Raw genomic sequence first — 72,089 nt, 5'->3', positions numbered from 1 at the left:
CACTGATATTTTTACCTTTTCAAGAATGTCATAGACTGGCTTCTTTCACTTAGCATTTGAGATTCCTCCATGTTTTTTTTGTTTTTTTTTTTTTTTTTTTTTTTTGTAGCTCGATAGCTCATTTAAAAAAAAATTTTTTTTTTCAACATTTATTTATTTTTGGGACAGAGAGAGACAGAGCATGAACGGGGGAGGGGCAGAGAGAGAGGGGGACACAGAATCGGAAACAGGCTCCAGGCTCTGAGCCATCAGCCCAGAGCCCGACGCGGGGCTCGAACTCACGGACCGCGAGATCGTGACCTGGCTGAAGTCAGACGCTTAACCGACTGCGCCACCCAGGCGCCCCAATAGCTCATTTTTTAAAGTCACTGAATATTCCATTATGTGGATGTACAAGAGTGTGTTCACTCGTCTGCGGTGGGAAATCTTAGTTGTTTCCGGTTTTTGGTGATTGTGAACAAAGCGGCTCTAAATGTTCATGCGCAGGTTTTGTGTAGATGTAAGTTTTTGGATCAGCTGGGTAAATACTTAGGGGCACGTGGCTGTAACCTATGGCAAGAAACTACCAAACTTGTCTTCCCAAGGTGGCTGCCTCATTTTGCATGCCCATCAACAATAAATGAGATGAACATTACTTTTTAATTGATTGAAGAGATTTAAAAGTGAACATTTCAGGGCGCCTGGGTAGCGCAGTCGGTTAAGCCTCCGACTTCAGCCAGGTCACGATCTCGCGGTCCGTGAGTTCGAGCCCCGCGTCAGGCTCTGGGCTGATGGCTCAGAGCCTGGAGCCTGTTTCCGATTCTGTGTCTCCCTCTCTCTCTGCCCCTCCCCCGTTCATGCTCTGTCTCTCTCTGTCCCAAAAATAAATAAACGTTGAAAAAAAAATTAAAAAAAAAAATAGAAGTGAACATTTCTGACCGTTCTTGGAAGCTAAGAGTTTCTTCTTACAAGGGGGGAAGCAACTTCAACGTAGTGTTTATGATGTTTCGGACACCATGGTAATGTCAAAATACAAAGATGGTGTGGAGTTCAAACACTAGAGTGTCTATGGAGACCAAGAAGGTAATAAATGAAGACAAGAGCAGATAGATGGGGGGAAAAGTGATTTGGTCTGTAGCAAACCAAAGTATAAGGCTGACTGCTCTCTGGCTGTAGCTACATGTTGCCGTGCAGGAACTCAGGTCCAGTGTTTCTGAATACTCTAATTTTTAAAGAGAAGTTGGAGTTCTAGATTTTTATATAAACTCTTCCATGTGCATGGAATTGCATATATTATTGGTATATAATTTGATAAGTTTTTAAAAAGCAGTTTTATTTATTCATTTATTTAAGTAATCTCTACACCCAGCATGAGACTCGAACTCATGACCCTGAGATCAAGAATTGCATGCTCCCAGGACTGAGCCAGCCAGGTGCCCCAGTTTGATAAGTTTTGACCTGTGTTTGCATCAGTAAAATCATCATCACATGTATCAATATAGTGAAAATACCCGTCACTCTAAACAATTTTCTTTTTTAAAATTTTAAACGTTTATTTTTGAGGCAGAGAGAGACAGTGCTGGTGGGGGAGGAGCAAAGAGAGAGGGGAACACAGAATCCGAAGCAGGCTCTAGGCTCTGAGTTGTCAGCACAGAGCCCGATGTGGGGCTCGAACTCACAAACTGTGAGATCATGACCTGAGCCAAAGCTGGATGCTTAACCGACTGAGCCATCCAGGTGCCCCTTCTTATTCCTTTTAGTAAGTCCTGCTTCCTGCCCCTCCCTGTCTTACCTCTCCAGGCAACCATTGATATCCTGTCACTATACATTAGTTTGCCCTTTCTAGAGTTTTATATAAATGGAATCATACATTATGTACTCCTTTTTTTTTTTTTTTTTGGTCTGCCTTCTTTCACTCAGCATAATTACTTTTGAGAATTTCCATGTTGTGAGATCTTTAGTTTACTCATTTTTATAGCTGCATAGTATTCTATTGCATATACCATACTTTGTTCTTTTTAAGGATTTCTGTCTCTCTGCTTACATTGTCTGTCTGTTCTTGCGTAATGTCTACTTTATCCACTAGAACCCTGGCATATTAATTCGTAGTTGGTTTAAATTCCCACTCTGATAATTGCAACAACCCTCTCATGTCTGATGCCTGTTCTGTCTCTTCAGATTGTCTTTTTTGTCTTTTGTATGGCTTGTAAATTTCCCTTGCTAGTTGGGCATGATATATACCAGGACAAAGAACTCTAGAAAAGCTTTTGTTAACATGGTGGTAAGGTATGGAGGAGGGGAAGCATTCCATGATCAGGTCTGTCTTTCAGTGAGCCTGCCTCTGGTCTCTGAACTTCACAAGCGTTTCTTAGTTTTTCTCTCTCCACTTAGGTAAGGAGGGGATGGCTATAGCTGGCTAGAGTTGGCTATTTCTCTTCCTCTAGGTCAGTTAGGCTCTGATAATGCTCCAGCAGTTTAGGCTGCAGTTAATAATTTCTCCTGAGGGCAGGGCTTGTTAGGAAGTATACACGGGCATGTTTAAAAATGGTTCTTTTCCCCTCCCCACTGCTGGAAACCTGAGGGGATTTTTTTTTTGTCTGGGTATTTACTGTGAGAACCTTGTGGTGCTTAGTATGGTCAGTGTTTTGAATTGTAGCTAATCTCGTGGCTGTATAGTGATATCTTACGTAGTTTTAATTTGCATTTCCTTAATCATTAATGATATTGATCATCTTTTCATGTGTTCATTTGCCCTCTATATATCTACTTTGGTGAAATGTCTATTCAAATCTTTTGTCCACTGTTTTATTGAATTATTTTCTTACTGAGTTTGGAGAGTTGTAAGTGTGTGTGTGTGTGTGTGTGTGTGTATACATATATATATACCATATATATGTATATATATATATACACACACATATATATGGTATATACATATATACCATGTGAGTATATATACACACACATATATATGGTATATACATATACCATATATATATATATAGTAATAAGGTGATATACATTACATATTCTTATGTTCTTTTATCGATGTATTATTTTATTTTGAGAGTGAGTATGAGTGGGGGAGGGGCAGAGGGCGAGGAGAGAAAGAATCTTAAGCAGGCTCCACGCCCGGCATGGAACCTGCCTGAGGGGCTCCCTCTCACACCTGTGAGATCATGACATGAGCCAAAATCAAGAGTCAGACGCTTAACTGACTGAGCCACCCAGGAACCCCCTATTATCTATTTTTGATGCAAGCTTTTTTGTCCATATACGCTTTGCAAATATTTCCTCACTGTGGTGGTTCTTTTCATTTTCTTCACAGGGTCTTTTGAAAAGCAGGTTGATTAATGCCCACGCCTTAATTTATAAAGCCAGAGTGACAACACGGAGAAGTCAATGCCATTGAAATAGAAGTTTAATATTACTCTCAGGCCCCCCGGAGACGAGAGGCACAGCACATGTGCAGGGTCCCATGGGGAAGCACTGCTGTTGGTGGAAGGCAGTAAGAAACAAGGGGGAGGCACAGGCCACAGCCTTTATTGGGGTTTCCATGGGAAAACCGAGGCAGGGTAAACAGCTTACAGTTGGCTAGTTTGAATAATTCTGGCAGGCTTTGGGGCATGGCAAATGTCCTTACTTACCTGGTATCTGACTGTAGGTTGATTCAAGGCAGGAGAAATCCTGGCTTGGTATTAAATATGGGAGGCAGTCGGGTTTGGGATTGATGGGTTTGTATATGAAAGATAGGTTCATTGACAAGTTATTTGCTGTCTTAGAAATCCGCTAGCCCTGGGAGGGGGGTGGTCTCTTCTCAGCCAACAAGACTCCTCAAAATGTCAAAACATCATAACATATAGAAAATATGGATATATGCATTTTTAAAAATTTAGATGGAGTTTTCAGTTTTTTTCTTTTACATGTAATTTATCAATTTTTCCTTTTTTGTGTAATCTTCTTGTTGTAGATAAGAAATCTTTGCCTAACCTAATGTGCCAAAGATATTCTCCTATGGTCTCTTCTGGAAGTGTTATAACTGTAGGTTTTATATTTTAAATCTGTGATTCGTCTTTTGTATTGGTTTGAGATTATTTATTGAAGTTCTTTCTTCTTCTTTTTTTTGCATATGGATATATAATTGCTTCAGCACAATTTGGTGAAAAGGCTATTCTTCCCTAACGGAGCTGTTGTTTGTGCCTTTGTCAAAATTTAATTGTCTGAAGATAATGTCGGCCTATTTCTAGACTCTTGTATTATAGATCTATTTGTCTATCTTTACCTCAGCGTTATACTATCTTATTTGCCTTGTACTGTCTTGAAATTATTTAGTTATAGTCCTTCAACTTTATTCTTAATTTCCAAAACTGGTTCTCTGAAAGGATAAAATCGATGAACCTTTAGTCAGACTGATAAGGGAAAAATGGAAGAGGTACAAAATTACCATGAAAAATGGAAGAGGTACAAAATTACCATTTTTTAAAAATGTTTATTTATTTTTGAGAGACAGAGTGCGATCAGGGGAGGGGCAGAGAGAGTTAGTTCTACAGGTAATAAATTTGACAACTTGAAATGGACAGATTCCTTAAAAGACACGGACTACCAAAGCTTATTCAAGAAGAAATCATGAACTTGATTAGCTCTGTCTAACAAAGAAATTTAATTTGTAATTAAAACCTGATTCTCAAAAAGAAAACCCCAGGCTATTGTTTTGACTCTTCTAGATCCTTTGCATTTCTGTAAGACTTTTTGAGTCATTCATCAATTTCAACAAAAATCCACTAAAATTTTGATTTGAGTTTCACTGATTCTACATATGAATTTGGGGGAGAAATCACATCCTAACAATATTGAGTCTTCTGACCCATGGACAAAGTGTATCTCTCCTTTTATTTAGGTCTTCATTATCTGTCATCAAAATTTTATAGTTTTGAGTGTACAGGTCTTATGTATCTCATCAGATTTTCCCCAAGTATTTTAATAATTTTGATGCTATTCTTTTAACGATTTAATTTGTTTATATTTTTAAGTAAACTCTCCTCCCAGTGTGGGGCTTGGAATTACAAACCCGTGATCAAGGGTCACATGCTCTACTGACGGAGCCAGTGAGGCATCCCCCAAAATTTTGATGCTATTGTAAATGGCATTTGATAGTTTTTAAATCTCTAAGTATTCCATACTATATATAGTATATAGAAATACAGTACATTTTTTTCAATTGATTTGTATCTTGCATCCTTACTAAACTCCCCTGTTAGATCTAGTCACTTTTTATTTCATTTTGTTAGGATCCATAGGATTTTCTATGTAGATGATCATATTATCAACCAATAAAGGCAACTGTACCTTCTCCTCCACCCCAATCTAGATACCTTTTATTTCTCTTTTCCTTTTTAAAAAAATATTTATTTATTTATTTATTTATTTATGAGAGAGAGAGAGAGAGAGAGAGAGAGAGAGAGAGAGAGAGCACTCAAGCAGGGGAGAGGCAGAGGGAGAAAGAATCTTAAGCAGGCTCCATGCCAAGGTTGGAGCCCAGTGCAGGGGCTCAATCTCATGACCGTGACATCATGACCTGAGCCAAAATCGAGAGTTGGATGCCAACTGACTGAGCCACCCAGGTATCCATTATTTCTCTTTTCTTGCCGGTTGCGCTGGCTGGAATCTTGTATATAATAATGAGTAGACATAGTGAAAGCAGAAATCTTTGCCTTGATTTTTATCTTTAGGTATAAAGTGTTTAGTTTTTCATCCTTAAGTTAGATGTTAACTACGGGAATTTTTAGGTGCCCTTTATCAGGTTCCTGTAAACAGTGTTTTAAGAGTTTTTTTTTTTCTTTTTGAGCAATTGATGTTAGATTTTGACAAATGCCTTTTATTTGTCTTTTGAGATAATCATGTGATCTGCATTTTTTATTTTGTTAATATGATGAATTGAATAGATTGATTTTTGAATTTTAAAAACTCCAGTTGGTCAAGATGTGTTATCATTTTTATATATTATTGGAGATGACTAGTTAAAGTTAGTATTAGAATTTTGCATCTATGTTCACGAAGAATATTGGTCTGTAGATTTCTTTTTTTGTAATGTTTTTGTCCAGCTTTGTTATTAGGGTTATGTGGCCTCTTAGAATGCATTGGGAGTATTCCCTTCTCTTTCATTTGCTGGAAGAGTTTGTGTAGAATTGGTATTACTTCTTTATTAAATATTTGGGAGAATTAAGTAGTATCATTATCTAGGCCTGGAATTTTCTTTTTGAGAAGGTTTTTAATTAAAAATTATTTTTTTGTTAGACATAGAGGTAGTCAGGTTAACTATTTCTTCTTGAGTAAGCTTTAATAGTTTTGTCTTCAGAGATTCGTCCATTTTATCCACGTTTTCAAATTTCATATGTATAGAATCAACTCACTCATACCTGATATTGGTAATTTTGTATGGCCTCCATTTCACACCCCCCCCAACCCCCAGTCATTTTGTCTAGAGTTTTATTATTTGTCCTGTTTCTTTCAAATAGCTAGCTTTTATTTATTGATTTGGTGCAATATTCTATTTCATTGTTGTCTGCTTTGATCTTTGTGATTTCTTTTGTTCTGCCTACTTTGAAGTCAATTTGCTCTTTTTTGTTGTGTTGTTGTTTCTTTAAATTCTTTCTTTCTTTTTTTTTTTAAATGTTTATTTATTTTTGAGAGACAGAGTGCGACCAGGGGAGGGGCAGAGAGAGGGGGAGACACAGGATCTGAAGCAGGCTCCAGGCTCTGAGCTGTCAGCACAGAGCCCGATGCGGGGCTTGACTCCATGAACTGTGAGATCATGACCTGAGCCGAAGTTGGACGCTTAGCCGACTGAGCCACACAGGTGCCCCTGTTGTTGTTTGTTTCTTAAGGTGGAAGCTAAAGTCATTGAGTTGAGACACTTCTCTATTCCAGCCTAGGCACTTACTGGTAGCAGTTTCCCTCTAAGAGTGATATGAGGGAAGATAATGGTCTAGGAAGTACCAGGAATCTGTGTCTCCACCTGGACAACAATAGCAATGGCAGGATCTATCTGAAGTAAATGTTTCAGAGCTCTAGGGTTTGTTTGAATATTTGCGACTTTTTAGGAAACAGTTTGGCTGGCAAATTGCAGTTAACTTTGGTACATTCAGCCATCAGTACAGTGTGGCTACCTACTCCCTTACCCCCAACCCTGTGGCAGGTAGTTGTGGGAATGGCAGCCTGTGCTTGTGGTGCTACTTGCTAGAGTAAGGTAGTAAGGACCTTGTCTTCCAAGTGCTGGAGCTCTGTATTCTGGTTGTGGCTTGCTGCTCTGATCACTGAAGCATGAGTATGGAGATTGGCTGCCATTGTTCTGACCCCATGTGCTACAGTGACTTCCCGGGTATTTAAAGGGCTTCCCCTGTTCTTTCGGACGTTCAAAAACAATTGCATTTAGAGAAACTTAGAAGCCATCACATATGCCCATGGAAATATACAAGCTCAGAAAAGACCTGAGAAGACCTTAAGCTTTCATCTCAGGCTTATCCTGGCATAGAGGCACCCTATAATAAACAGAAAAACAGCAAATGCTGGGAGAGGAGAATCAGATTATCAGAGTTACCACTTTATGACATTGAATTGTTCACTTTACAACAAAACATCATAAGGCATACAAAGAAACAGGAAAGTATGATCCATTCAAAGGAACAAAACAAACTGACACACACACACACACACAAAATACCTAAGAAAGCCCAGATCTCAGAACTTACTAGATGAAGATGTTCAGATGACTCTTACAGGTGTTCAAAGAGCTAAAGGAAGGCATGGCTGGAGATAGGAAAACAGTGTGTGAATAAAATGAGAATATTAATTAGGAGATAGAAATTACAGACAAGGAACCAAAGGGAATTCTGGAGCTGAAAAGTACAATAACTGAAGTGAAAAGTACAAGGGAGGAGTCAAAAGGAGGTATGAGCAGGCAAAAGAAAGAATCACTGCATTTAAAGACAGAGCAATTGAAATTACCAAGTTCTGAGGAACAAAAAGAAAAAAAGAATGAAGAAAAGTGAACAGAGCCTGAGGGTCCTATGGAACATCAGCGATGGATCGATAAGCACATTATGGGAATTCCAGGAAGAAAAGACAGAGAGAGAAAGTAGCAGAAAGAATATTTGAAGAACTAATGGCTGAAAGCTCCCTAAATTTGACGCAAGACATAGTCTACAAATCCAAGAATCTTGTTAACACCAAGTAGAATAAACTCCAAGAGACACACTGTGGGAGACATTGTAATCCAACTGTCCAAAGTCAAAGACAAAGGGAGAACCTTCACATCACCAAGAGGGAAGTGATTCAGGAAATGCAATGGGTCCTCAATAACGTTATCAGCCACATTCTTATCAGAAATGTTGGAAGCCAGAATGTAGTGGGCTGTTATGTTCAAAGTACTAAAAAACTCAACTGAGAGGTCTATATCTGGTAAGGCTATCCTTCAGAAATGAGGGATGAATTTCCAGATAAAGACATTCCTGGCTAAACAAAATTTGAAGGAGTTCATTACCATTATGCCTGCCTAGCAAAAATGCCAAAGGGTCTTCTTCAGATTGAAATGAAAGGAAACCAGATAGTAACTTGAAACCATGTGAAGAAATTAAGACCCATGGCAAAGGTAAATACATGGGAAATTAGAAAATCTATTATTATTATAGTTTTGTTATGTAACTCCACTTTTCACTTGGAACATGATTTGAGAGACAAACGCGTGAAATTTTTAATTGTTGTTCTTGGGCACATAATGTATATGGATGCCATCTCTGACATCAATAACAAAAAGATGGAGACAGAGCTGTACAGGAACACGGCTTTTGAATACTATTGAAGTGAAGTTGGTATAAATTTAAGTTACAGTGTTATAAGTCTAAGATATTAAATGGTAATCACAAAGAAAATATCTCTAGAATATGCATCAGAAGATGAAGAGGGAACCCGAATGTTTCACTACAAAAAATGAACTAAACACAAAAGAAGGCAGTAATGGAGGGGATGAGGCACAAAAAAGCTCTAAGGCATATAGAAAGCATAGGCAAAATGGCAGAAGTATCTCTTTGTCAGTAATTTCAAGGTAAAGGGATTTAAATCCTCCAATCAAAATACAGTGATTGGCAGAATGGATAAAAAAATATGATTCAACTGCATGCTATCTGCAAGAGACTTACTTTCCATCCAAATTAAAAAGAAAAAAAAACAGGTTGAAAATGAAAGGATGGTAAACATGTTCTATACAAAAGGTAAAGAGAGGGCTGGAGTGGTTATACTCGTATCAGAGAAAATACGTATCGTATACTCGTATCAGAGAAAATAGATCTTAAGTGCAAAAAGGTTCAAGAGACAAAGAAGGATACTGTTCATTAAAAAACATTTCAGTACAACAATATAACAATTACAAACATTTACACGCCTAGTAACAGTCTCAAAATATGGGAAGGGAGAATTGGCAAAATTGAAAAGAGAAATAGGTAGTTCTACAATAAGAGCCAGAAGCTTTAATTCCCCGTTGTCAACAACGGACAAATCAACCAGACAAAAGATGGGTAAGAAAATAGAGAACTTGAACTACATAATAAAACAACGAGACCGTATCCCTAAATGACACACTCTTAAACAGCCAATGTTTCAAAGAAGAGATCAAAAGGGAAATTAGAAAATACTTAAAGGTGAATGAAAATGAAAACATAGCATACAAACACATATGGCAGGCAGTATAGCAATGCTCACAGGGAAATTTTTATCTGTAAACGCCTATGTTAAAGAAGAAAGATCTCAAATCAATTGCTTAATTTTATACCTTAATGAGCTAGAAAAAGAAAGAGCAAATTGAACCTAAGCCTGGCAGAAGAAAGAAAATAATTTAAAAAATAGGGCAGAGATAAATAAATAGACAATAGAGAAAATCAATAAAGTCAGAAGATGGTTCTCTGAAAAGAGCAACAAAATTTACAAACTTTTAGCTAGACTGACAATGAAAAAAGAGAAGGCACAAATAACCCAAATACAAATGAAACTGGAAATGTTACAACTGCTCTGACAGAGGTTAGAGATTATAAGAGCATACTGTGAACAGTTGTATGCCAACAAATTAGATAACCTAGAAGAAACATGGACAGATTCCTTGAGTCACATAAATTAACTAACTCAAGAAGTAGCAAATTTCATCAGATGCATAACAGAGAGATTGAATCAGTAATCCAAAACCTCCCAAGAAAGAAAAGTTCTGGGCCAGATGGCTTCACAAGTGAATTCTACCAAACATTGAAAGTATTAACACAGATCGTTCGGAAACTCTTCCAAAAAACTGAAGAAGCAAGAATACTTCCTGATTCATTCTGTGAGGCTAGCATTACTCTCATTGAATCCATTACCAGATGAAGAACATCGTAAGAAAAGAAAATTACAGGTCCCTATTGATTATGAATATAGATGTAAATATCCTCAAGGAAATATTAGCAAATTGAATTTAACAGCAATAATCATGACCAAGTGGGACCTTGCAGGAATGCAAGGGTGGTTCACCATAATTAATAAAACAATTAATTGGACAAAGGAAAACAAAATCCACATTATCATCTCAACTGACACAGAAAAGGCATTTGACAAAATCCAACACCATTTTGTGATGAAAACTCTCAGAAAATTAAAAATAGAAACTTCCTCAGGATCATAAAGGGTATTTATAAATAGCCTGTAGCTGAGATGATACCCAAAGGTGAAAGACTGAACCCTTTTCGCCAAATACTAGAAACAAAACAAGGATGTCCACTTTCCCTGTTGCCATTCGGCATTGGTTAGGCATTTGCTCGATTGATGCAGCTTCTTAACTGGCTTCTAGACAAAGCTACCTTGGTCTGTATGTTGTTGTTTATTTGATATTTCATGGGGGAATGAGGACCTGGAGATTCCTCATTCATCCGCTTGCTCACTTAGCTTTCAGCTTGTCCTTTTTCATCACTGGTATAGATGTAACAGTGTGTGTGTGTGTGTGTGTGTGTGTGTGTGTGTTTATAGTTTCTTATTTATTTATTTTTTAAATTTTAGATTGAGAGAAAAGCGCGAGCTGGGGAGAGGGGCAGAGGCAGAGAGAAAGGAATCTCAAGCAGGCTCCATGCCCAGCTTGGAGCCCGATGTGAGGCTTGATCCCACCGCCCTGGGACCAAGACCTGAGCTGAAATTGAGCGGGATGCTTAACCAACTGAGCCATCCAGGCGCCCCTAGATCTACCACAGTTTTAACCATTCATCTGTTAGAGGACATTTGGGTTATTTCCAGTTATTGGAGATCATAAATGAAGCTGCTATGGATATTTGTGTGCAGGTTTATGTGTATACATACATTTTAGTTTCTCTGGAGTATATCCAACAAGCTTTGATATGCTGTGTTTTCACTTTTGTTTAGTTCAAAATACAGTCTATTTTTTTAATTTATTCTATGACATGAGTTATTTAGAAGTACATTAATTGATTTCCAAATATCTAGAGATTTTTCCAGAGATAATTCTGTTATTGATTTCTAACTTAATTACATTGTTGTTAGAGAACAAAAATATGTGAGTTGAATCCTTTTGAATTTACTGGGCCTTGTTCTGTGGCCTAGAAGATTGTCTGTTTGGAAAATGTTTTCTGTGTCTTTGAAAAGAATGTGTTTCTACTTTCATTCAGTGGATTTTTCTAAAAATGGTGGGTAGATCAAATTTTTGATAATGTTGTACATGTTTTCACATACTTTCTGATTTTCTGTTTCTTGTCCTAACTTTCTCTTAATGTTCACAAAGTATATTTTTTTCCATTATTGTAATTTTAATATATTTGTGTCTTTAAAATTGCATTTATGTAGACAGCATATAGTTGAGCCATTTAAAAAATCAATTAGACACTGCTTTTTAATTAGGGTGTTTAGACTATATTCAGTGTGATTGTGGATGTGTCTATAATTTTGTTGTATGCTTTGTAATTGCTCCATCTTTTCTTTCCCCACTTCTATGTTCTTTTGGATTAGTTGAGGACTTTTTATGATTTATTTTGATCTCCTTCGATAATTTATAGTTATAACTTGTTATTTTGTTACTTTTGTTTGCTCGAAGGCTTAAGTAAGCATCTTTAACTTATCACAGTCTACCTCTGGGTGATACTATACCACTTCATGCATAAGAACCTTACATAGTACCTTTTTATCTCTCTTCTTCTAGCCCCTTTTGATTATGTATACATTCTAAACCCATAATACATTATCATGATTTTTATTTAAACACTGAATTACCTTTCAAGATATTTGAATAATAGAATAAACTCTTACACATTTATATATACAATTACTGTTTGTTATGCTCTGTAGTCATCTGTGAGATACACATTTCCATGTAGTTATACTTTAGTGACAATTTTCTTCTGTCTGAACCTTTTTTTTTTTAACATTTCTTGTGGTATGGTCTTCTAATGAATCATTTCTCAACTTCACAGTGTCTGAAAGCATCTTTAGTTCACCTTTGTTTTAGAAAGAAATTTTTGCTGGGTATAAAATTCTAAGCAGATATTTTCCCTCCAGTTCTTTTTGTTTTAATAAGGACTTTTCTTTTCTTTATCATGATAAGTATACTTTTTAATCCCCATCCCCTGTTTCCCCTTGCCCCTATCCACTTTCCCTCTGGTAACCATCAGTTTCTTTTCTATAGGTAAGAGTCTGTTTCTTGGTTGTATTTCTTTTTTTTCTTTGCTACTTTGTTTTATTTCTTAAATTCCACATATGAGTGAGATCATATGGTATTTGTCTTTCTCTGACTGACTTATTTTGCTTAGCATTATAGTCTCTAGCTCTATCCATGTTGTTGCAAATGGCAAGATTTCATTTGTTGCTGTGGCTGAATAATATTTCAGTATATATATATATGTATATACACACATACATATATATGTGTATATATATGTCATTATATTTTTGTGGCTGAATAAATACATATATATTTCATATATATATATATATATATATATTTCTCCCCCCCCCAAAAAAAAACCTTCTTTATCCATTCACCTAACAGTGGACACTTGGGCTGCTTATATAATTTGGCTATTGTAGATAATGCTGCAATAAACACAGGGGTGCATGTATCCCTTCGAATTAGTGTTTTTGTGGTTTTTTATGTTGTTGTTAAATAGCATGATTACTGGATTTTAGGTAGTTTTATTTTCAACTGTTTGAGGAACCTCCATACTATTTTCCACAGTGGCTGCACTAGTTAGCATTCCCACTAGCAGTGCAAGAGGGTTCCTTTTTTTCTACCCTTGCCAACACTTGTTGTTTCTGGTGTTTTTGATTTTAGCCATTCTGACAGGTATGTGGTGATACCTCATTGTAGTTCTCATTTGCATTTCCCTGATGACAAGTGATGATGACCATATTTTCATGTGTCTGTTCGCCATCTGGATGTCTTCTTTGGAGACGTGTCTGTTCATGTCTTCTGCCCATTTTAATTGGATTATTTGTGTTTTTTTTGGGGGGGGGTGTTGAGTTGTGTAAATTCTTTATATATTTTGGATACTAACTCTTTATAAGATACGTCATTTGCAAATATTTTCTCCCATTCTATAGGTTGTCTTTTAGTTTTGTTGGTAGTTTACTTCACTGTGCAGAAGCTTTTTTTTTTTTTTAATTTTTTTTTTCAACGTTTATTTATTTTTGGGACAGAGAGAGACAGAGCATGAACGGGGGAGGGGCAGAGAGAGAGGGAGACAGAGAATCGGAAACAGGCTCCAGGCTCTGAGCCATCAGCCCAGAGCCCGACGCGGGGCTCGAACTCACGGACCGCGAGATCGTGACCTGGCTGAAGTCGGACGCTCAACCGACTGCGCCACCCAGGCGCCCCAATGTGCAGAAGCTTTTTATTTTGGTCTAGTTCCAACTGTTTATTTTTGTTTTTCTTTCCCTTGCCTCATGAGAAATATCTAGAAAAATGTTGCTGTGGCCAATGTCAGAGAGATTACAGTGTGTGCTTTCTTCAAGGATTTCTATGGTTTCAGGTCTTATATTTAGGTCTTTAATCCATTTTGAATTTATTATTGTGTATGGTGTAAGAATGTGGTTCAGTTTCATTCTTTTGCAAGTTGCTGTCCAGTTTTCCCAACACCATTTATTAAATAGACTGTCTTTTTCCCATTGCATATTCATTTCTTCTTTGTTGAAGGCTAATTGACCATATAATTGTGGGTTTATTTCCAGGTTTTCTATTCTGTTCTGTTGATCTGTGTGTCTTTTTTTGTTCCAGTACCTTACTGTTTTACTTACTACTGCTTTGTAATGTAACTTGAAATCTGGAATTTTGATACCTCCAGTTTTTTCTTTTTCATGATTGCTTTGGCTATTTGAGGTCTTTTGTGGTTCCATACAAATTTTAGGATTGTTTGTTCTAGTTCTGTGAAAAATACTGTTGGTATTTAGTTAAGGATTGCATGAAATGTGTAGATTGCTTTAGGGGTTGTATTAACATTTTAACAATATTTGTTCTTCTAACCCATAAGTATGGAATGTCTTTCCATTTCTTTGTGTCATCTTCAGCTTCTTTCATCAGTGTTTTACAATTTTCAGAATATAGGTCTTTCATCTCTTTGGTTAAGTTTATTCCTAAATAAGCACCCCTGTGTTTATTGCAGCATTATCTACAATAGCCAAATTATGTAAGCAGCCCAAGTGTCCACTGTTAAATGAATGGATAAAGAAGTTTTTTTGCGGGGGGAATATATATATATATATATATATATATATATAGTATATATATATATATATATGTACTATATATATAGTATATAGTATAGTATATATATATGTACTATATATATAGTATATATATACTATATATATAGCATATACTATATATATATACTATATAGTATATATATAGTATATATATACTACATATACAGTATATATACTATATATACTATATATATACACTATACTATACTATATATATAGTATATATATACTATATAGTATATATATAGTGTATATATATATAGTGTGTATATATATATATATACACTATATGTATATATATATATATAGTGTGTATATATAAATTTTTTTTTTTTCAACGTTTATTTATTTTTGGGACAGAGAGAGACAGAGCATGAACGGGGGAGGGGCAGAGAGAGAGGGAGACACAGAATCAGAAACAGGCTCCAGGCTCTGAGCCATCAGCCCAGAGCCCAACGCGGGGCTCGAACTCATGGACCGCGAGATCGTGACCTGGCTGAAGTCGGACACTCAACCGACTGCACCACCCAGGTGCCCCTAGTGTGTATATATATATATATATATATATATATATATAGTGTCTATATATATATAGAATAGTATAGTATAGAAAATATATATATACTATATATAGTATATATACACACTATATATATACACACTATATATATATACTATATATAGTATATATATATAGTATATATACTATATGTATATATACATATATAGTGTGTATATATATATATAGCATATATATATATACACACTATATATATATACATATAGTATATATATACACTATATATATATACACTATATATAGTATATATAGTATATATAGTATATATATATAGTGTGTATATATATAGTGTGTGTATATATACTATATATAGTATATATATATTTTCTATACTATACTATTCTATACTATATATACTATATACTATATAGTATATATATATATATACTATATATATACTATATATAGTATATATATAGTATATATATATTATATATATATACTATATATAGTATATATATAGTATATATATATTATATATATATACTATATATAGTATATATATAGTATATATATATAGGAAATATATATGTATTTATTCAGCCACATAAATATAATGGAATATATATACATATATACAAATATATATACATATATATTCATACATACATATATACGTACATATGGTTGTTTTTGGTGCATTTGTAAATGGGAACATTTTCCTAATTTAACTCCCTGTTGCTTCATTATTTGTGTATAGGACTGCATATAGCGTATATAGACTTCTGTACAGAAGCACGAGTGGGGGAGGGGCAGAGGGGGAGGGAGACACAGAATCCGAAGCAGGTTCCAGCTGTCAGCACACAGTCCAATGTGGGGCTTGAACCCGCAATCCGTGAGATCAATGACCTGAGCTGAAGTCGGACACTTAACAAACCGAGCCACCCAGGCACCCCTCATTTATCATTTCTGTAGTGTTTTGGTGGAGTCTTTGGGGTTTACATACTTGGCAGTGTCAAGTCCTTTGCAAATAAAGTTTTACTTCTTCTTTGCCAATTTGGATGTCTTCTATTCCTTTACGTTGTCTAATCTCTGTGGCTAAGATTTCCAGTACTGTTATGTAAAAGTGGTGACAGTGCCCCTCCTTGCCTTATTCCTGACCTTGAGGGAAAAGCTTTCAGTTTTGCACCATTGAGTATAATGTTGGCTGTGGGTTTTTCATATAAGGCCTTTATTATGTTGAGGGATGTTCCCTGTAGACCTACTTTGCAGAGAAGTTTTATCATGAATGGATGCTGTGCTTTGCCAAATGATTTTTCTGCACCTATTGAGATGATCGTATGGTTTTTATTCTTTCTCTTGATGTGACATATCGTGTTGATTGTTTTGTGAATATTGAACCACGATTGCATCCCAGGAATAAATTCCACTTGATTGTGGTGTATGATTTTTTTTAATAAATGTATTGTTGGATTCAGTTTGCTGATATTTTGTTGAGGATTTTTTTATTTATATTCATGACAGATATTGGCCTGTACTTCTCTTTTTTTGTGGTGTGTTTATTTGGTTTTGGTATCAGGATGATGCTGGCCTCATAGGATGAACTTGGAAGTTTTCCTTCCTCTCGTATTCCTTGGAGTAGTTTAGGAAGAATAGGTATTGACTCTTCTTTCTACTTCTTTCTAGAAAGTAGAAATTCTTTCTTCTTTCTACTCTACTTCCTTCTACTTTACTTCTCTTCTTCTTTCATGGTAATTCTTCTTTCTACTTTACTTCTCTTCTTTCTACTTCTTTCTACTCTTCACAGGTAGAATTCACCTGTGAAGCCTGCTGGTCCTGGACGTTTGTTTTTTGAGAGATTTTTTGTTACTGATTCGATTTAGTTGCTGGTAATTTGTCTGTTCAGATTTCCTATTCCTTCCTGTTTTAGTTTTGGTAGGAATTTATCTAGGAGTTCCTAAAACTGTTTCTAGGAATTATCCATTTCTTGGAAACTGTCCAATTTGTTGGCATATAGGTTTTCATAATATTCTGTTATAGTTGTTTGTATTTCTGTAGTGTTGGTTGTTATTTCTCCTCTTTCATTAGTGATTTTGTTTATTTGGGTACTCTCTCTCTCTCTCTTTATGACTCCTGCCAGAGTTTTATCAATTTTGTTGATCTTTTCAAAGATCCAGCTCCTGATTTCATCGATCAGTTCTATTTGTGCGTGTGCGTGCATGTATGTGTGTCTATATCATTTATTTCTGCTCTGATCTTTAATATATCCTTCCTTTTGCTTGGTTTGGGTTTTATCTGTTCTTCTTTTTCTAGCGCCTTTACATGTAAGGTTAGGTTGTTTATTTGAGATTTTACTTGCTTCTTGAGGTAGCCCTGTATTTCTATAAACTTCCCTCTTAGAACCAGTTTTGCTGCCTCCCAAAGATTTTGCACTGTTGTATTTTCATTTTCATTTGTTTTTGATTTGTGGTTACCATTAGATTTGTATGCAACATCTTCTGCATATAGCAGTTTATATTAAATTGATCATTGTTAAGTTTAAACCCATTCTTTACTCCTCTCCCCTCTATATTTTAGGTATATGGTGTCATATTTTACATCCTTTTGTTTTATGAATGTTTTGACTGATTTACAGAAATATTTATTTTTACTGCTTTTGTTGTTTTTACTTGTTATGCTGTCACTGTCTTTCCTTTCGATTCAAAGAGTCCACTTTAATATTTCTGTAGGATTGTTCTAGTGGCCATGAGCTCCTTTAGTTTTCGTTTGAGAAACTCTTTATCTTTCCTCATTCTGAATGATAGTCTTATTGGATAAAGTATTCTTGGCTGCAGATTTTTCCTTTTCAGCACTTTGAATATTTCGTGTCACTCCCTGTAAAGTTTCTGCTGAAAAATCCTCTGATAGTCTTATGGGGTTTCCCTCGTGTGTAACTGACTTCTTTTCTCTTGCTGCTTTAAAATTTTTTCTTTATAGCCACTTTTTGTCATGTTAATTACTATGTGTCTTGGGGTGGACTTCCATGTGTTGAATTTTTGGGTGGATTCTGTGCCTACTGGATCTGGATATATGTTTCTTTCCCCAGATTAGAGAAGTTTTCAGCTATTATTTTTTCAAACAAAGTTTCTGTCCCCTTTTTTCTCTCTTCTTCTGAGACCCCTATACTGCAAATATTATTATGCTTGATGGAATCACTGAGTTCCCTAAGAGTATTCTCAATTTGCATAATTTTTTTTTCCTCTCCTTTGCTCAGCTTGGTTACTTTCCATTCCTTTCTCTTCGAGACCATTAATTCATTCCTCTGATTCATCTGGCTTCCTATTTATTCCATCAAGTGTATTTGTAATTTCACTTATTGTGTTCTTGGTCTCTGATTGGTTCTTTTTTATCTCTGTGTTAAAGGTCTCAGTGACGTCCTCCACTCTTTTCTCAAGCCCAGTGAGGATCGTTCTGATCATTATTTTAAATTCTCCAGCAGGCATATTACTTATACATATTTCTTTTTGGTCTCTTGCTGTGGTTTGTCCTGTTCTTTCATTTGGGAGATATTTCTCTGTCTCATCATTTTGTTTGACTTTCTGTGTTTCTTTGTGTTAGGAAAGTCAGCTATTTCTCTTGCTTTTAACAGTAATAGCATTATGAAGATGGGGTCCAGGAGTGCCCTGCAGTTCAGCGTACCCCGTTCTTCAGGGCCTGGTGCTTTTTGGAGTATCTCCTATGTGTGTAGCATGTGCCCTGATATTGATTCTTGGCCTCTTTTTTCTTCAGTCTGGTTATCTACAGAGGCTCTTTTTGCCTATTGTAAGCAGTGTTTTGTCCCCAGCAGGGGTGGGGTACATTTTATCAAGGTGTGTAGGTGGTCTGCTTGTCATATGACGCCTGCCCTTTGCCCCCACTGCTAAAGGAGCTGAGGTCTTGCAAAATGTGCGGGTCAGGAGATGTGCTGTTGGTGGGGCTCAGGCTGGTTTTCAGTGGGAGAGGCCCACAGTGCAGCGACTCAAGTGAGTGTGGCTGAGAAGGGTGGTTTAGCTGAAGCTCAGGGGTGTGGGGCTTGGTGTAAGCAGGCTGGGTAATGGCTGTAGGTGCTGTGCTGCTTCCCGAAGGTGGCCATTGCTTATATTAGTGGGTGGGGGAGGAAAATGGGACTTTCCAGCTCCTCTGTTCATGGAGAGGGTCTCCCAGTGATCCCTGTCTCTCTGGTCTGTGCTCTGAGATGAGCAAACCACCCTCCTTCCCGTCTGTCCCTGGTGTTTTTCAAACTGCTGGTTTTGTGCTATATCTGCATGAGGTATTTGTCGTGCTGTCTCTTTAAGGGTGAGGACCCAGCTTCCTAGCACCCTGTGGGCTCTCCCAGGGGTGAACCTACCAATTTTTAAAATGCCAGTCTTTCAGACTCACTGGTGGTAAGAACTCACAAAATTCAGCCCCTCTCACTTTCAAAGGCAAATATTGCAAGGATTCATCCTCCCTGTTCATGGGCTCCCTGGTGTGGAAGTCTGTTTTCCGTCCTTCTTCATGCTACTGACTCCCTCCCCACTGCGAATGGCCCCAGTGCCATATCACCCTTATTACCTTCTTCCATGTGGCCTCTTCTCTACCTTGTGGAGTTTGTTCTGCCAGCCTTTGGGTCATTTTCTGGACAATATACACTGATGTGAGTGTTATCTTGTTGTATCCATGGGACAAAGTGACCTTAGGGTCCTTCCGCTCTGCTATCTTCCCAGCCACCCTTTATTCCATTTCTTTCTTTTTTTTTTTTTTGAAATTTATTGTCAAATTGGTCTCCATACAACACCCAGTGCTCATCCCAAAAGGTGCCCTCCTTATTCCATTTGTTTAAAGAGGTGCCTCTCCTGTGTTCCTGCCTGCTTTTTTTTTTCCTAAGAGAAATCTGCTGATATCTGTTTATTTTAGAAGAGTTTTAGATTTAAAGAAAAATTACAAATATAGTACAGAGTTCCCATGTGTGCCACACCCGTTTTTCCCTATTATTAATATCTACTGTGAGTATGGTACAGGAATCATAATGAACGAACATTGATATGCTGTTGGCTAAAATCCATATTTAATTCACATTTTCTTAGGTTTTTTTTTAATGTTTAGTTATTTTTTTTTAATTTTTTTTTCAACGTTTATTTATTTTTGGGACAGAGAGAGACAGAGCATGAACGGGGGAGGGGCAGAGAGAGAGGGAGACACAGAATCGGAAACAGGCTCCAGGTTCTGAGCCATCAGCCCAGAGCCCGACGCGGGGCTCGAACTCACGTACCGTGAGATCGTGACCTGGCTGAAGTTGGACGCTTAACCGACTGGCCACCCAGGCGCCCCAATGTTTAGTTATTTTTGAGAGAGAGAGGAGGGGGAGGAGTTATCTCACCAGGCTGGGATAGCATTTGTCAGGTTTCTCGGCCGTAAAGTTAGATGCCTCCCCACCCCTTCAGAGCAGAATATCTCCATAAATAATTTGGAGCTCTTCTGTGATTTATCGATTGTCTCCCATTTATCTACTCGTTTATTTATTAATTCAGTACAGATTCATGCATATCTTGGTTATAACTCAATGCTTCCTCATTTATTTTCTTGCTCAAAATAACGAACAAACAATTGTCGGCCATTATTTTTTCAAAATTTTTTTATCCCCTTTCCTTCCTTGGAAATTCCCACAGTATGTATATTCACCCCATTAAATTTGTCCGGCTGATGATATTTTCCCTTTTCCTCTTTGTGTTTCTTTTTTGTATAGTTCTTATTACTTAGTCTTTAAATTCTTTATTTTTGGGGCGCCTGGGTGACGCAGTCAGTTAAGCGTCCGACTTCAGCCAGGTCACGATCTCACGGTCCGTGAGTTCGAGCCCCGTGTCGGGCTCTGGGCTGATGGCTCAGAACCTGGAGCCTGTTTCCAATTCTGTGTCTCCCTCTCTCTCTGCCCCTCCCCCGTTCATGCTCTGTCTCTCTCTGTCCCAAAAATAAATAAACGTTGAAAAAAAAAATAAAAAAAAATAAATTCTTTATTTTTCTGTAATGTCTGATCTGCCATCAATCCCATATATCATATTTTACCATTTCTGACATTGTAGTTTTAATCTCTAAACACTACATTTGTGTCATTTTTGTAACTTACCTATCTTTACTGAACTTTTGAACATATGGAATACTGTTATATTTTATGTTTGTTTTAATGGCCTTGTCAACCAATTCTAACATTTGTATTAGGTCTGGACTGTTTTTTTTTCTCTTCTTTTTTTTTTTGACTTTTTTCCCCCCAACATTTATTCATTTTTAAGAGACAGAGACAGAGTGTGAGTGGGGAAGGAGCAGAGAGAGGGAGATACAGAATCCGAAGCAGGCTCCAGGCTCTGAGCTGAGCTGTCAGCACAGAGCCCAACGCAGGGCTCAAATGTATGGACCGTGAGATCATGACCTGAGCTGAAGTTGGACGCTTAACCAACTGAGCCACCCAGGCGCCCCAGTTCTGGATTGTTTTTCCACCTTACAAGGCATCATATCTTTGGCGTCTTTGAATGCCTGGTAATTTTGATCCATTCGGTGTCTTCCTTTTCAAGTTTGTTAAATGATACCAGAGCAGTACTTGGTTCTAGGGCTTATTATTTCACACTACTGAGTTAAGTTAACATGTGAGTACTCTTACCCAGTGCTCTGCGAATATGAGGTTTTCTGGTATGGTTGTTGGAAGTAGGCAATATTTCTGGACTTATGTAAGTCCTGGGAACTTTCCCCCCTGCGCTTTCTGGACTGTTCTCTCCTTGGACTCAAGTAGTCTTTTCACAAGCATGTGTTAGTTGGTATTCTGTTGAATGCTCAATGGGGACCCTCTACAGATATCCAGAGTTCCTTGCCAGTATAGCTCTCTCTTTGCAGATATTCTGCACTGTGAATTCTCACTACCCTGGTCAGCTCAGTTTTCTCAGTTCAAGGAGTCGTCTGGCCTGAGTACAGGTCCCCCTTCTATGTCATGGTCTGGAAATTCTCTCAAGACAAGGTACTGAGGCAATGGTAGGGCTTACCTCCTTTGTTTCCCATCTTTTAGGGATCACTAGAAGGTATTTTAGGGATCATCTTTTAGGGATTCATTACCTGATGTCCAATTTCTTGAAAACTTCTTTTCCTATCTTTTGCCTTTTTTTTTTGTTTTTTTTGTTTTTTTTGTTTTTTGTTTGGTGCTGTTTGTTTCAGGTGGGAGGTTAAATCTGGTCTTTGTTACTCTATCTGGGATTAAAGTTGAACATCATTTTGCTCATTTGTTAAATGTTGGCATATGCCACAGAACTTAAAAAAGATATACTGCAAGCAAACAAAAAACATCTGATGTTGCATTTAGCCTTCAGGTTACTAGTTTGTGGTCTCTAAGGGAGATCACGTGGACAGGCAAAAATGGCACTTTTTATACAGTGTAATAAGAACCATAATAGAAGTTGCCATGGGAACTCAAAAATGAGGCTCTTCACCCATGCTGGGTATTGAATTAAGCCTTCTTGGAGGAAATGACACTTGAGTGAGCCTTGAAGACTGGGAAGATGTTATACAATAAATAAATCACGGTAGGAGGGGAGAGGAGGGTTCAGGTCAGAGATCCACTATGAGTAAAGGCATATTGGTGTGGGATCCCATGACATAAGGTGGAACCACGGGCAGTTTGGTTTTGCCAAAGCATAATAGGCAAGGTAGGAAGTGATAGAGTGAGGCTGGAGAAATAGGCAGGCAGCTGATAAAAAGCTTCGTACATCATGCAAACGTGTCAGTAGTGGGAGAAGCACTGAAGAGTTTTAAACAGGGGAGGGATACATCACATTAGCATCTTAGAGCAATTACCCTGGTGGCTGTGGGGGGCATGAAGTCGAAGTGCAAAGACTGACTTCAGAGACCACTTGGGAGATCGTTCCATCAGCTCAGGGAACAGACAGTCGGACCAAACTGTGATGTGCGGTCAGGGCTGGACATTCAGGGAAAGATAGGAGCATTCTTTAGGGTGTGAAATGTCAGGACATCTTGACTTACTATGTGTGAGGGAGTGAGGGAATGGGTGTGGGTATAAAATAAGTTCCAGGCGTTTGGCTAGAGTTGCCACAGTGAAAATGCTGAGATGAAATGTTAGGAGCTGCTATGAGGGAGGAACAGAACTCGAGTAGGGAGAATTTGGACAATGCTGGGCATGAAGCAGCCATGGAGGTTGCTCTTTGTCTTTGACCCTTGCTCTCACTGCCTCTCCTGTTCCCCCATTCATCCTTTTTGGTGGGGCCAGAAAAACGTGTAGATTTGCTACCTGGTTCAAGGAGACTGTTCCTAAACCAAGTTCCTTTTTGTAGACCTCTAATCATTGGTGCTTGCATCAATGGTTTCTGATAACTTGGGGGGAGCAGCAGTTTTTGGCGACATATTAGATTGTCTTTGGTTTTATTTCAGAGACACCATTCGTATCATAGTACAGTGAATGATGCTCCTTGGAATTGGTCAGTGCACACCCTAAGCAGCTGTATGTGGTGATACAATGTTGTGTCATAGAAACAGCCTGACCTTGGCTCTAACTGGATCACTGACACAATGGGTGACCTTGGTTCAGCCACTCAGACTTCATGAGCCTCCGTTTTCCTGTCTGTACTGTGGGGGTGACCTTACGGGCCTGACTGTGAGGATAAAATGTGTCATAAATTCTAAAAGCGTTTGTTATTATTCGCATTTTCATCTCATCTTTTAAATCTAATCGCTAATATTGGTAAGAGGCTTCGGGTGGTGTATCTGCTCCAGGGCAAAGGTGGCCGCAGGCAAAGTAAAACAGAAGCAAAGACCAACTCCAGATTCAGCACTTGAGGACAGAGTACAATCAGATCTTATTTCTGTTTGCTGCCTTACTCTCCTTCCTCAACCACCCGATTCCTATAGCTTCCTAAAGCTTCCTAAGGGGATTGCACTGGGCTTAAAAATGAGATAGAACGGCTGAGGCAGTGGTTTTCTGTGGTAGGTCCTCATTAGAATCACATGAGGAGCTTTGGAAAATACCAATTTGTGAGCACCACCCCAAGTGACTGTGGTATAATTGTGACCTCAGCATCTGAATTTTTTGATGTTTCCATGATTCTGACGTGCATCTGAGGTGGAGCACCAGTATCTCGGCCTTTAAGTCTCCCTGATCTAATGTGAGGCCAGGACTGAAGTTGGTGCTGGTGACAGGGGAGGGTTTCTTTCGTTTTCCTTTTACTTTGAGATTAGTCTCCTGTTATTATTATTTTTTAAAAGTGCATTTAGTTTTTAGAGGGCGCAAGCAAGGGAGGGGCAGAGAGAGGGGGCTAGAGGATGCAAAGTGGGCTTCGTGCTGAGACCAGTGAGCCTGAGGTGGGGCTTGAACTCAGGAACCATGAGATCATGCCCTGAGTTGAAGTTGGGTGCTCAACTGACTAAGCCACCCAGGCGCCCCTGTTATTTATTTATTTATTTATTCATTTTACATCTAAGCTAATGAACACATAGTATAGTAATGGTTTCAGGAGTAGAATTTAGTGATTCATCACTTGCATATAACACCCAACGCTCTTCCCAACAAGTGCCCTCCTTAGTGCCCATTTAAACCATCCCTCCCCCACCTCCTGTCCATCCCTCCCCCACCTCCTGTCCAGCAACCCTCAGTGTGCTCTCTGTATTTAAGAGTCTCTTATTTACAAATCAAAACCCCACTGAGATACCACCTCACACCAGTTAGAGTGGCCAAAATGAACAAATCAGGAGACTATAGATGCTGGAGAGGATGTGGAGAAACGGGAAGCCTCTTGCATTGTTGGTGGGAATGCAAACTGGTACAGCCACTCTGGAAAACAGTGTGGAGGTTCCTCAAAAAATTAAAAATAGACCTACCCTATGACCCAGCAGTAGCACTGCTAGGAATTTACCCAAAGGATACAGGAGTGCTGATGCATAGGGGCACTTGTACCCCAGTTTATAGCAGCACTTTTAACAATAGCCAAACTATGGAAAGAGCCTAAATGTCCATCAACTGATGACTGGATAAAGAAGTTATGGTTTATATACACAATGGAATACTACTTGGCAATGAGAAAGAATGAAATATGGCCTTTGGTAGCAACGTGGATGGAACTGGAGAGTCTTATGCTGAGTGAAATAAGTCATACAGAGAAAGACAGATACCACATGTTTTCACTCTTATGTGGATCCTGAGAAACTTAACAGAAGAAACTTAACAGAAACTTAAGAGGGGAGGGGAAGGAAAAAAAAAGTTAGAGAGGGAAGGAGCCAAGCCATAAGAGACTCTTGAAAACTGAGAATAAACTGAGAATTGATGGGGGGGTGGGAGAGAGGGGAAAGTGGCTGATGGGCATTGAGGAAGCACCTGTTGGGATGACCACTGGGTGTTGTATGGAAACCAATTTGACAATAAATTTCATATTAAAAAAAAGAGTCTCTTATGTTTAGTCTTCTGTTATTTAGAGACGCTAGGCTGCAACGTGGGTAGGAGGAAGAGAAAGGGACCGGGGAGCTAAGCATTCTAATCTCTGACCTTTTTGCTTTTACAGACTTTTTATGAAAAAAAGGTTGAAATGTATTTATAAAATAAATACATAAATAAAAAGATACTCGGTGTTTTCAAGAAGAATGAAATTGGCAACTAATGTCTCACTTCTGTCTTAAGGTTGGCCAACATCATCACTATATTGAATAATACTGTTGGGTTCAGGAGGAGATAAGATGTCGGTATATGAAAAAAATAGGGTTGCCAGATGCAGCAAATAAAAATATAGAGTGCATTTAAGCTTGAGATTAAGATAAACAAGGGATACATTTTTAGTATAAGTATGTCCCATGCGTGATTTAGGATTGACTAAAAAGTTATTTGGTGTTTATCTTAAATTCACATTAACTGGATGTCTTGCATTCTTTTCTGGCAACTCTAGGATAAAACTACTTAGATTGGGAGAAGGACTTGAAGCAAGTCAGGGTGAGCTGATCTAGGAATCATCAAAAGTCACGTTTTGACTATAATCATAAATGAGCTGTCACTGGCTTTGGTCTTGGGATAAGTCTGGCTTTGAAAGAAAACTAAAAACTAAGTAGCCTGCAAAGCTGTTTTAATAATAGGATCTCTTACACTGATATAACACATATGCTTTTCCAAAGCACTGTCACAACTCATTCCCTCACTTTCTCCTCCAAACCACCAGAAGTTTAGCTCACATAAGCCGTAGTTTGACCGTGGGACATAACCAAGGGCTAGAGAAAAGAGACTATTCTAGAGTCCCCAAATGGGTGGGTATTAAGTCAAGACCTAGGGCCTATGTTTTCCTACTTGTAGCCCAGAGTCATCTCTAGATGAGGAGATGACAGTCTTAAGAGAGAGGTGCCAAGTTGCAGATTGTGTGTGCGCGTGTGTGTACATGGACAGATAGATGTGAATGTGTTGACATTCCTAGCAAGGGAGGAAGAGGTTAATCTGCTTAATATGCGCCTAAGCTTATGAGTTGACACTTGGCTGCTCTTCCCACCTCCCATTTCATAGTTGAAACTGGATCACAAGCAGCCCGGGCACTTGCAGTCCTGGTGGGGACAGTTCTTTAGGTCAGGGGTACTTCACTTCTGTTTTTGCTTCTCCCTATGCTACTGATGCTCTTTCTGAGCTCTTGGATTTATCACTCCTATCTGGCACCATGAAGACAGATTTCAGGTTCTTGAGTTTCACTGCCACCATCTTCTGGCTGCAATCAGAACTTGCTCTTACTCTCTGGAATTTTCTGTCCCTGCCATTTTGATTGGGTTTTAGCCCCCAGGACCCTAGCCTGCTGTTGACTTGGTGAACTGACGTTCTAGCCAGGGTGGGGCTTTTGAAAGAAGCAGTTGCCTAGTGATCTTGAGTTTTGTGTGTGTGTGTGTGTGGGGGGGGGTGTGCTTTGGCGGCAGCTGATAGCTAGAGATCCCTGCACGCTGTTCCCCTGGCCATCTCTGAGACTGGTGGTTGTCACCCCCAGACTCCACTGTGCTGCTAGTCTACCTGCCTCTCAGCCTGGAGTGCTGCAACACCCTACCCTTGCAGGCAGGAACCTTCATGGCGACTGGCTCGAAGTGTCAGCTTAATGCAGGTTCATGAGCATAAGACCCCTAGGGTCTATTTATGTCTTAAGCTGCCAGCAAATGTTTATGCAACACTTTGACTTTATTTTGTTTTCCTTCTCTTTCTCTCCTGTTCTCTTTTTCTGTCCTCTCTTTCCCTAACCACCCCCCTCCCCTATCTTTACCTCTCTTTCCAATCTAGAGCCATTTGAATGGAAATAAGGAACATATGGAAGGCACAGCTCCATCTAGTAATATTTTTTACTTTTTTCCAGCTCATAGCGATTGTGCCAAAAACTCAGTACTAAGCCAAACCAAGAGGTGTCCCCGGTAACAGGGCATTCTTATCAACTGCTTTGAGGTACGAATGGAATTCTCAAGTGGCTGCTGGAATTGGAAATTTTTAATGACCTAAGGGAGAAGCTACGAAAGAAAAATACAACAAATGTGGTGATTGTGGTTGATCATTGGTGCACTAGTCCAAGAACTCCCTGTGTGGACCTCCAAATCTAAAAATTTTACGGGAGAAAGATACACAGGAACCCACATTCTCTATCTTAATATCAAATAACTTTGGAGCTGGCAAAGGCCTTGGAAACTCTGAGCTGTTGAATGAGGTAGAGTCAGGACAAAATTCAAAGCCTCTGGACTTTATGATAATCTGTGGTTATAGTATATTTCCCTTTATTTTCCGAATTTTTCATTTCACTCTCTGAGGTTTTAGAATGATATGGTGTGGTTAGATTAGTGGGAATATCCTAGCTAAGAGTCTAGCCCTTCATCCCATTTAGGATAAGCCTGGTTCTGTGTTGGAGGGCAAAGTCCAAACTAGCTTGGCCATTTAAGGTCCTTGGCCCATTGGTCTCTCCCTGCTTTTCCATTTTTGTTCCTGATGAATATGATCTAGTTGCCCAAACTAGTGTCCTTCCTGTCCACTGAACCTGCTTCATGCTTTGCCTCCTTTGAGGCTCCCTGTTTCTGGAAGGACTCCTCCCTCCGTGTTAGCTATATCATATTCCACATTCAAAGCCTAGTTCCGATATCACCTTCTCTATGAAACTTTTCTGAGTCCTCTGATCTCCTAAGCCATTTGTCGCACCATTCTTTGAAGATTTAGCATATACTAGGAAGGGTACTGAAAACAGTGGGCACTAATGGATCAAATGGTTCCTGGCCATAGTGTTAGCACAGGGCCTCAAAGGCCCCCCCCCCTCCCCTTTGGTTCCATTAATTGCTAGATGATGAGGATATCTTTAGGGTCTGGGGCAGGAACCAGAAGGTCCAGACTAGCAGGGACACAGAGGTGGGAGGGCTTTGGGACAGATGCCGTTTACTACCCAGAATAGAAGTATTTCAAGATTTTAACAGTCAGCATGGATGTAACTGCATATCAGATGAAAGCCATGTCTCTCTATATTATCTTATTTTCTTAACCTGCTTCCTATGTGTCAGAAATCATCTGGCCCAGGGCTTCTTAATCCAGGGCCTGTACTACAGATTCAAAGGGAGCTTTCACCAGATTTTTAACGGTCATATAATGCAGAAAGCTTAGGAACCAGAAAAGTTTTCCCCAACAGTCACATTTATACATCAGGAAATTATAGGCAAGTGAGGTGCTCTGCACACAGAAGTTTCTAGGGGAACATTTGCTGCCTACTGTCCAATTTACATTCCCTTATTGAAGGCACCATTATTATTAATCTTATTGAAGATGCTCCGTGACACCACACTGATTGATTGTTTGCATCTTTTCTTGTGTGGAGTTTGCTTGCCAGGCAGGGGTGCTTGCTTGGAAGGGTGGGAGTGGGGAGCTGGTGGGAGCAGTGGTTCTCACCTAAATAGCAATGATTGGTGCTTACACTGAAGTGATGTATTGCTCAAGCAATCTGCTGGGGAGGTGAGTTGAGACACTCAGAGCAGAGTCTAAAACGAGTTGTCAGACCCCGGAGAGGGGTTGAAAGATATTAATAATTTATACATTTTCTATTATATTAATCGAGCACTTAGTATCAAGTAGGCACTCTGCACGTGTTAAGCTATTTAACTTTCGCGCAACCTTATGAGGTAGGAATTACAATCCCGTCTTAAAGGTAAAGAGCTCAAGGCTCCGAGAGGATTGGTAACTTGCCCAAATCCCAAACTAGAGCTAAGCATTGAACCGACATAGGCCCGTTCCAGTGCCTGCGCTTCCAACCACTATCCCAACTCTTGCCTCTTAAGAGTTTGGGTGCGGAGTCAGGGAATGGAAAGCGAGGAAGGGCAGGTATAGGTGGGCAGTGCGCGTGGGGGAGGCCGACAGACGTCTCCATCAGGTGCCGCTGCCCTGGGCTGGCTTTCATGCGGTGGTGCTGGGATGCTGGTCACGAATAAAGGGCAGCAGCGGGGTGGGCAGAATCTCTTGAGAGGTCCGAAGGCAGCTTGTGTTATGAGATTTATTTATTCACCCGTGTAGGCCCCGTGCTTGGTACTGAGGACACAAGCTACATCTACTGCCTGGTGCTGAAGAACCTTGCAGGTCTTTCCAGAGGAAAAGGAAACCAAGAATTAAGTTATCTTTGGGGTCCCTCCTCCCTTCTCTGAGCCTATCCTGCCCCTCGATGTCTTTCTCCTGTCTCCCCTCCAGGTCTAGTGCCCTCATCCTTGCTTCTTCTCCGTCAAGAATTCCACGCTCTGGAGAGAAAGGGAAACGCTTTCAGCCCGAGGTGTACATCACAGAGGTGGGGCATAAACGCTTACCCTTCTGGCTGTTATTTTAAGCATGCTCTGGCCAGCTCCTCGCTTTGAAACCCTGTGCCTCCCTGAAGAACCAGATAGTCAGCATCACCACAGCTAAGTTCCAGACACTGCTGCCTCACTCTCAACCCTGGCCATGGACACTCACCCAGCACTGGCCTCTGGCGTTTCCTCCCCTTTTGGTGCCTATGCTCCTCTGGGATCTGATGACAGTATTTGCCTCTCCCCTGGCCCTGCCTGGTGGCTCTCCTCGTGCCTCTAGCTCTCAGCTGTGTCAGGAGGAGCCTGGCTGGGAAGAGGGCTGGGCTGGGTTGGCTTTGCTTGGGCAGCTGTTCGGGACTGGGGACAGCCAGGGGATGAGTGTGACCATTCCTGAGGTCCTACCAGCCTCTGGACTTTACATCCTTTATCTGATTTAATCATCCCAATAACTTTACATGCCTGCTATTAGTGACCTCATCTTATAGGTAAAGAAACCAAAGCTAAGGGAGTCTAAAATAACTTGCTTAAGCTCATATGGCTAACGAATGGCGGAGCGGGCGCCAGACCCTGGCCTGTCTGACTGCAAAGCCTCTTTGTGATGATTCCCCGCCCTAGCGCCATGGAAGCGGAATCCCATTGTCGATTCAAGGCAGCAAGGAAGGTACTAGAAATGAAAAAGAAAAGTACAAGGGCTACAGGTTGATTGGGCATTGAAATAGAGCAGCCAGAAGAAGCCCAGCAAGGGTGGAAAGAACTAGAAAGCGAGACAATCACAGTGAGTGAAGCAGCCGAAGTACCTGAAGTGGTTTACATTTTGGCTCTAGGTCCTATGGTTTGTGGGAGGGGTGGCCTGGCACAAGGGCACAGGGCTGGGTGGGCAACCCTCAGCCATGCCGCGACCCTCATTCCTGGACCTGGCCTGCTTATCCTGAGTGACCAGGTCATCTGAGCCAGCTGTCCAGCCCCCAGGACAGCACCCCAGCCTCGGCCAGCATCTCAGGGCTTATCTCAGGCTCAGAGGACATGGGAACAAAGACGATAAGCCCATGAGCTGAGCTGGCAGCCTGGGGGTTCAGGCATTAGCAAGGTTGGGGGGGATGGCAGTCTTTTTCATTCAGGGGGTACTGTCTGGGTATCCCTAAAATTCTACCAGCCGGTCAGCATCTGCCTATTTTCCATAAGCCTGAGGCTGACCTCGGATAGTTATGTGGGTGTTACCGGCCCCAGGGACGTACACAATTGGCTTTCTGACCTTTCCTGCAGTTCCGTTCTAGGGAGAAGGGTATGCCTCCTCCCCCCACCCCCAATCATTATATGCTTCCTGGCCGAGGCGTCAAATGGAGTCCGCAGGTGGTGTAGAGGAGCCCCAGTGGTCTCGGGCTTGCCTCTCGAGACTGGAAAGGGAAGATTCCAGCACCATTCTCAATGGCTGACTAAACTCAGCCTCACTCACAGGGCTCCGGGTTGCATTCGTCTCTGCTTCTGGGCTTTAGGCAGTGTCTTGAGAACTGCACGAGGGAGAAGGAGGAAACAGGTGGACACCACGTGGGCTGGAGGAAGCCCAGGGTCACCAACTCCCCCCGGGGCCGGGAGGTGATTGCTCCCTTTGCAGGAAGACGTGTTAATCATCAGATGGCTGGGATGTCAGGCTGCAGAGGGAGGGAAGGTAGAGCCGGGGCTTGCTAGGTTTGCGACGAGGGGCCAACTGAGGATCGCCTGGAGTCCCTTTCACCTCTCCTTCTCAGCAATAAGTGAGGCATTGGGAAGGATTGAACATTGTAGTTTCTGCAGGCAAGTGCACCGTTAATCGTCACTTGAGAGGGTGGAACCTGAGAGCTGGAAGAGGCTGTCGGGCAGGTGCCTGGTGCTTGACGGGTCCTCTGTCAGTGTTGATGGAGTCGTACTAGATTTTCTGGAGAGGAGCACTGACCGGCTCACAGCTGTAGGGGATATAGGGTCGGAGGAGGCTGGACTCCCAGGCAAGAGATGCCCTTCTCCATGGGGGGTGGCATTCTGCACCCCTAGAAACCCCTGTCGTAAATATGACTACCAGAAGGAACTGAGTAGAAGGGCAAAGGCAAATAAGAATTTCGTACATTGTGTGTTACTTACTCTCCTACGGATTTACATAATTTTAGAGATAATTTATCGTATGTGTTGTCTCCAGCTTTGATGAGCATTTGGATTTCTAAGCTTTGTCCCTTAGCTGCTCTGCCAAGTTTCGTTTTTTTTTTTTTTTTTTTTTTTTTTTTGTATTTTTGCCATTGGATACTCTATGAACGTTACATGTTCTACGGGGTCTATAAATTCGTTGGGGATGAGGTTGGTTTAATGGAAAGAGAAGTAAGTGAAAAACAGAGCAGTTCTGGGGTTTGAATCTTGCCTCCATTACTGGTTAGATCTGTGACCTCTGGCTGATTACTTAATCTCTCAGAATTTCTGTTTTCTTATCTGTGAAATGGGAGATAGTGAGAACCTTTTCCGTGGATTACCCTGGGCATTAAATGAGATAATATATGCTTAGTATGGCACCTGGCACATAGTAAGAGTCCAATAAAGGTTATTGATTTCAAATCTTAAACTAAGTGCCCAACATCAATTTTCTTCCACTTCTAGGATATTCTGTTTTCTGTGTAGGACCCTCCCTGTCCCCCACCCCCTTTCAAAAATAAGCAAATAGCCATTGCTTTGTAAATTGAATGTTCTTATATTGGCTCACATAAATGGAAATTCACATCTGTATTTTAAATTAGATCACCTGGTGTTTATAGCATCTCTAGGGTATCCAGAGGACTTTTGCATCAGTTTTGTTTAGTTTTTTATAAGCTCATTAATTTTCACAGCATTCTTATGAGACAGGGATTAGACATCTTGCTCATGAATTAATGAAAATACAAGAGAGGTTCTGGCACTTGTCCAACATTACAGAGCAAAATCAGCGACAGCAGGAATAGCATGGCCACCTCCAGGCTGCAAACTCAGGGTGAGCTTGTTCTCAGTTCTGCATATCTTCCGTCCTCTGGAGTGGCATGAGGGGGCTGGGGGTGCCCACGGAGCCTCCATCAGATATTGGTCACTGACCATTCCCTCCCATCCCTCTCCAGGACCAGTTTCAATTGGATGAGAAGTAAGAGACATCTGGAGCTGTTAATAAGGGTCAAACGGAGCCTATGAAATGCCCAGCCGCTTTTTTCCACTGGCCACGCCGCTTTGCCTTCCATGATGTCCGTGTCTTCTGACTTTTCTGGAGCCAAGTTCTTCCTCGCACACTCTGATCCTGGGGAAGGAATTCTTGATTTCTCTCTTCCAGTTGATAGCACCTTAAGTCTCACCCTTCATAGAAGCCATTATGTTCTGCTTTACAACCAAAGTCATTTCAGGCATTGGCGTGGTGGTGGTGGTAAATATCGGGGAGACCAGCGGTGCCATTGCTCATGTCCCTAAAATGGACCTTCCACCTCTGGGTGAGGGGTGCTGGTTGAAATCATGGTGTCAGATTCTGGGTTTCCATTGCTTTGCTCTGAAGGTGGACACAAGCCCCCCCCCCCCCCCCCACCCGTGGCAAAAGAGTTCTGGTCCTTAAGGCAACTTGGGGACTCACTCTGGAATGACCAGGTCACCACCTGCTCCTGTACTTGGTCTCCTTGTTACCTCCGGCCATCTCATACCCTGGGGTTGACTCCTGGACTCTTCCCCCTCAATATTTTCTGCAAAGCTTTATGACTTTTGTTTCCTTGCCTGCTGGTTAGACTTGGGACCAGCCCTAGCTGTATTTTGGCTGCTTTCACTATGTTTTGATTCGCTTTTTCTAGTGTCCTGGCAGCCTAGCCTTGTACCATCTCTGATTTTTGTCCTCAAAATCAGCACCTGTGTTGGTGCTGACTCCTTAGCCTGTCCCTTCTTGCCATAAGGTGAGAAGAAAGGGGTAGCACTGACTGATGGCTCACCCAAGATTTTCTGTAGGAGGTAGGAATTTGAACTGGGTCCCGATGAGTGGCGGGAACTGGGGAAGGAGCTTCAGAGGGAACAGGAATGCAGAAGTGCAGCACGGTATCAGCAACTGCATTACTGGGTATTTAGCCAAAGGATAAAAAGATGCTGATTCATAGGGGCATACGGATTCCAATGTTTATAGCAGCGCTATCAACAATAGCCGACTTATGGAAAGAGTGCAAAGGTCCATCAACTGATGAATGGATTAGGAAGATGTGGCCTATATATTATACATACAATGGAACACCACTTGGTGGTGAAAAAGAATGAAATCTTGCCATTTGCAACAACATGGGTGGAACTAGAGTGTGTTATGCTAAGCAAAAGAAATCAGAGAAAGACGGATATCATATGATTTCACTTATATGTGGAATTTGATAAACACAACAAATGAAGATAGGGGAAGGCGAGGAAAGATAAGATAAAAACAGAGAGGGAGGCAAACCGTAAGAGACTCTTAACTAGAGAGACTAAACTGAGGGTTGCTGAGGGTGGAGGGGGATATGGGTTAAATGTGTAACGGGCATTAAGGAGGGCACTTTTTGGGATGAGCACTGGGTGTCCTGTGTAAGAGAGGAGTCACTGGGTTCTACTCCTGAAGCCAAGACTACACTGTATGTTAATAACTTGTCTTTAAATTAAAAAAAAAAAAAACCCAAAAAAACAAAAGCAGAGTTTGGCATTGGACGGAACTGGGTTCAGAGTGTGAGTGGATGAACACTTCTGCAGGCTTTCTGCAGGCTTTAATCACAGTGGTTTTCTTGCAGAACTTGGGCCAAACAAGAGAGGTGCACTTAAAAGAATCCACAGGAACTTCTTTTCTCTTTCCCCAAACTAAATATAAGATGGAGACTGTGGCGTTCATGTTTATATATGCATGTGCGTATCCAACTTCTAAAGCCTTTCTCATCGTAAAAGTAGTGAAGTTGCCGTATAATTTGTTTTTCACTGGAAAAGAAGCAGCTTCTGCAAAATGTCTGACCAGTGTTCTGAGCATGAAAAATTGTCAGAAAGGTTGTTGGGCAGATCCCTTATCTTCTCTGTACCTTGGCCTTCTTATCTGTAAAATGGGGCTAACACAACTCGTTTCCCAGCGTTACTGGGGGTATTAAATGGTACGTGTGAGAGCAGGTAGGACAGTGCCCCCGGTAGGTTCTCAGAGAACGTGTATTTTATGTTATTTCATGCCACCGGCAGTGCTGGTTTACTTAGTAGGCTGGAGAAGTCCAGAGAGAGGGAAAACTCCTGCTTCTGCTCTAACCCCTTGCCTGGCCGATTGCTCAACACTGAACAATGAGAGTACTTCCTCTACAGATGCGCCTGTTCCCCTGGGCCTGGGCTTGAGTGTTTTGATTGCTGGAACTTGCACACTGGGCTAATGATGAGTTACCTTGCCCTTGTTAAAACTCAGCCTGGGGATATAACGTGATGTCAGCTCCTTCCCCTCCCAAGTGCCTGTGTCCCTCTCCTCTTTCCCTGTGATGATGAACTGTAGCCATTGGTGGCATTGTACATTTAACACGAGGCATTATTACGGAAACTCCTGTATTTCGCTGAGTTCAGGGAGACTTGGGGTTGGGAGTAGCTTGGGCTCTTAATTGGTATGTGTCTGTTCTTCTTAATCAGATGTACTTATGCGCTTATGTGGACTTGTCCCAGCTCAAGAACCAAGATGCCTTGGACAAGCCCCGTCCTCAGAAGACCTTAGCACACCGCCATGTCTATTTTGCTGCTAACTGTAGGTCTTTGTATATTTCTTGATCGACTGCTTTGCCACTGGGTTCTGATCTTTGTTCTAGGATTTCTGTCTTTGGGATCTTGAACCTCTTGCTAACAAGATGCAGCCATTGTCTCTGGTCCTTAATTCCTGATTTCTTCCCTTACATTCGATCTAGAAACCTTGTTGAGCTCTGTATTTTCTCTTTAATAATTGAAGGTGCTGTTGGTCATTGTCCAAGCATCAGTACTTGGGTGTCTAGTACTAGATGTCCAGGATTCTTCAATTCTGTCTCTAGCTGAGTTCTTATATACAAGACTTCTATAGGTCAAATTCTGCCCGACCACACATATCCATCCATGCTGCCAGAAGTGCCTTGCAGGAAAGGGCTTCTAGACTCCAAACTCAATCCTCGAGTAGGTTCTGATTCACAAGGTCAGGAAAGGGGCTGAGGTGATGGAGAGCTAAGGGTGAGTGGAGCCTAGATCTACCTAGAACTCCAGGTGGTTCATGGATCATTCGCTGTGAACAACACTGACAAATGCTGACGTTTCTGGAAGTCTGGCTTTCCCATACGTGGAAATGTTGCCATGTTGGCTAAGAGAGGCTTGAAACCACAAGCTTAAAGACTAGGTAAGAATGACTTGTTTTAAATCAGAGCTTCTTTGGACACTGAAAACAATTTAATTTTCTAAGTAAGTTAAATGTTCTCTCCCTAAGTTTGTCAGTCTTAAGCATTTTCTTGATTAGCTCTTTCTTCAGAGGAAACTCAGAGGTGAATTTCAGGCCATGCTTTGTGCAAATAACTTTAATATTTGAATTTGTTCAAGTCTGTGTTTATAAAATGATGCCTGACCTTACAGAGTATAAAGTGTGTTCTCATCAGGTGCCATTGTCACTTTCCCCACTCCAATCCTTACCAGTCATCTGCCCCATACTCCAGCTGGCTCCCACAAACGTTAGTTAATGGCCTTCTGATAAGTGCTTCATGGGCGATCTTTCTTTCAGCCATATTTTTAGAGGAAGAGATGACAGGAGACTGAAAAATTAAAATCAAGATAAGCGTTCTCTGCCTTGGAATGTTATTAAGAGGATGTGGTCATTTAAAAGTACTTTTCCCTCTTCTCCCCAGTGTTTGACATCTGAAGTCATGGAAGATGCTATCACACCTTGCTTTATTTAACATAGCCAGAGTCACCTGTTTTGAAAAGCCTAGCAACATTAACCTTAAATGAAAAGAAAATGGAACAAAAAGAGAGATAAAGGGAAACTAGGTTTTGGCAACGGGAGATACCAGCTCTCGGCCAGGCCCCCACAGCTACTCTGTTAAATGGCTCCATGAATTTATTTTACAGGGAGATCATCTCTGCTATCTGAGTATGCTGAGTCTGCCATTGTCCAGACAAGATTCAGAACCCAGTTAAGTTATATAATGTGTTGATCTGTAGGAGAACAAAGAAGGGGGCAGAAGAGTTAGGGAAGGGACTCGACAGTGGAGATGGTGAGGACTGACCTTTTTTGGAGCCCAGTGGGACTTGCTGAGAAGGGTCAGAGGGTTCAAGAGAAATTGGGCTGAAGATTATACACTAACGCCACAGCCATTGCACCCGAGGCCAAGGGCATGTGCTGGCAATGCTGGGCTCTCGCAGGAGAGGCGAGGTGAAGCAGAGCTGGGGATGTGGGTTGTACTGCCGCTGGCACAAGCTTTAGAGCAAGCCACTGTTGCTAATTCCATTTCTTTGTGCTGAGCCCCCGCTTCCCATTTTATTTCTTGTTGTCAGAGATGAAAGGTCCCTAAAAGACGGATGGGGTGGGGGCAGCATAGGAGTAGTTTTGTTGGATGCGGCCGCCTTCTAGCCCAGATTTCACGAGATAGGCTGACTCCCGATGTCCTTCCTCACTGCCTTGGTAAGCCGCTGTTCAAAGCATTTGTCCTGATTGGCGGGTTGAAGACCTCCATACTTTGTTTCGCTGATGGTTTGGCACCTACTTGACTTTGGGTCTTGTAGAACTTCACTTACTTCCAGGTCTGCTACTTCCCTTCGGGAGCCTGACAGGGCAAGTGATTTTAGTTCATGCGAGTGTTAAGATAGTTTGTTATTCAAGGGAATAAGGAGGACTGAGGAATGGGTTTGATCAAAAGCGCGACAGCTGGGTTTGCTCTCGTTCCTGAGCGCAAGCGGTACCTCTCCCGGACAGCACACTACCTCGCAAATGCTCACCCCCGTTCATACAGCCAAGAGGGTGAGGAGGGGGCAAAGATCAGGTGTGATTTACTTTTCTGCTGGGGAAAACAGCTCAAAGAATTTGTCATCCCAATGGCTTCCTCATGGTATAGGAGGGAACGACAAATCTGTAACCCGATAAGGAGTGGTTTTTACTCATTAAAAAAAAAATAAGAAAAAAATGTTGAACTGTTATTATTTTGTAGGGGTGGAGGGGGCTATTAGTCCTAGACTGTGATGAATACAGAGTCTGGAACTTAGTAGGAACTGGATCATGATGTTTGGTGATATATGAATTGCCTTGACCTGGAGTTGTGGGATTCAGCAGTTTTCTTGGAACAGACACATATCTCTTAAATATCAAAACCATTAGAGGTATATATGAACAGCTGTCAGTCAAATATGATGAGGGAGTTTGCTCTTTTAAAGAGGCCATTTATATAAATATATATGGTGAGACCATGGTATCTATATTTCGGATCTCTTAAGGGCAAAATAGAGTCGTTTTAGGGTAATAAGTGACTGATTTAAGGTCTGCTTTTTGATTTTGATTTTAAAAAATTTTATTTTTGTTTCATAAAAATAGCATATGGTAGGGTGCTTGGTGACTCAGTTGGTTAAGCAACTGACTCTTGATTTCAGTTCAGGTCAGAGTCGTGGGATCGAGCCCCATGTTGCGCTGTATGCTGAGTGTGGAGCCTGCTTAAGATTCTCTCTCTCCCTGTCTCCTGCCCCATCCCCTGCTTGCACTCCCTTTCTCAAAATAAATAAATAAACATTAAAAAAATAAAACAACGCGGGGCGCCTGGGTGGCGCAGTCGGTTAAGCGTCCGACTTCAGCCAGGTCACGATCTCGAGGTCCGTGAGTTCAAGCCCCGCGTTGGGCTCTGGGCTGATGGCTCAGAGCCTGGAGCCTGTTTCCGATTCTGTGTCTCCCTCTCTCTCTGCCCCTCCCCCGTTCATGCTCTGTCTCTCTCTGTCCCAAAAATAAATAAACGTTGAAAAAAAAAATAAAACAACAAAATAGCACATTGTAAAAATACAAAAAAATCCTACCAAAACCAAAACCCGAAAAACACTGCAAAAAGCAAAGCCAAAATGGCAAGTAACTCTTTAAACAAAAATAATCACTATCAACATTTTATTATGTAATCTTCTAGCCTTATGCATTCATATAATTATGAATTATATATAATTCAATATACATATTCATATATATATATTTGGGTACACATACAAACAGGAGATCATAATGTACATATATTTTGCTAAGTGTTTTAGCACTTATATATTTTGAACCTTTTCCTATGTCTATAAATATGCTTTTTATCTTTTTTAATGACTAAATATTATTTCATTACAATTCCCTTAATCACTTATTGCATATAGAGATTATTTTTATTGGGTAACACAAATTTTTGGGTTAAAAATTTCCAGAGTAAAGTGTTACATGTGTACATGTCCTTATACTACATTTCTATCTGTGGGATCTCTAGTTTAAAGGCATAAACTTTTAAGACCCTGTACAGGTACTTATAGGATATCCCCAAAAAGGTATTGTGTTTTGCATTCCTGTCAGTAGTGTTTGAAAGTTTTGTTTTTTTCCCCCAAACACTAATCAACATTGGAAATTATTATTAACAAAATCTTTTCTCGTTATACAGGTGAAAAGGTACAGATCTTGAATTTTTTCATTTTCAAAGTCCAGTTGTATTTGTTCTTTTGGAATTTTCTTTCATTTCCTTTGCCACTTTTCCCACCTGAGTGTTTATGATTATAGATGCTAAGAGCAGTATGTGTGTCTCACATGTGTCTTGCTATTGTCTAAAAACAAAATCTGGGGCGCCTGGGTGGCTCGGTCGGTTAAGCGTCCGACTTCGGCTCAGGTCACGATCTCGCGGTCCGTGAGTTCGAGCCCCGTGTTGGACTCTGCGCTGACAGCTCAGAGCCTGGAGCCTGTTTCGGATTCTGTGTCTCCCTCTCTCTCTGCCCCTCCCCTGTTCATGCTGTCTCTCTCTGTCTCAAAAATAAATAAACGTTAAATGTTTAAAAATAAATAAATAAAAACAGAATCTTCTGGAAAGAGAATGATCACTTTTTAATTAATGTAGCTATGCCACATTCTCATTTAATTAAATTCAGCCAGAGTTCCTATTATATGCCAGACACTGTGCTAGACACTAGGCATACAATTTTGAGAAAAAGATACTGACCTGGCTCTCAAATAACATACAGCTCACGAGGGAAGAAAAACAAGTCCATAGACAATTCAGATCCAGTAAGGGGTGGGGGGGGGTGGGGTGTGCCTGGCTGGCTCAGTCAGTTAAGCATCTGGCTCTTGATTTCAGCTCAGGTCATGATCTCGTGGTTTGCGAGACTGACCCCTACATTGGACTCTGTACTGACAGTTCAGAGCCTGCTTCAGTCTCTCTCTCCTTCTCTCTCTGCCCCTCCCCTGCCTGTGCTCTGTCTCTCCCTCTCTCAAAATACATAAAACACGAAAAAAAAAATTCAAATTCTCCATTAAGGAAGTAAGCATGAGAAGCTTTGGAAGCAACGGAAAGAGTACCTAACTCGGTCTTAGGTAGTTATATAAGGCTTCTTGGAGCAAAGGATGATTTCACTGAGTTCCAGAGGGTGAATAGTAGTTAGCCAGATGTGAGTGTGTGTGTGTGTGTGTGTGTGTGTGTGTATAGATGGAACAAAGTGTAATTGTATTGCTAATATGAAGTATTAACAAAGGTCAAGGAAAGCAAGGTAAATGCATGAAATTGCACATACTAAGTACTTGGCTGGAGCTCCCAGCAAGAGAAGTAGGATGGATTTGAATAGGTTGGCAGGAGATTGAAAAGTAAGAAGGGGCCGGATCATGCAGCATTTTATATGATATTCAGTGTGTGGTGTTCATCTTTTTCTGGTATTTTACGGTTGCCGTTGATGGTTTCTAAGCAGTGGGGTGACAATCAGATTTACTCTGTGGGAAGAGTCTCTTGTCCCTAAAGTAGGGAATGTGTTTGGGGACAAAGGCAGGGCATTCCTGAAATCTGAGAGAGAATTTAGGAGACTCTTGAGAATGAGGCCTAAGTCAAGGTAGCAGCCATGTGAACGTGGATAAATGGACAGGGTAGGGAGACAATTAGAAGGAGAAATCCGTGGTTCCTATTTGCTAAGAGCGGTCAGGAGACAAGCGTCAAAGATGGTATTCAGGTGGATGGAGATGCTGTTTGGTGAGTTTGGGAAGGCTCTGACAATGAAGGATGTTTGGAGAATTCAGTTTTGGGTATATTACGTTTTCGGTGGCTATTGTACATCGGAGAGGAAGTATCCAGTTGGCCAAGTGTTGGATGTGTGGGTCATTTTCAAGGGAAATATAGTTTTGGAGTTCTTAATATACAAACAGGAATTGAAACATGCCAGTAGATACAGTACTGAAAGAGAGGACGCAGAATGAAAAGAAGGACCAGAACACAAGGCTGAACAACTCCGTCCTTTTGGGGACGGGAAGAGGAAGAGGCTGAGGAGTGTTGTCACGGTGGCCTTTTACAGAGGACAGAATGTTTACCAGTGCCAAATGGGGCAGATTAATCCCATAAGATAAGGATTTTGGATTTAGCAACAAGAGATGTTTTGACCTAGTTTAGAGTCATTTCAGTGGAGGTGGATGCCAGATTCTAAAGAACTAAAGAGTGAATGGGAGGTGAGGAAATGAAAAAGAGTGCAGACGTCTCTGTAAAGAAGATGGTGCAATTGTGAGAGAGGTGGTGGCAGCTGAAGGAGAGACAGCTCTGGGAGGGGGCAGAAGGGAGGGGCTGCCAAGGGATGCGAGGAAGGGGCACCTGAAGGCCAGGGATCTTGCATGAGGGGGACATGGTTGGGATCTAGACCTGAGGTGGATTCATTATTCTGAGCCAGGAAGAGAGATGCCGTACTTTTTGTGGCAGGAAGCGTAAAAGAATAGGTGTGGATGGCTATGGTGGCAGGGAATTGAGGGATTTCCATTTTGCCTGTGCGGTGAGAAGCAAGATTTTCTGCTAAGCGTTAGTAGAAAGGTGGTTGGGTGGGAGTAGAGAAGGTTTTAATCCTTGCTGTGGAGAGTGGAAGACAGAGCTGAACAGGGATGGGTGGGAAGATTCCCAGGCCGCGCCGAGGGTCCTGGTAAGCTGGAAGCTGATCAATTTTAAGTGACACCAAATCTGTGCATGCTTTAGGATTTTCTTCTCTGGCTGATGTTGGGGTTTTTCCAGTTGAGCGTGGCAGAGATTGATGGGGCAAGCTAGTTGATGGGCAATGCAATTGCATGGCTGAAGCGATTAACCACGAGTAGAAGGCAGAGCAGGGAGAGGATGATGATAGGATAGGGGTTGAAAGATCAGGAGAATGTAGAAAGGTCAAGGGCCGGGGAGTCAGGGTAAGGTTAAAGAACTGATGTAGTGCAAATAAATGAATAGGAGAGCCATAAGGGAAAGATGTTGCCACCAGAAAGGGAGCTTCCGGGCTTAAGATTTCTGAATTATACCAGTATCACAAAAGGGTGACAGTCAATATATTTAACCGGTCTGATAATGACCAATCAGAGTAAAACACTGCCATACTGGTGTGTACCTCCTGGATCCAGGGCATGGAGCTGAGGAAGGACTAAGGGTTTGAGCACGGGATGAAGCGTTCTCACGAAGTTGAACTTGTCCAGACTGCTGATGTGACTTGAGAGTGAAAAGGACAACCGTGAACCTGGTACCCATGTCATCAGTAAACGAGAGGCAATTCCTCTTAATATCATCCAAAGTACACTTAGGCTGGAGAACAGTGACAAAGAGAGGAGGAGAGTGGTATAGCCAGATGGCCTATCTTTGTTCTATGGGCCTGCTGTAACAGAATACCACAGACTGGGTGGCTCATAAATATCAGGAATTTATTTCTCCTAGATCCGGAAGCTGGAAGTCCAAGATCAAAGTGATGGCGGATTCGATGTCTGGTGAGGAGACGCTTCCTGTGCATGGATGACTGTCTTCTCACTTTTATAAGGACACTAATCCCATTCATGAGGGCTCTACCCTCATATCCTGGTCATCTCTCAAAGGCACCACCTCCTAATTCCATCACCCTAGGGGTTAGGATTTCAGCATATGAATTCCGGGGGAGAAACAAACATTCAGAACACAACAGCCTGAGCCTCGGTGGGTCAGAAGTTTTGTGGAACAGTGGCAGAATCAGTCTGGAACTGTGTTGGGAGTAAGTGGCCTTTGGGCCCCACTCATCAGTCTAGAGATTTGGAGGAATAAGTAAGCATTTGGGAAGATGGCAGGGGACAGTGTTTTTTGAGGAATCAGGTTTTAGATGAGAAGCTAGAGGTGATACTAAAAGAGAAGGTGAAGATATTTACCTTGGAATGGGCAGAGTTCGGAAGGAGGATAATAATAGGAGGTTCATTCAGGGGGGACAGACATGAAACAATAAGAAAATGTGCAGACATTCAAGGAAAAAGTCAAACGTATTCTGAAAAGTTGATTTATTTTTTAAACCTGAAATTAATCTGTATTCTACACTATTAAACAATCTGACAATCAAAGCAAAACAAAACAGAACATGCAGACAGAGGGGCTAGATGTTGGGGTGCTTAGACTGTGAGTGGTGACTTTGGATGACCAGGTGTAAGGCGTGAAGGGATTAACAACTGCAGCCTTTCCAGATAGCCCTAGAAGTCTCCTGATGGATAGGGGATGGGGAGGAGAGGAGCTCAGGCCAGTGTGGAGGGAGTGAGGCATGGCCTGGAGTGATTGTATTTCCAAGAAATCCCAAGATAGATGAGGAGGCTGTCGTTGGAATGGGTGCCAAGATTTTGGCCAAATGTTGGAAACACTGACAGTCTCTGTGGGACATAGACTATATCTGGTTTTTCCTGAAGCACAGTACACTTGCAGTGTGACTTAATTGTGCTAGAGTTGAGAATAGCATTCTGTCCTCAACTGGAAGCCACAGATCCCTTATTACAGAGTGGGAAGCAGAGATGCATTTCACTGGCAAGCAAGGGTCTGAATTAGTGCGTTCTCATTTTTAGCTCAGCCTGCTGCATGCAGCTTCCAGGTACAATGTCAAGTAGCACATAGGTACTCTGCTGATTACTTCGGTGGTCAGGCTTCAATTAGTTATTTGAAAAATGGGGTGATATGCATTACTCTTCAGACTTTATGGTAGAGAGGTGGGGTGGGCCTAGCCAATGTCTCATTCTGGCACTCAAGTTCTTCCTTGGGGTACGATATCAAAGGACTGTGGGAAATTTGGTTCATGGCAGAGCTTGAGTGTCAGGAAGAAAAATTAGTGACCTGAGGGGTATTATGAAAATAACTACGTGACAAAAGAACCAAAGATATATGAAATCTTGATGTAATTTGACTTGCAGATGGCCATATTCCTTCTGGCTCTTTAGTATGATGTCTTGCACAAACTCAGCAAATCTCTAAACATGTTTGTGGATGAGTCTTTTGTTGCTCAGGTTACCAGGAGAAAGGAACAGCAAGTGTAAACTTTTATCAGGGCTAGTGCTGGAAAGAAATATAGTCATGTGGTGTTGTGATAAGCTGGCTGACCTAAAGATGCCCAAATGGCACCTGGAATTAATGTCTCTACTCACCATGGCGATATGCACTCCATGCCCTGTTATCCATACACTGTTATGGCTGCTAAGGCCCAGCATTCTACTGGAGGAAAAGCCCTGGATTAGTTGGTGGGTAATAGAAAGATTTCCTTCCTTCCTTCCTTCCTTCCTTCCTTCCTTCCTTCCTTCTTCTGCTCACAAATGCTTAGTGCATGCCAGCTTTGTGTTAAGCATCGGAATACAAGGATGACTAAGTTCTCTCTCTTTGCAAGCGTTCTCCAGTGCACTTGGCTATAAGCTTGGCTCTGATGGGGAAGGCTTCCCAGGTGATATGAACTTTGGCCAATGAAAAGGAGTTTGGGGAGAAGAATATTCATGAGAAGGAATGACATGAGTGAAGGTAATAAGGCAGAAAAGGTAATGGTGTCTTTGGGGGAAGACTGAGAAGTTAGCATTAGGAGAGCCTAGGGTGTGTGTTGAAAAGAAGGGCCCAGATTTTGAGGGGTTTCAATTTGAAGTCAAGATGCTCGATTTTTGTCGTTTAGGCAAGGGGGAGCTACTAAAGCAAGGGAGTGAAATGATCATGCTTGTGCTTCAGCAACATCCTTGCAGTGGCTGTGTGGAGGGTTCTAGAATGGAGGAACTGACACAGTTATATGGAAACAGTTGGGACCTTGCTACTCCAAGCATCCTTCATGGAGCATCTGCATCACCTGGGAGCATGTTAGAAATGCAGCCTCCTGGGCATCACCCAGAAATACTGAATCACTTTAATGAGATTCCCAGGTGACGTGTATATACAGTAAATCTAGAAACACTGATTCAGAAGCAATGCTAATAGCTCTTATGGCATTCATGTAGGTCCCATGGGAGGGGCAACCTGACCTGTTCTTTCTCTTATTCTACAGATTCACAGACAGTTCCAAATTTTTGAAAGGCTGATAGAAATTTAAGAAATTTTTGTGTGTATTTCAATAATTGGAAAAATTCTTTTAAGCCATGGCTTTTCAAAAACATTTTAGTCATGGACTCTCTTTTCTTTTTTTTTTTTTTAAGATTTTTTTTTTTTTAAGTAATCTGTGCACCCAGTGTGGGCCTCGAACTTACAACCCCAAGATCTAGAGTCTCATGCTCTTCTGACTGAGCCAGCCAAATGCTCCATGGACTCTTATAACTGTGTGAATGGGTTCCGGAGGGCAAACATAAGAGAATATCTTATCTATGCTATTTTCTTTTCTTTTTTCTCTTTTCTTTTCTTTCTTTCTTTCTCTTTCTTTCTTCTTTTCTTTCCTCCCTTCCCTCACCTTTCCTTCCTTCGTTTCTTTTTCTTCCTTCCTTCCTTTCTTTTTCTTTCTTTCTTTTTCTTTCTTTCTTTCTTTCTTTCTTTCTTTTCCTTTCTTTCTTTCTTTCTCTTTCTTTTTCTCCTTCTCCTTTAAAAGTAGGCTTCATTCTGCACAGCCAAGGAAACAACCAACAAAACTAAAAGGCAACCAACGGAATGGGAAAAGATATTTGCAAATGACATATCGGACAAAGGGCTAGTATCCAAAATCTATAAAGAGCTCACCAAACTCCACACCCGAAAAACAAATAACCCAGTGAAGACATGGGCAGAAAACATGAATAGACACTTCTCTAAAGAAGACATCCGGATGGCCAACAGGCACATGAAAAGATGTTCAGCGTCGCTCCTTATCAGGGAAATACAAATCAAAACCACACTCAGGTATCACCTCACGCCAGTCAGAGTGGCCAAAATGAACAAATCCGGAGACTATAGATGCTGGAGAGGATGTGGAGAAACGGGAACCCTCTTGCACTGTTGGTGGGAATGCAAATTGGTGCAGCCGCTCTGGAAAGCAGTGTGGAGGTTCCTCAGAAAATTAAAAATAGACCTACCCTATGACCCAGCAATAGCACTGCTAGGAATTTATCCAAGGGATACAGGAGCGCTGATGCATAGGGCCACGTGTACCCCAATGTTCATAGCAGCACTCTCAACAATAGCCAAATTATGGAAAGAGCCTAAATGTCCATCAACTGATGAATGGATAAAGAAATTGTGGTTTATATACACAATGGAATATTACGTGGCAATGAGAAAAAATGAAATATGGCCTTTCGTAGCAACGTGGATGGAACTGGAGAGTGTGATGCTAAGTGAAATAAGCCATACAGAGAAAGACAGATACCATATGGTTTCACTCTTATGTGGATCCTGAGAAACTGAACAGGAACCCATGGGGGAGGGGAAGGAAAAAAAAAAAAAAAGAGGTTAGAATGGGAGAGAGCCAAAGCATAAGAGACTTAAAAACTGAGAACAAACTGAGGGTTGATGGGGGGTGGGAGGGAGGAGAGGGTGGGTGATGGGTATTGAGGAGGGCACCTTTTGGGATGAGCACTGGGTGTTGTATGGAAACCAATTTGTCAATAAATTTCATAAAAAAAAAAAAAAATAAAAAAAATAAAAGTAGGCTTCATGCCCAGTGCAGAGCCCAACATGGGGCTTGAACTCATGACCCTGAGATCAAGACCTGAGCTGAGATCAGGAGTCAGATGCTTACCCGACTGAGCCACCGAGGCACCCTAAGGCTATTTTATTTCTCAAGCTTGGTGACAGTATATGGATGTTCATGTATTATAATCTGCCATTTTTGGTTAGTTGTAATATTTTATATTCAAATTCATAAAGTCTTGATTAAACAGTCATGTTTAGCGATCTACAAAAGAAACAGAACAAGAACCAAGGTGGTACCTCAAGACTCATGTGAGGAGTGGGAGTAGAATCGAAATGATGGTGATAGCATTCACATACAGAGCGATACTTACATTAGTTGAGGGCACAATAAATACTATTTGTGGGGAAACTTGCTATGTGCTGGACACTTTCAGTATTTTATATGCAACTCATTTAATGCTCATGACTCCAGGAGGTAGGACTGATTACTTATCTCTGTTTCATAGGGATATTTTCACAGCTGAAAAAACTCAGATATGAAGGTGTCAGCTACTCGGTGCAAAGCCACAGAGGAACTAGGATTTGAACTCAGTTTGGGGAGATCTCAGGTCTTTTTTATTTTTTAAATTTTTTTTAAGTTTATTATCCTTGAGACATAGAGAGAGACAGAGCATGAGCAGGGGAGGGGGAGACACAGAATCCGAAGCAGGCTCCGGGCTCTGAGCCGTCAGCACAGAGCCCGACCCGGGGCTCAACCCCCGAACCGCGAGATCACGACCTGACCCGAAACCGGATGCCTAACCGACTGAGCCACCGAGGCGCCCCAGGTCTCAGCTCTTAAATAGCACGCTAAAGTGTAGTGTGGACAGCCTCTCTGCCTGGACAGGTGTGATAGAAGAAGATGGAGGAGGCAGGATCATAATAAAATCAATGTAGTCTTTGTCCTGGGCCCGGTCAGAGAACGGCAAATGCCATACGTTTGTGGCCTTAGAGTGGCAACTCTTGCAGTATTTGTTAGCTGTCCTGTGTGCATCTGAACTTGGAAAAATGCAGTCTGGAGGCAGAAATGAATGATAGTGAGAAAAAAATCCGTGTTTGAATTTCAAATGTAGAGAAAATCCACAAATTGAAACAGACAAACGAACGATATAAGAGCTTTCCTTGGAAACACTACACTACAGTAGCCCTCCCCCACTTTTTTGTGACTGAACTCGTAACCATCCTTCAAGACTCAGGTAAATGTCATCCTGCTGTGAATCCCGTCCCCCGTTTTTTGACATAGGAAGTTCCCTCCTTTTATCCCCATCCCCTCTCCTCGGATGCTAATCGCTGCGATTTAGTGAGCAATGCCGCGTACTGGCCACGTAAGCACTTCACTTATTTTATGTTCTTTTAATAGTGCTATGGATAGTTACCACTCTCCTCATTTTATAGAGGAGGAAACCGATGTCTTTCGGGATGAAGTCATCTGACATCATGCAGTTAACGAGTGGCAGAGCCAGAACTGAAACCCCAGAAGTCTGACCCCGGAGCTGGATCCCTCCTCACCACAGAGCCATCTGCCTCTCGTCACCTTGATTTGTCTTTTTTTCCCCCTCTCTCCTGAAGTCCTTCTAAGCCATTCATTTAAAGCATTGAGGGTATCCTGCACCTGGGTGCTTTTTCCGGTGCTGGGACCACATCAGTGGCTACACAAAGGGGCTTCCAGTCTGAGCACAAGGTGGAGGGCAAGGTCTTCTAGAAAGTGAGGACGGCACAAATAAAGGTCCGGAAGGGAGACCGAGCACAGCCTTAGCAGAACTCCCGCACTGCGGGAGCACAGGGTTCATTGTTGTGAAGGAAGGGGGGAGTCTTGAGGCTGGAGAGCTGAGTGGTGTCCAGACCATCCAGCTTCTCTGACGTCTGGAAGGACTCTGGGGTGCAGTTTTATTCTGAGGGGAATGGGAGCCACCAAACGGTCTTAAGGAAATTTGGCAAGTGTTGATTTAAACTACATCCGTTTACATATCGGCACTTAATTCGTGACTTTAAAGAAATCAACCGGCCGTTAACTTCACGTTCAGAAAGTCTCATTCAAGAAGTTTTTAAAGAATAACAATGAAAGACATTGGGGAAAAAAAACAATAAAATGTAACACTTTATTTTTATTATTATTATTTTTTTTATCTTAGAAGGAATTCACCAAAGGCTTCATATTATGCTATGGCATCTTTAATTATAAAAATAAGCAAATAAAATAACTTGCATCTGTCATTACCATGATATGTTTCATAACCTTTATATGCACATGGAGCTTAAAAATGTAATTTAACAATAAATAATGACATATACCAGATATGCTCACTGTTTATTCCAGTACTCAGCCAAAAACCTAAATATCATTTAAATTATAAATACATAATGCAAATATAATGGCACAAAAATGTCTAAAGTGCAACCAAATCACGATAGAAGAATCATGCAAGCTGGTCTAGGTCAGCCCCCGAATCACTCTGTGCAGCAAACACAAGACGAAGCTTTGGAAGTTTAAAGGGGAGTCAGAAGGAGTGGGGTCGGATGGGGACAAGAGAAGCAAAAAACTAGCAACATCGTGAGAACTGCTTCTTTCCATACGTGTGGATATATGTATTATAGATACATATAGAAGTATCGCCGTGGGGAGAAAAGGGGGGTACCACGGTTTGAAGAGGTCACAGCAAACAAAGAGAACCTACTGGACTGAAGTAAGAGAGAATTTGGCTAGGAATCCTCGTGAACTACTTGTCGCATTGGGGTCCTGGCTTAGTGGGTTTGCGAAATGGACACAACACACATACTTGGGTAGCTTTTCTGGTTCAGAGAAGTCAGCCTTGCCTGGGGGGGTGGGGGCTGGGGAGGGCGGGAGGGGGAGAGTCAACTTAGCGTGTGGTCTACCTGATTTCCAAGAGGCTAAGGCAGTGTCCATATGTTTGGGGACCTGGGGATGGGACAGTTCTGAGTATAAAAATGCTCTTAACAATCCGATGTCAGCACGCTTAGAGGCTGTGTGGGGACAAAGGCAGCAACGCCGTGCTGCTCTTGCTGCTGGGTCTGCTGCGATTGCCCTTGGTCCTTGAGCAGCGCGTTACTGCTTTTAAAGGCTTTATGGTAAAGTTGTATTGCTTTTCATTTTTCTGGAGATGTGCCCTCCCTCCTCCCACCAGGAACCCTATCACTCGATTTGGTCAAATCTTGAGTTCAACCTAGTGAGAGTCAAGCACCAATGGTTTCTACCTAAGCGAGTTTGGAGTGGCCCCTGCAGTCCTACCCCTCCTCCCTCTTTCTCCCTCAACATTGACCTTTGGTGGGCAGTGACGCTCTTAAGGGACTGTTGGGTTCAAGGACAGTGACCCTGAGAAACTACTGTTGTTCATAGATAGGTTAGTCATTTGGCTTTGGTGGTTGCCATCTTGTAAACATCACGGCAGAAATAATCAAACCACCAGCTCTTTTTTTCCCTCTCTTTTTTTTTCTTTTTTTTCTTTTTTCTTTTTTTTCTTTTTTTTTTGTTTTTTTGTTTTTTTTTTTTACATTTTTTATTTTTTTATTTTTATTTTTTTTGCGATCCTACAGAGATGGCCCAGCTGCCAGGACTACTTTGGCAGGCAGCGTGCTACAGGACAAAAATGTAAGAGGAGTCTATTAAGGCTGGACAGCCCAGGGTTATTTATACCCCCTCAGCCCCAAGTCCCCGGAACTGAAGACCCAAAGGCTGATTGACTCGTTCCTGATCGATGTAATGGAAAGTCTCCCATGCCTTCATCGGTTTGCCAGAGCTATCAGGCACGGATGAGAGGCGGTGAGACAAGAATTGCCACTTCCCAAGATAGAGTAGGCCTTATGACGCTGTAAGTGGTCCAAGCCCAAAGGGATGCTCTTTTTGGTTCCCGTAATTCCCAGTTGGATGTGACAGAGCCGTTTCAGGATAGATCTAAGTCAAGAGTAGCCTCTGGGTTGAGGTGGGCTGGGAGATTAACATTTTACCTGGGGTCCTTCAGATAAACCTGTTGGTTTTTCCTATCTCGTACAGGCCCATCTTAAGTTTTGATGTTGAGTAAAACTACTTCTACCCCCTTAAGTTATAAAAAAGGCCACAAGGAGCATTTATGTGGATATCTGGAAGTGAGATAGTTATTCCATTCCCAGGAAAAGAAAAATAAAGCTAAGTTACAAAACTAAATCTATATGCAATAAAGTTATTATATACTGCTTTGTTTAAGCAGAGTCCTCTGGAATTTATGTACAGTACATTAGTTTTCAGCTATTTATATTCCACAGTTCGACCTTAAGATTCTCTGGTTTTAAGACAATTGTTAAAGGTACTTTTAAAGCTCTGAGCAGTTACAGTACATAAAGATGTTAGCTTTTTGTTTTTCATTAGATGCAAGAAGATGCGGGCTCAAACTCTGGTTGAAGAGCCAGGCTTGAGCAATTTGGTAAATGTGTTGGAAAGGAAATTACACACTAGAGGATCAAGACCATAAGATACTAGCTCATGAGAGATCAAGAATTCAAACACGACATTCATATTCGTCCATGGCCAGCACAGATTCATCACACGAATTCCATTTAACATCTTTATGAGCGTTTAAGACATGCATTTAAGTTAAGTTGCTTCTCATCAGCTAACTCTACTGGGGCAACCATCCTAAAAGGCCTCCACATCTTCCAATTACAAGGACTGGGCCTTACGCGAATGCTCTGTGTTTGAGAGTAGTTTGAGGGGACCCGGGAGAAGACATGGTAGAGGGAAGTGATCAAAAGGGTACTCTCTCCTGCCGAGAGGCAGAAAGATCACACGTATTCTGTCTGTGGGAACGCTGCCATCGCAGAATGTTGGGATATTGATTACAGAAGCCTAGTTTCATGCAGTTTTCTGTCAGGGGAATAGAAAATAGGAACTACTTAAAAAAAAAAATCAAACCAGGCACAGTACACTCAAAGTTGGTGCTCGAACACCTTTAAAATGATACTAGTTGGGCGAGGTTGGGAACACCTCTCCCCGCTTATGCACTCTCTTGTGAGGTGCGTTTGATGTGGGAGGGAGAGGCCACCTCACCTCGGAGGTTCCTGAGGAGGACTTTCAGCTTCTGCGGCTCGCTCGTGCGCCTCCTGTTGAAGTCAGCTCGTGGGTATGTTTGGGCACAGTGATCTGTCTGCAGGATGTGAAAGAGGCTGGCCATGTTGGGCCCAATTTTCTCCATCAGGCTGTCTCTGATGGTGCTGACCGTGTCTTCGTCGCATTCCAGGAGGCTTCGGACAAGTCTGTTATAGTATCTGCAAGGCAGATATACAGGCAACAGTCAGTCAGCGAGAGCCAGGCAAGACCCGGTCTTTCATCCGGGCTGCAGCCAACGCCATCCGCCGTGGCCAGACCGTGCGTGACAGCACAAATGGTTGACAGCTGGCAGCCATGTCTGCAAATCTTAAAAACGTAGAAACGCATAGCTAGATGGGCTCACAAAGACCGTGCAGTGGCTACGTCATCATCTCACAGAGAAGAAACAAACGTGGGAGGAGCTAAAGCAACTGGTCTGAGGTCGTACAATGGGTTAGTGGTAGTAACAAGACTTAGTCCAACGTAAGGAGGTGTGCCCAGCCCCGGCCACTTACATGAAGAGTCACTGGCACAGGAATTGGCAGGTATTTTGATGCCCCTTTGCAATTTTCCTTTTGTTTCGTGGTGTGTGTGCAGGTGCACGTGCACCTGAGCGCATACTCAGACTTCACTTCTATTTTCAAAGGAGGCCCCTGCCTTCGAGTGTCTCACGCGTTTTACTCCCCAACCTAATTTGCCCATCACGCGCTCAGCTCGCCTTGCTAGAGGCCATCGGCTGCTCTCATTCTCAGTCTTCCTTCAGAGGCACATTGCGGTCAGAAGGCCGAATGCCAGGCAATGAGGACACTTACATGGAAACATTGGTGGTCCTTGACGTTTTCCGCTTCAATAACTCCCCCCAAGTCTTCTCCTACTGCTCTAGCTTTTGCGGGCCCCTTCCTTTTTTTGGACATTTTACAGATCCCTGCTTAGCATCACACGGGGCAGCAGTGCATGGTCTAGGGATGGTTCTGTTTCCCCTACTAGGCAGTGAACTTATTGAAGGCAGGATTCGTGGCTTTATTTTTGGTAACCCTCATGTGCCGGGGTCCCGGGGCCACACTGCCTGCTTCCTGTCAATTTGTTAATTTATTTTGTGGTCACTGAGGAAATGGGGAGTTTTAGACACAACAGTTCTTTCCAATAAGTCATGGTTCCAGGAAGAAAAATTAGAGGTTAGGTGTGGTTAAGTTCAAACAAACAAAAAAACCCTTTGGGTTTGGTATAAATCACCTTCATTTTAGATGCAAGTTGTTTAGGTATACCAAACCCTGAAGCTAAGTGTTATGGCTCAGGAACAAGCTGTCTAATATTTACAGCGTATGAATTACTTGTCCTGTTCATTGGGAAGACAGTTCAGGTAATTTTCCAACGCGAGGTGGGACGTGTTTGCTCCACTTGGAGGTGGCACTTGTCAAAACCCATTAGCTCTGTGTGCACTAATAAGAGACTCTCCCGATGACAGTGACCTCCAGTATTTATGTGGGGAGACTCTTTCCTCAGAGGAGCCTGCGGGTCACTGGGGCCACAAGATCTTCCATGAAAAGAAACCTGTTTATTTTTAACTCACCTCGCAGAGCACAGGATCAAACATCCTTCCAGAATAACTTAACCCCCCAGAGAGGTCCTTTCAAGGATGTACGGTAAACAGAGTGGAACACGGGTAATGAAGCAGAGCGGTCACCCTTCCGTGGGCGAGCAGATGAAGCTGGGGGCCGAACGAAAGAGAAATCCTGCTGCCTGGGTCTCAGACACAGTCCTGGCTCTACCCCTCCCACGAGGGAGGATTATATCCAGCTGTTGTTAAAATTGGGATTCTCTGGCACAGAAACACATTTTCCAGCCCTTCGGAATTATAAAGCACATGAGTCAAAGCAGATCTCACTTGGATGGGGACATGGGGAGAAAGATGGTTTTGGAAAAACTGAGAATAAACTACTTTGCACCAACGGCTTCAGATACCTACGTACCCACATAGATCCCCAGGCACCCCTTTACTCTTGGGCTCTGCAAGGACATGGGTCCCCGTGATCTCTGGGTCCATTTCACAGGGCGATTAGATCTTAGAGAATAAGGTTTCTGACCTCTCACCCTCCTGGCCCCCAATCAGGACTTCGTAACTTAAAGCGAACCCTTTCACTTCTAGAAAGAACTGTTCACAACAGATGACCCCCCCCCCCCACCCGCCCTCACTGCCCCTGCCAAATGAGCTACAGAAGAAGGCCTTTCCTTAGACTGACACTGAAGGCTTTTGCCCGGATGACGAAGTCTCACCCCAGTAAGGAAACCAAGCTTCTGTCATTAGCCTCGCCTCTTTAAGGCCAGATGTGCCTCTTGTGTTCCACTTTGTTAAAGCACTTACTCTCCCTCTTTGAGGGTGCCTACCTTTACTGCTACTTTCGCTGCTCACCAAGATAAGACACCTGTTTTTGGTGTTTCTGGATGAGGACCTCACCAGCCTGACCACCCTAGTGACACCCTCCAAATCTACCCTTAGCTTCTCTTGTGGAGCTTTGTTAACGCAACAAGGGCAGGCTAAGAGGGCTCCCTGTAAAATGTCCATGGCTCCATTACCGCTCCTCCAAGTCTGCAAAACGTGTCAACCTGTCAGGCTGCCTTGAGGCCAACATCATTTGCCAGAGTGAGCCACAGTTTAGGCCCGTGCCTCTCCATTAAGGGCTAGAATACACAGGAATGGCACTGACCTCTGGGATTGTGTGGATGAATGAGACAGACCCTCCCCATCTAGAAGTCACTAAGTGAGATTATTTAAGAGATTGTGTCTCCAGCACAAGTTGAATTAGCGATTGCCACATACTTGTCGCGCACCATCATGTACCCACGGTTTATGTTACTACAGCTGTTGGTAAGATGTGCTTTCTCTTTGAGTGGATAACTTACCAAATTTAATCGTTGATCACCATGGGGCACATTTATTCATTTCTCCTTGGTAGTCTATTTTTTTCTCCTTTTATTCTACTTGGACTGTGGAGATTTCCTACAAGTTTTACTGGTTGCCATTTTTGAAGCAGAAATCAAATAGCTTGGCTCAAGGCCACATGCATTCTAGGCCCTACTCTGTCAATTCGCTAGCTGTGTGACTTTCAGCCGGTCACTTCCTTTTCTGGGCCTCTGTGTTTTCAATCAGTAAAATGAAGCGTTTACAGTCTATGCCTGTCTCCAGCTATGGCATTCTATGTTTCTAGGGATTTGATACATAATTTCCTTCTTAATTGAACAAGGATGGTGCAGGTCTGCTTTAGGTTCATCCTCTGCAAGAGGAGTTAGAACTATTTCAGAAGGGTCCTTTCTTCACCTTTATAGGGGTTGGCAGGATGTGCTGCAGGGACTTGATGGGCTAAGTGCTCTGATCATCCAGCCTGGAAGGACCTTCTAAAGCATGTTTCTTTCCTCCCACTTTGAAAATTCCATCCCTGACCTTTTTCTTTTTTTTTCTTGGTAAAGAATAACATCAGATATTCTCCATAGCTACTGTTTCAGCCATGCTTTACCCAAATACACACATACTGCCTAGGAACGTTCTGTGTGAGGGTTTATAAATAGTCCTTTGTTTCCCTTGATCAATATTATTCTTCTGTTTCCTGTTCCCTATCCATGCCCTAGAGAGCTGGAAGCTTTGTCAGTTTTCCCACCCTGGATCTGGATTGGTCTGATTTCTTCCCAAGCCTCACGCCTCCCAGCTTGCCTGATCAATTTTGCCTGCGTCCCTCATGGCTAAGAGAGCAGTTTGCGAATTCAGCCAGGGGGACAGCCAACTCTCCTTTGTCTTTTGAGCGCATTTCTCCCGTGGAAAATGTCCCTGTTCTGGCTCCTGGTCCAGTCACAGGCTTTTGGATTCTCCCAGGCCCAAATCTCATGCTAGATAAGTCACAGGAAGGTGGAATGAACCTGTAACTACTTCCCTTTGCAATTCGGTGCCAACTGGCACAACTTAATGTGTCTCTGTGGTGGGACAGAGGCTGGGAAAGCAGGATGTTTCAGGAGAGTGAGGAGCTTAAATAGAGCAAACCAAGCCCAGTATGGAACCGGAAATCTCTACAGTTCGGAGCAGGAATAATATTAACCAGTTGAAGTGAAATAATGGGAGAAAGGGCTGCATGAAGATTCTGGTCTTCAAGAGATGGCCACTTTCCCCCACTGTCCGAATAAGCGTGATTTCCCGAGATGAAAAAGGGACATGACCAGGCTCCTGTGGCCATCTGACAGAAGTGGTGTAAAAGAAAGCCCATTGAAAGCAATAGTGGCCTGATTAAAAACTATTCCTAGTTGCTTCTTAGATATTTAGGATCACCAGTCCAGAGTCTATATCATCCTTTCTATACGACCTCTCCCTTTATAAATGGAAGATATGACCTCAGTTGAAATCGAGAGGTTTGCATCGCCTCAAAGTTGGTCACATGCCATATTGTAAGTCACAAATCGTCACAGGATCCTTAACGGTCTAGACTTACAACGATGGCTTTGCCAACACACCCCTGCCCCCACCAGCTGCCCCGCAAACACATACTTTGTCCTTAGCCCCTGTCTACTAAAAATTCTTTTCTTTTTTTTTTTTTTTTTCCTTTGTGGTGAAGGGAGACTCCAGCAATTAGCCAGCGATTTTATTTTATTTTTTTCTTCTTCTCTTCAGATGTCACAAGAATCTTTTTGGGAGAATTTTAAGACCAAGATCAATATAAAGAGATAGGCCATTTGAGATAAATGTGGGATTTGATTTTCTTGTTCTGAGGAAATCAGCTCGGACCCAAGGACACGGTCACTTCTCAGTACCGAACAAATGATTTTATAAGTTGACATGAGGTTCTGGAGAGCCTTTACCGTGTGCTTCAGTGTGAATCAGAAATTTTACAGAGTTTTAATGTCAGGGGCCTTTAGCAGTTCCCTAAGGAAGACCTACCTTTCCCGTCTTCTACTTGCATACATGTGTGTGACTAAATCACTGGTAAGCCCCTGGAGGAACAGGCTGTTGGTGCTACCCGAAGAAGGGACAGAACCTGGCTAGGAGATTAAGCAGGGAGGCTCGTGTTAGCTCTCCGGTGGCCCAGGCAATAGGTAATAGGACTGATCTTTGTCAGTGTGTGCAGATTTGGCTGGGGAGTCAAAGGATCATAGTGCTTCAGGACTAGGCGGCGAGTTTCAGGCCGTGTGGCATCACAGTAGGGCTCAACGCGTCCCAGCCTCACTGTCCCTGCCATACCTCCATGCCAGCCCCACCGGCACCTCTCCTAACTTGATCGCAGATGGGGAAGCCCAGGTCTTGCTGGGCAACTTTGTACGTCGTGGAATGAGGATGTCAGCCCTCTCGTGTCTTGGGTGTCCACTCCCGGCTGGTAAAGACAGTGAGTTGGCAGCACCGAAAGGCTGCTCAGCTATGATTACTTCCGGGGTTTTGGGTCACGTTAGAACACTCAGATGAGAATACGAGCACTCGCCAGAAACATCGTTCCAGGAAATTCTGGACTAGAGAAAGAACTAACATGGGCCTGGGAGGGGGAATCATCTAGTCCAGCCATCTCACTTTTCACAAAGGAAATCTGAGTCCCCAGCGAAGTGACCTGGCTTATTCTGGGCTACCTACTGGAATATGTGCTTGGGCTTGGGACTGCTCAGAACACATGCGGATTTAAAAGTCTGCATTATGCTCTCTGTCTCTCAAAAACAAATAAACATTAAAAAAATTTTCTGAAAAAAGGGCGCCTGGGTGGCTCAGTCAGTGAAGCGTCTGATTTCAGCTCAGGTCATGATCTCGTGGTTTGTGAGTTCGAACCCCACATCAGGCTCTGTGCTGACAGCTCAGAGCCTGGAGCCGGCTTCGGACTCTGTGCCTCCCTCTCTCTGCCCCTGCCCTGCTTGTGCTCTGTCTCTCAAAAATAAACATTAAAAAAATTTTTTAAAAGTCTGCATTATGACATTTGACCGGGGTTTTTATAATGGCCAACTGTACCGTGCATAGTCATAATTTCAGCCAAATGTGATATCTCAAAAGCTTGTGTCCATAAACTTCACAATGCCCTTCAGGCTTATTGTGAGAAACTGACAATGAAAATGCACTCAGGGATGCCACAGATGGAGCTTTCTATTAGCTGCATGGAAAGACTTTTCCTATAACAGTGAGGAAAAAAAAAATCCAGGCTGCTTAAGCTGTCACAACCAATCACAAACATATTTTCCCTGCAAAAGCTGGAAAGGCTGCAAGCTAAAATAAGATCATGACTGTGGCAATTAACCCCCTTCTGTGTCTGGCTCTGCCACCGCCCTGCCCCCCCCCCCCCCCCCCAGCGCAAAAAAGCGGACTCATTCTGTACCTGTTGGAGAAGTGATTGGGGAGCTGGACCACCTCGGTGATGGCTTCGGGGTTCCGCTTGGCGACGCTGCACACATTCAGCTTGCTGTAGCACTCCTCTTGCACCTCAGCAATCATCCTCTGGAAAGTGGAGCATCTCCGAATGGCGAGGAAGACCTTGGAGGTGACCCCATTGGCGATGCACTTTAAGCTCTCTTTGACAAATGCTTTTCCCTGCCAGGCAAGGGGTAGGAGGAGAAGCTTTAGCTCGAGCTGCCCAGAGAGGACGGGGCATACAATATGTGGAAATTTAGGGGGCTTGCCTTGGCGCGGTCCCCTGGCCGTTTGTCTGTATGTCTTCGCATGACGCGACCAGGATTAAAAAAAAAAAAAAAGTCCCTACTCTCGTAGACTACCTTCAGAACTGAGCTCCGTAGAAATAATGAGACAGGAGAAAGAAAGAGACAGATCCACAATCAGCCACGCTGCAGCTTGAACGTAGCCATGATGCGGTTTTGTCTTGGGATCGAGACTTTGATAACTCAACTCACAAGCCAGGATGCTGGGTCCTACAGTGAGAACTTCTTTGTTGGAAGAACATTTTTATTTCCTCTTGAAGAGGCGAGGATTTTCTGGTCATCACCCCTCCCTTATAAGATAACCTGTGTCAGTGTGTGACAATCGTGCATTAGAGGGTGGGGAGCGTCTCGTACAGAACCGGCTTCCTGGCCGAAAGTGTGTGTGTGTGTGCGCGCGCGTGTGTGTGCACACGTGCACGCGCACACGCGGGAGTGTGCGTGCACACGCTGGAGCTGGGGATTTCGGTTGAGGAGGCTGAGAAGCACAGCTGCTTCCCTACAAGACTAGTTCCTAAGAACAATAGTCTAGCACACTGTTAACGACAAGCAGCCAGTGGAAGGCAGGGGTCAAGGTCTGCTTACCTGAGTGTCAAATTTAGCAGCGCTGTACAAGAAGGATTTACAGATGTCGTACATCCCATCTGTATCACAGGTGGAGTTCTCCAGGCAGGCAAAAGCCCCGCAGCCAACCTGCAGAGCACTGTTGAGGCAGCGAACCACTTCAGCTGAAAGAGACAAATCCATCCAATCTGGGTCAAGCAGTGAGGGTGATTCGGAAGGGTCGAGGGGGCGCCATTCAAGGACAAGGGGTCAGAAGAACTTCTCTTCGGACGTCTGCGAGGGGGCCAGTAGATAGACCCGTTCAGAGGGGGTGGGCTCGGGGGCAGGCCAGGCAGATCCCTCCTGCACCTGGAAGGAGAGGGCAGGAGCTTTCCCTGTTGGTCTCACCATCACATACAATTTGGGTGGCCGGAGGAGTAAGGTGAGAGTCTGTGGAATGCACAGTGCTTGAAACAGCTCTCCAGCATCAGAGGGTATCACTTAGAGCCCGAAAGCCCGGGAAGGCAGGAGGCAATGGCTGGTGGTCAGGTTTAGGAAGTAGAAGGGCCAGGGAGTCCATTTGGCTTCTGAAAACGCACTCCGGAGTAATAAGAATGGAATTTTAGACTAAATGGCAGAGGACCATTTGCCAAGGAGTGCGCTTGGAGACCCTTCCAATTTAGGGCTGCTAACTTACCTTCATATTGGCAGAAAGGAATCTGGTCCGTTCATGTTTCACCCCAGCCCCCACCATAGGACAGTGCTTAGAGGTATGCATAATCTCTCTCATATTAAAAGCCATTTCTCCTTCTTTTTTTTTTTTTTAAAAGAAACACAGGTGTGGAATAACAAGGCCAAGGCACCCCTTGTGCAAGACTGGAAGAAAACCGCAAAGAACTTGCATGAGGCTTTCTACATTCTGGATAAGATCTCCCATAAAAGTAATTTCTCTCCTACAGAAAGGGGGGGGGGTGTTCTGGCAAGCAGCTCGGCAAGAAATGATCTGCAGCCTTCATACCATAGGATTCTCCTCTGAGATCAAAAGCCTGGTTCGGTTAGGCTTCCCCTCCCCCTCCCACCACCCGCAGCCTCTGGGATGTTACAAGTCATTTCCCTAATTATATATTTCCACGGGTTCAAATTATAACTTTGCTTTAAGCAGTTTTAATATGCATTAGGGTTGCTATTGTTTTAGGCAAGCTCGAATTGTGAATCACTGCATTTCTATAGCAACTAAGTACAAAAGGAAGTGAAGCAAAGCCCTCCTCTGGGCAGGGACCTGTGCTCTTCGGAGAGGAGCGTTGTCTGCAGCATTTGGACACCTGCGATCCCATCTTTGCTGACAGGGGAGTGAGGGCAGTAATGTCAGAGGGGCAAGCTGGACAAGTGAAGGCAAAAGGCAGAGGTGTTAATACCGGCTTCCTAAGGACTCTTTTCCTTTAGAGACCAAGATAATACACAATTAACTGCTCTGGGAGTCAGCACGAGAGCGAGACCTTCCCCTTGAAGAAACAGCTGCTACATTTCACAAATACTCTTTTTCAAGGGGGCCCTCTGGCCACGGGCTGCACTGCACGGGCAGCTGAATGAAGGCGCGAGAAAGCCGGGAGGAAGAGAAGGAGCAGTGTCAGGGGTGGGATGTGTAGGGTTTTCTCTGCATCTGCCCGGGATTTGTCAGCCTTGAGGGCTATGGTTCGGTAAATCTGTCTGCAGAGGGAGCTTTCTGTGTGTTCTCTGAAGGGGCAGGGAAGTCCAGTTATGGGGACTTAAGGGTGAAGAAAGGGGGACAGCATCAGACAAACCGTGTCTCACCTTAAGATCGGCTTCAGCTTCTGGAAAGTATAGAGAGCGCTTTGAAGCATGCCAACATTCAGGCCTTTCCCCCGCCCCCTCCCCCCCTCCCCCAAGAGGGTACGTGCCAGATTTCAGGCAATCAGGCTAGTAGGCTTATGCAATGAAATACCCTCAGCAGAGCGCCCGGCTTCTTCGTTAGTTGCATGCAATTTATTAAACAAAGGAGCTCCACTTCCTAAGGCTATTGGATTACACTGGCAGTTTATTGCCATCAGGCATGAAGCACATTTATTATCAAGATCAGCCGTCACAGACACAGTTGCAAAAGCGAGAGGCAAATGAGGACAGCTCTTTGGGGGAGAAACCGGTCCTGGGTTTGCCGCTTACCTGAGTTCTGAGCTGCCACCCGGGATTTCCTGGGGCTCACAGAATCATTCTGCTCCGCCTCATGGGTTGCAGAAGCACTGATCACCAGCACCAGAAGCACTGCTGAGTTTTGGAGCATTCTCTGAGAAGTTTCCGCTAAGTTGTTGGGTTTTTTTTTTCCTCCCCCCCTTTCCTCTTTCCCTCTCCCGGCTTGCGTGAAGATGTGGATCTGGATACACTGAAAGCCTAGGTGAGGATTTGATGAGGATTTTTTGTTGCTGCTGATGCTGTTCCTGCTGACGCTTTTGCTGCTGCTGTGGCTGCTGCTGCTGCTGCTGTTGTTGCTGTTGTTGGCTGCTGCTGCTGCTGCTACTGCTGCTGCTGCTGCTGCTGCAGTGGCTGCTTCTTGCACCTCTGGCTTTTGCAAACTGGGGGCCCAAGAGCTGCACCCAGGGATTTTATAGCCGTTCTTATCGGTCCTTAGGATCAGGGACCAATCAGGTCCTTCAACTGGTCTGGCTAGCCAATCGGAGGGCACTCTCATTGGGCTGGAGCTGTTTGACTTCTTAGAAATATTTTCCAGCAAATTAAAAGTACCTGCTGCCAATGTTTTACGTGTGTGTGTGTGTGTGTGTGTGTGTGTGTGTGTGACGGTGTGTGCATGGATGTGTGAAAAGCTATTTTCATGGCGTTAAGGGATGACTGTGTATTGATCGAACTGAGGGAAAATCATGAAAATCTCAACAAGGTGCTTTTGGAAATACATTTTTTCTTTCAAATGATCTACAGGGGGTGGGGAATGGGCAGCATCAGCAGGATGTGAAGTGTGGTCTCTTTGGATTCGAACTGAACCTCATTACAGCCGTTTCAGTCCGATTTTACTGCATACTGTCTACCTTGTAAGCTACATGCACGGCACTGTCCCCATCTTGTTGGCACATACATATTCACAGGTCTGTGATGCACTTTGGTTGCACGTGGGCATCCTGAGTTCTCACTCACATATATGAACCTCTGAGGAGGGACGCATCTGAGTGGAAGGGCCCTGACGGACTGGGATAGGACAGCTCTGAGTGGTGGCCCCCGTTCTTGTACTGATTAGCTCTATGACCTTGGTCAAGTCTTTTTACCTTGTTCTGCCTCTGTTTTCCAATCTGTGAAATGCCAACATTGAAGTCTAGCATCACTTACATCTCTAAAAACTATGATTCTCCAGTTACACAAATTTACCTTGATTCCATCTTCTTAGTCACCAGCAAGATTGCACGCCCAGGAGTGTTAGTTACCACAGGTATACACATGCACACCTCCACACACTAAACTCAGCAGGGAGACATCGTGAATGCCTGGAAATTAACAAACTGTGTTTTCAAGCCAGGGGACTTCATAATCACGTTGAAACAATAAGCTGGCCGAAGCAAGATGAAACCTGCTAGGTAAACCAGTTCATTTCTTGGGGGCGGGGAGAGAGTAAGGGGGCAGGCAAGACTGGGAAGGGGTAGGAAAAGAGCAGAATGTGTAGGAGAGAGGGCTGCTAAGCTCTAGACTTAATGGGGAAATTACAGTGGCATCACAAATCATGCCTGGTATAGAAGCTCATATTTTCTTATAAGTAGGCAGCACTGAGGCATGTCCTTAACTTGTGAAGGAGGCTGATGATCCAGGAGAGGACTTATCAGGGTAAAAAAAAAAAGTGGGCATTACATTAAGGGCTGGGGTGCAGTGAAGGGATTAAGCAAGACAACCTTCAGACATTTTCAGGATGTAAATGCAAAAGGGCCATTGGAGATTCATGCAGGCAGGAACAAGATGATCTTGCAAAGGCCGTGGTTTCAGTTTAAATCCTAACACCTTCAAAGGTGGAAGAAACAACGCCAACTCTCCTAACCACAAACCAAGACTCCGCTCTGTGTGTGTGAGGGGAGTGGGCTTGCTGAGTGGTTACGGCCCCGCCCTCCCTTGCAAAAAGGGTTTTTTGGGAAGGACCAAGTTTGCTAGAAAAAAGGTAGAGGAAATAAAGGAAAACGGAAATTTCTAAAGGAAAGAAAGGGAATTTTCACATTTTCACTAAATAATAAGTACCTTTCCATTTAGGTTGAGTGACAGTGTTGGTATTTCTCAAGTACCTCCTGGGCTGCGTGCTGGGGGCTGAGATACAGAAGAAGATACAAGAGAAGGAAAAGTCAGGATTCTTGTTGTCGAGCTTGCAGTCAGGTTGGGGAGATGGTCAACCTCAGTCGTGTTTCCTAAAGGGCCAGGATGTGAGGACCTTGTGTGGTAAGAGAAGAGCGTGGTCAACGCTGGGTGGCGATGTGGGGAAGGCTTCATGAAGGGGTCTTCAAGGAAGGGTCAGTGTGGGCAGGATGTAAACTGCTGTTTTTGCTTTTTACGAATTTAGGAAAAAGCTATGATTATTTCATTTTTCAAAGAGTTCGCATCTGGAAACCTCAGAAATTGTTTTCACTGCTTTAGGCAGGAGTGGTCGATGTATGGTAATGCAATATAATGGTTCAGTGTTCTCTCCTAGAGGGAGGACAAGAGAACAGATGCATGCATCTTTTCCCCGAGGATCTTGCTTTCTGTTCCTCAGCATTCTCCACCTCCTTGGCCATTTCTCTTCGTTAAAGGCAGTGCTCTTTGTTTCTCTTGCTGCACTTTCCCCTTGTTGGCTACTGGCTTTGTAGGGTGTAGAGTGATGATTTCTCCCATCTATATTCTTTTTCCCATTATCTGGTGCGGCCATCAGAACAGAATGTCCTACAAGTGTCTGGATGTGTTTTGTGATTCCTCTGATGTTGATTTATTGTTACTTCTTATTTCACTCATTGATTATCACGTGCCTGGAGGTTCATTGCCGGCTGTGTGAAGTGTTTCACAAGGACAGATAAGCTATCCTCTGAAGAAATCCAACAGCAGCCCGCCGCACTGGTGCGAATGTAACCGGAGTGGGGGGCCGAGCGGGGGGGGGGGGGCATCAGGTCATTCCCATCTCTGACATTCTTGAATGTCAAAGGAGGGAACTGGAGTCTAAGTGGAACCGCCCAAGGTAAAGTCTCTTTCCAAAGAGGAAAAGTTGTGAAGTTGACACTGGGCCTTTCTACTTAGATTTCAGTTCAAGGATATCTGAGGGTCCACAGTCATCGTGTTCTCGTCTTGGATTTGGATATAGCAGTGATGTAAGAGTCTGGAGGTGTAAGAGTCTGGAACTCTGGAGGTGATGTCTGGTTCTTTTGTAACTTCTCCGGGGTGGTAGGAGACAATAGGGGGAGTCTGAATAGCAGATTTCAGAGCTTGAATTTTGTCCTGCAAGCAACAGGGAGTCAGCAAGCCTTCTTGAGTAGGAATTGTTAAAGAATGTGTTGAAGTCAGTGTTTGGGGAAGATCTTTTGATCATACGACGATTGGAAGGGAGAAACGAATAGAGGTTATAAGACCAGTTAGTAATATGTTCGTGTTGATAAGGCCCTGGACAGTGGTGGTAGCAGTAGGAAAGGACAAGCTATTTTAAATAAAATAGAAATTATCAATTATTCCATGAACTTCTCTTGGGGGGAAAAAAACCTGTCTCCTACTTTAATGATAATGGGGGCAATATACATCAGGGTGTTTCCTTCCCCTTTCACTGGTTATGATGTTTATATTTGACAAGATATATGGAGCACGTCTGTTGGTCAGGCACTTTCTGGCTTCTGTTAAAGCAGTAGGCTTACCTAACAGAGGACTTGACTATATTTCCAGTAGATGAGACATCTTCCCCAGCCCGGCCTTTGTGAGCTGGAGGCGCCCCAGGTGCAGTGGGGGGAGGAGAGGGGACGCTTTGCCATTGCCCCTGAGCAGGGAAAGTGCAAAGAGGTGGGTGGGAGAATCTGCCAACACCTAAGGCTGGGTGATGATGCCCTGGCTGTGCCCGTGCAAGGCTGGCGTGAGTTCAGTGAGAAGATAAAGCCAAAAATCTCTGGAGCTTTGCTGGATTTGGCTAGCTTAAAGCTAAGTGGTGAATGGCTAATGGTGAATTGGTGAGAGGAACCTGGGAGCATGGTTTCTTGATAAATCTTTCTTTTGTTGTTAACAGAGTGCTAGACACATCAAGGCGGGTCTGCCATAGTGACCAAGGTTGGGGCATCATTGTTATTCTGCTTTGGGAATTCTGGGCCTGACTGTATGGTTGGAATGTTGAGTCATGCCTTCCAAACCTTAAGGAAAAGAAGGAGAAGGAAAAGGAAGACAAAGCAGCAAGGTGTGTGTGAGAGTTTGTAGGTTTGCATTCAATTAACATTTACTGGGTGCCTGTCTACTCTCTGCCAGGCATTTCTGCAGATGCTTCTTATCTGTGAGAAATGAACCACTATCCTCTCTTCCCAGAGGAAGAGCCCAAGACCCAGAGAGAAGAATGGCTTAGCCCTTGGTCATAGAGTGGAAGATGGAGCTAGGTCTCCTGAGATTTGCTTATTATAGAGGCAGCCCTGGGTTCTTCAGTTGTGCAAGCCCCGCATTGGAGGAGGGGGTATGCAGGCTTAGAGCTCTGCCCCTCGGTCTGGGTTGGGGGGAGGAAAAAGAAATAAGCAGGATGACCTAACATGTTTAAACCAGAACAGGCAAGAAGTTGAAATTAGCCTCCGCTTCTGTTAACCTCGGCTTCCCGTTCGTTCTTCCAGGTACAAGTTACGATGTCACTTTACATCAGGGAGGACAAATTCATAGTCCTAGGGGCAATCTGAAAATCTTTCGTTTCACAAGAGGTGCCTGAAACGGGATGAAGAGGTTACTGTGTGTCATTGAATCTGTCGTTACCTCTAGCCCTCCGGAAGGCCTAAAGTGACGTTACTCTGTTGAGACACATGAGGGCGCTCGAACCAACCAGCAAGGCGATGGCTCTTAAATTAAAAAAAAAGAAAAAAAAAAAGTTGTGACTCCTGGCTCTGTTAGCTTGGTCATTGTTTCAGGCCATCAGGATGCTTTTTAAGGGGAGAATTTTATTTTCGTGACATGCACATTGCCTACTAGGGAGATAAGTGGCAGGGAAGTTTTTTTAAATTATCCTACCCCAGTGCTAAGGGGAGGGCAATGTCTGTACCTAACTGTTCAGGGCAGGTGGTAACACGTGTGACTTTGGGTTCTTTGTTTTCAAGAAGGAATTTTATTTCCAGGTGGTGGTGAGCATTGCACCTCATCAGTGAAGAAAACGAAATTTCTTTGACCCCTTTTTCCACTTAGCATTCTTTCTTCCAGTGGTCTTCGGACCAAAGTCAAGGCTGAATAGCTTTTCACTCTGTATCTGACAGTTTTTTGTGCCTGTTCTGTATTGGAAATCTTCCAGGGGAGTGTGGGAGGTCGACGTGGGAGCACGAGCGCTCCCCTGCTTCTTGGTCCTGCCCCCAAACACCTTAGCGAAGAGGACATTGGCACTCTGTTAGGTGCAGGCACTGGGGCAGACCTGTCACACGACACGTGTCTGAGGAAGTCCTCCACTCAGTGCTTAATGTAGACCCCTCCAGTGAGAGATCAGGGCTTACCGCTTCGAACCAACCAATCCATCCGTCGGTGTGGATTCTTTAAGCTCTCTGTGCCTGGAAGGGTGTGAGCACTGTGAAAGAACAGACAGTGTGGGGCGGGGCGGGGCAAGCCACGGAGACATAGATCTGGACGCAAGGCAGTAAATACACAGTGTTAAACTGTGAGCCCTAATGAGTGAGACTGATGGGTGATGCCAACGAGTTTGTGAAATAGAAATTAAGAAAATCCACGTCAACAACCTGTGCTGAAGCCTCATTCTGACATATTTAGCCTAAAGCCAGCTTGTCGTTTGCAAAATGCCATCCTGGTATAAAGAAGTGTCTTGCAGCCGTTCCTGAGTGCTAGACAAATCTATTATTACTAGTTTATTGGCTGAGAAAAGAGGATGTCGAGAGGGAGCAGCCTTTAGACAAAGTTACCTGGCAAGTCAGCAAAGGGGCCAGACTAGGAGATTATAGATTTCTTTACTTGATGTTTGGAAACCTGGCCAAGAAATTTATTGTGGCAATTCAAATGCATTTAATAATCAAGTTGCATTTAATATGCTTTAGGCTAAAGTGCAATTAAGATAAACCAGTTCCTGGCTCTGAGTGGGTATCATGGGAGTATCAACATATTCCAATGACTATATCAGAGTCGTAAAGTGCAGAATGCAGAGTCAGAGTTTATACTGTAAGGGTTTTATAATGGTAGCAAAAATGGTCACCAAGTGCCATTTCGTTTGGTTTCATGGAACACGGTTTTTGTCAGCTGTTGGGGAAATGAACTCTCTCAGCCCATTTAAAAATTAATTGTAAGGAAATTCAGTGGAATAAATGGAAATCCAAGTGCAAAGGAAACACGTTCTGGCCTCAAGGCAAGCATTTTCTTGAACTTGTCATTCCCCACTCTCTAGTGACAATAATAGGAAGGGGGAGGGAGAGAGAGAGAAAAAAAGTTACAGCTTTGGAGGAAGTGGTGAAATCCTTAAGGGCAAAAATGTCATCAGGGGAGTCGCAGTGCTAAGACAGGGAAATTTAGCTCACAGTAGTGTGGAGCAGTGGATTATTATTCTTTTCATACAGCAAATTTTAATGATATTCTCATTCCTTATTCTCCTATTTGTGTTTATAATGATTTCTTCCCATGGTCGTAACTTATTGTCTTCAGTGGTCTCTTGTAGATTAACAAAGGAAAGGCAGTTTCCTCTGTGTGTGTGTGTGTGTGTGTGTGTGTGTGTGTGTGTCTGGGGGTGCATTTTGTCCTTCGTTTGGTGTTTAAATCACTCACAGCAGACTTCAGGCTGACTGAGCAGGAAGTGAGAAGCTGCCTTCCATGGGGTGACAAGACTGAGACTTTGTACCTCTCCTTGTGTGTCTTCTTTCAAACAAATGCAGTCTCTTTAGAAACTGGGATTGTCTTTCAGCCCCTCTCAAACCCCTTTCCCTCTCACTCCCTAAAATGTGGCCTTTGCCATGAATTGGGAAGAACCACGGAAAGCACCACGCTCCTCTAGAAGCCGTGAAGGCAAAGCCATCCGCTGTAAAATCGGTGTCCTGAATGGCTTTTCACAGGGAGGGGTTGATTTCCTGACAAGGAGCTGTGCCTTGCTGCAGGGTTCCGTGGCGGTTGCCAGAAGGGATTTGCTACAGGGTGAAGAATCCAAACTCTACTAAGTGCTTGGGCATGAAGGCTTGTGGAAGGTTGGGAGGGGGAACCCCCAACCTATCTCACTGTTAAGTGACTGAATCTGACTGCAGATGTCATGCTGGGGGCTTGTTTTATAACTTTGATTTTTAATCGATTGCAACATCTCCAGCTCCAGTGTGTGTGTGTGTGTGTGTGTGTGTGTGTGTGTGTGTGTGATACACTGTAATATCTATTTAAAGGTGTGGCTCTTATTTTTTTTTAATTCATTTTGAGAGAGAGACAGAGAGGCAGAGACAGAGAAGAGAGTGGGAGAGGAGCAGAGAGAGAGGGAGAGAGAATCCCAAGCACAGTGCGGAGCCTGATGTGGGGCTCGAACCCACAAACCATGAGATCGTGACCTGAGCTGAAATGAAGAGTCGGACGCTTAAGCAACTGAGCCACCCAGGCGCCCTTAAAGGTGTGGCCCTTATTAAGGTAACTAACGGCCTTTTAAACTTTAGGCTCTAATGGAGCCCCTGAATCACAATATGGCAAATATGTTATGATGCATTCATATTCCATCAAAAGTATATTTTTATGTAATTATATATGCAGTGTTAAATAGCAATTGGCTAGGGGTATAGTGTTGCATTTTGTAGACGTTTACTTAAATATCTGTTGCAAATTTTTGCAGTGTTCTTATTGTATTTTTTTTCTTTTGGAACCGGCAATGTTTCTCCCCGTTCTCGGTGATCTTTAAGCCCTGACGAGCTCAGAGACACAGGGTAGCATCCTATAGTGTCTAATGAATAGGTTGCTCCTATGGCTTTGGTTTATGAAGGAGTTATCAGACAGGACGCAGGCATCCGTTAGTGTAAATCGACATTTCCTAGAGCGTATTCCAAGAGGTAAAATAGTCCTACGACATGCACCAGGGTTTCACCATGAGCATCAGCATGTTGAAGTCACCCAAAAATCCTGCAGTAAGAAAGCTTTTACATTGTTTAGTCCAATGTACCCCAAAGGTATTATTCAGAAAGCTTTTTTTTTTTTTTTTTTTTTTTTTTTTTTTTTAATGAGTAGTACTTATCGACATCCTGCAGGACTGGTGTTCCTTGGAACCCACTCTGGGGAATGTTGATTTTAAGCCAATTAGCTCCTTACCTTCTCGGAGTTTACCTTGGTTCTGCTGTGGACCAGCTTTTATCCCTGGAGCCTCAAGCTCCTTCTTTACAGCTACCTTCCTATTTAGACCTACCTTTCCTTGAGGGCCTACAGGACTTGAATACCTCATATCTCATTGAATTTTCTAAACAATGGGAGAAGTCAGGTGTTATGATGCATATTTTACCTAGCAGGAAAGGGAAGTTCAAAGAGGCAGCGTTATTAAGAAGGCGTGTCTTGATTCAACATTGGGTCTGACTCCAGAGGGCATGATTCCGACCGATGGTATTCTACAGAGGAACGCTTAAACGCTCAATTTCAGATATAGATATACTTAGGAAGATAGTACCGCGTGTTTCTCTTTAGGTTCCCGAAAACTGTGCGTTCAACTGTACAAAACTCTTCTAAAACTGCCTGGTGGAGCACAGCAGGGAAGGAAGGGGCAGGGGCCCTCCAGAATGGTCTTTCTCTTCCAGCTTAGACAATTCTCTGCTGCTACCCATGATTCAGGGTCGTCGGGCCCGGCTGCACCCAGATGTGTAGGAGTGCTGCTACTTTTGGAATTTCCCTGCTGGGTTCGGCTCCCCACTGGCTGTCTCCCCACACTGCTCCTTCTAGCACTCACAGCCGAGGGCTGCTGGCTGCCCAAAATACTGCAGCAGAACAAGGCTATCTGGGTTACCCTTGTCTGTGTTTCTCTCACTGCCCCCTTGCAATTGTTCTTGCCTCGTGCTTAGGGAATGGCTCGATCTGATTGAGGGTTATTTTCTTGTCTGGAGAAAAGGGGAGGAGGAGCACAATGGCCGCATTGATGAGTCTGGGAGAGTGTGGTGGTTTCTTGGCTTGCTCTCTATGTAAAGAAAAGACCTTTAGAGTGACGGCCATTACTGCTTGAGGGGTTCCAAGCTCTCGCTCCTTCAAACTGCTGGGGAAGCTCTGAGCTTACACCTTTCCCCATTCATATGTAGTATGGTGGGTGTTCACCTGATAGAGTTTCCAAAGTCTAGTTTTCTAAAGCACCTCTTTTGTAGAAGGGCATCGGTGTGCCATCCAAATAGTTGATTCTCCTTTGGTGAGGTCTTTTGCCCATGCTTGTTTTGGAAGAATGAGTAGAGAGGGGACAGAAATTTGTACATGTATATTCTCTCGGCCTCCTAACTGTATGAAATGACAAGTTTAAAAGGCAAATTATTGGCAGAGACAGGATTATCCATGTCATTTTACTTTTTCTTTCACACTGTTTCTAAGCCAAGAACATCAGCAGGGATAGGAAGAAAATAGGGGTTGTTAAATATTACTTCGGCATTTGCCATGTTATGAGGGGGAAAATCCAACCTACATTCTTATGTACAACATTATGTTCAGTCCTTCATTAATGTCACTAGTTTGGCTAAGTGGCAGCCACAGGCTAACATAAACAAATAGTCACAGATGTGCCGGGTGTCACAGTTCAAACATTCAAGGCAATAATCGGACTGAACGTGGGTGGGTGGTCAGAGGAGATTCCTGAAGAGGAGGGTGTTTGAGCTGAAGTCGGGACAGTAACAAGAAGCAGTTAGGCAACAGTGGGGGCCAGGCGGTGGGTCGCTGAGTCCTCGGGATCACCGACCACGGCCCACATTCTCTATGTGGCCCACATTCTCTATTCACCCGTGTTGTGGAAGTGGGAGAGGTTTATAGTGAGAAGGAAGCAGAATGCATGGTCATCCTGAGATGCCGTATGGGGAGTCCAAGGAACTGAAAGAGGTAAGAAGGGGAAGAATGATACTGGATGAGACCAAAGAGGTTGGGTGGGGCTGGATCAAGCATGGGTTTGTGGTCCATGTTAAGATTTTTCAACTCTTTCCTACAGGCAACGAGAGACCATTAAAGAGTTTAGGCAAACAAGTGTCATTGGGAAGATTGGCATTTAAACATTTTTTTAAATGTTTATTTATTTTTGAGAGAGAGAGACAGAGCATTAGTGGGGGAGGGGCAGACAGAGAGGGAGACACAGAACCCGAAGCAGGCTCCGGGCTCCGAGCTGTCGGCACAGAGCCCGACACGGGGCTTGAACTCACGAACTGCAAGGTCATGACCTGAGCTGAATTCGGACGCTTAACCGACTGAGCCACCCAGGCGCCCCCGGTAAGATTTGCATTTAAAAAGTGTGTATTTCATACTACACGATGAAGACTGGATTTGTTGAGAGCCAAGATAGAATAGGTACGCTCATAGGACATGAGTGAGGATGAATGGCATTTGGACCGAAGGGATAGTGGGGTTGGAGAAAAATGAGTGG

The 72,089-nt window shown here is 42.9% G+C and overlaps 1 protein-coding gene across 2 annotated transcripts; it reads right to left on the bottom strand.

The window, feature by feature from the left end:
- Nucleotides 1-36,248: 36,248 nt before the first annotated feature.
- Nucleotides 36,249-61,903, bottom strand: STC1 (stanniocalcin 1). 2 transcript variants are annotated; one of them, XR_007151802.1, is made up of 6 exons: nt 61,544-61,903; nt 59,405-59,547; nt 58,486-58,697; nt 50,659-52,338; nt 42,712-42,721; nt 36,249-36,259 (listed from the first exon to the last, which is right to left on the bottom strand). XR_007151802.1 is itself a non-coding variant. In XM_047857333.1 (4 exons), the coding sequence occupies exons 1-4, from the start codon at nt 61,659-61,661 to the stop codon at nt 52,068-52,070; spliced, it is 744 nt and encodes a 247-aa protein (XP_047713289.1). In that variant the 5' UTR covers nt 61,662-61,903; the 3' UTR covers nt 49,175-52,067. The 2 variants fall into 2 exon arrangements, 1 of the variants encoding a protein (XP_047713289.1); XM_047857333.1 differs by lacking the exons at nt 36,249-36,259; nt 42,712-42,721 and having other exon boundaries at nt 49,175-52,338.
- Between the last annotated feature and the right edge of the window lie 10,186 nt (nt 61,904-72,089).

This window comes from Prionailurus viverrinus, chromosome B1, assembly GCF_022837055.1.
Source record: "Prionailurus viverrinus isolate Anna chromosome B1, UM_Priviv_1.0, whole genome shotgun sequence".
In the NCBI taxonomy this organism is placed as follows: Eukaryota; Metazoa; Chordata; class Mammalia; order Carnivora; family Felidae; genus Prionailurus; species Prionailurus viverrinus.
Note: the sequence above shows the minus strand (reverse complement) of the source record. Positions and strands in the feature narration are given on the sequence as shown.

Coding starts and splice junctions, on each gene's coding strand:
- STC1 (XM_047857333.1), bottom strand. CDS start 61,661: ATGCTCCAAAACTCAGCAGTGCTTCTGGTGCTGGTGATCAGTGCTTCT. Junction 59,548..61,543: donor GGTGGCAGCTCAGAACTCAG/GTAAGCGGCAAA, acceptor TGTCTCTTTCAG/CTGAAGTGGTTCGCTGCCTC. Junction 52,339..58,485: donor CCCAATCACTTCTCCAACAG/GTACAGAATGAG, acceptor TCTGCCTTGCAG/ATACTATAACAGACTTGTCC.